The 72089-nt window shown below is 35.8% G+C and overlaps 1 pseudogene; it reads left to right on the top strand.

Moving 5' to 3' along the window:
* The first annotated feature begins 38406 nt into the window (after positions 1–38406).
* On the top strand, positions 38407–64164 carry LOC144366021 (cofilin-1 pseudogene; annotated as a pseudogene).
* Positions 64165–72089: the final 7925 nt, after the last annotated feature.

Below are 72089 nucleotides of genomic sequence, written 5' to 3'. Positions count from 1 at the left end.
AGACAAGGATGATGCTCGCTGTAACATGCCTGCTTTGGGCATGTGAGGCCCTGTGTTCCATCCAAAACATTTTTTTTTTTTTTTGCTTGACAATAATTTTATTTTAAAATTTAAGGTAGTTATCAGACAATCTTAAAATGCCAAAGACAATAAATTATGTAAAAAGTGATTTTATACATGGAATCTTTTTCATATTATTCTTTTTCCAATCTCTTCATTAGCTTCCCTTTCTAATCATCATAACCATTGCCTTCCTAGAATAAAAATTTTATTGTAAAGACAATCTTATTTTTTCAGGAAGTCTTCTCCTGTATTCTTGTTGATACATAGCATCAAATATCAAGACTTTTAGCAAGTCTTCCACCACCTTCTGCACTTGGTACATGTTGTAGTTTAATTTCTGTGAGTACTCCTGTAATATCTATATTTATGTGATTTCAAACATTAAAATAAGAGAATCTAGGTCACTACCAAAAGCAAAAAACAAAATGGTATCATGGGTTAATTATACCTCCCAATATATGTCCACACCTTAAACCCAAAACCTGAAAATATGACATCTTTTGGAAAAATTGCAGATAAAATTCAGTTAAAGTTCTCATTATGAGATCATTGTGGAGTAGGTTGGTCCCTAAATGTACTGACAGCTGTCTTTATAAGAGAGGGGCATCTTGAGGAGGGATCTTTTTCCCTCTCTAGAACCTTAGGAGAGAGCCTTAGGGAGCTCTATTGGAGTTGTGATGTCAGACTTTCAGCCTCTAAAACTGTGAAAGAATAAACCACTTTTGTAAGGCATTCAATTTGTGGTCATTTGTTATGGCAACTCTAGGAAAAGAGAACTGAGGGTATTCTGGGATTATAACAGGTAGAAAAACCTGGCCTGGTTGGAAAGGGGTGAATGAGCAGAGAAATCTTGTTAACATATAGGAAAACTGGAAACACAAAATAAATCTTCCTGCTTCGGAGCATTTATGCCCATCCTTCCTTCTTTTCTCCTGTTTAAGACGTTATTATCACTATGTATAGTTCTTATCCCATATTTTATTAATGACTTCACAGTTACTAGTATCCTCTCTCTGTCTTCTTTATTTTTTTTCCTCTTTATAGTTTTTTTTTTCCTGTTAGCATGCAAACATAGGCAGGTGAATTCCACTTAAAACATAAATGGAAAATGAGGCTGAATAAGATGTCTTAATAATGTGTGACAGTCAAGCTGCACAATGATAATTCAGTAAATGGTGGACTGCATCTATCACGGGTGGCTCCATAGATTACAATAAAGCTGAAAAATTCCTGTCAATTAGTGGCATCATAATGTAATGCAATCACAAGTATGTGTATTAGTCAGCTTTCCCTCACTGTGACAAAATAGCTGAGATAATCAAATCATAAGGAGGAAAGGTTTACTTTGCTTATGGGTTCCTCCCGTATAGTCATCACATCCTGTACCTCTTCTGCATTCTCCCTGTTCACCTTATGAAATAGCAAACCCTTTTGCAAACTGGTTTTCACTGCTGGCAATTGCTTACCATGCCATTTCTGTTTATTGTGCCAATTAACATTGCAGATGTCATAATAGGAAGTATTTACTTTAATGATGTAGATCATTTGCATTGATTATTGTTATTATTTGACTCCTCTTAAACTGTGGTACTAGAAAAATTTAGGGCTGCTATAAGTTCATAGGATAGAAGCTCTCCTGCCCAGGTTCATACTGATAAATGAGTAGATGTACAAATAATAGGAAAAAGCAAGGGAACAAACCATACTAAACAAACCAAAATACCTCATAACAGACTCCCTTGGTACCATAGTGGAGGAAATGCCAGAGAAGGGGAATTTAGAAAATTCATAGTTAAACTAATCTGCAAAAAAAAAAAAGAAAAAAAAGAAAAGAAAAGGATGATGTAAGGAGTGAAATCTGAGAGAAAATATGGGAAGTGAAAGATTATTTCAATAAAGAATACAGATTTTGAAAAAGAACAAAATGGAAATCCTTGAAATGAAGGTACCAATAAACCCAATTAAAAATTCAATGGAATGCATGACCAATGAATTAGATCAGTTGGACAAAAGATTTTCATGAAACAAAGGACAAAATATATAATTTTGAAAATAAAATTGACTATAGAAAAAAGATGTTAAGAGACCATGAATGAACTTTCAAAAAATGTGGCAAAACATGAAAAGCCCCAATTTAAGATTTTATCAGGATGAAAGCTCTCAAATACAAACTAAAGGAATGCACAATCTTTATGATAAAATAATACCAGAAAATTTCCCAAACTTTAAAAACGGAATGTAAAATTAAATATAAGAGGCATACAAGACTTCAAATATACAATATTACAATAGACCCACACCAAGTCACGTTGTAATGAAAATGCCCAACATTCAGAATAAGGATAGAACAATAAATGCTGCTAGAGAAAAATAACAGATCAGATTTAGAGGTAAACCATGTGGATCTCAGCTGATTTCTCAACCCAAACCCTTAAAGCTGGAAGGTCTTAGAATAATACAAAGCAAGCTCTGAAAGAAAATGGATTTTAGCCGAGAATACTATACCCAGCAAAATTAAGCTTCAGAATTGAAGATGAAATAAAAACCTTCATGATAAACAAATGTTAAAAAAATTCACAACTAGAAAGCCTGCACTACAGAACATACTCAATAAAATAGTACATGAAGGAAAAATGAAAAATAAAAATGAAAACCAGAAAAGGAAGGAACTACACTAGAAGCATAGCCAATCAAAGGGGAAATTATGTTAAATTAAGGAATAGGAAATAATTCAAAATGATTAGGAATAAAAATGATCTCTCAATAATAACATCAAATGGCTTAAATACATCAATAAAAAAACATAAACTGGCAGATTAGGTTAAAAAACAAGACTCAACAATATGTTATCTCCAAGAGATTCACCTCATAGGCAAAGACATCCACAGACTGAGGGTAAAAGGATGGGAAAAAACTCATCACTCACATGGATGGCAGAAACAAGCAGGAGTTTCTATCCTCATATCAGATACAGTAGAATTTATCAAGCCAAAGTTAATCAAAAGGGACAAAAAGGGCATTTCATACTCCTTAAGAGAATTATACAATAACAAGAAATAACAATCATTAATATTTATGTGCTGAACAATGGAGCATCTGCATATATCAAACAAACCCTTCTTAATATCAAGAATCAAACAGATTACAATAATACTGGGTGACTTTAACACACCTCTCTCACCACTGGAAAGATCCTCCAAACAAAAACTGAATAAAGAAGCTATAGAGCTAAAAAAAAACAACAAATAATTTAGATTTAACAAAGATGTAATATTTCATCCATTGGTAACTGAATACACTTTCTTCTCAGTAGCACATGGATCCTTCTTTAAAATAAGCCATATCTTATGACACAAAGCAACTCTTAGCAAATACAAACAAATAGAGATATAGTACCTTTCATTATATCAGATTATAATAGAATGAAATTAATCAATGATAAAAACAGAAGCTACTCTAATACCTGCAAACTAAATAATGGGCTATTAAAACATGAATGAATAGCAGAAGAAATTGGGGTAAAACGTTTTAAAAAGTACTTAAAGGCAAATGAGAATAGTATACGATATATCAAAGTCTCTGGTATACTCGGAAGGCAGTTCTAAGAGGAAATTTCATAGCACTGAGATCATTTATTAAAAAAATAAAAGTCAACAAATAATGATCTAACATTACATCTCAAGACCCTAGGAAAAGAACAAATCAACACCAAAAGTAGTAGAAGACAGGAAATTATTAGAGTCACAGCCAAAAATCGATGAAATTAAAACAACAACAACAACAACAATTCAAAATATCAATAAAACAAAATGTTGGTTCTTTTAAAAAGTAGATATGAAGAATTGTGCCCTATATGTGCAATAAGAATTGCAATGTTTTCACTGCTGTTGTGTATTTAAAAAATTAAAAAAACAGAATTGTATTTATATGAGACTTACAAAATGAATAAAATTGATAAACCCTTAGCCACACTAACAAAAAGAAAGAGAGGAAAAAACCAAAAGTATTAAATTTGTCATGAAAAAGAAAATATCACCAAGGACACTACTGAAATACAGTGGATATTAGGAAATTATTTTGAAGATTTCTATTCTAATAAGTTAGAAAATCCTGAAGACATTGACAAATTTCTAGAGACACATGAAGTACCCAAATTGAACCAGGAGGACATAGAAAACAGAATCAGATTAATTTCAAGTCATAAAATTGTAGACACCACCCAAATCCTACCAACAAAGAAAGCCCAGGACTGGATGGATTCTCAGCTGAGTTCTACTGGACCTTTAATGAAGAACTAAAGCCAATCTCCTCAAATTGTTCCATGAAATAGAAAAGGAGGGAACCCTCCCAAACTCATTCTATTAAGCTTGTATCACTCTGGTAATAAAACCAAAGACACATCAAGGAAAGATAACCGTAGTACTTGATGAACACAGACGGGGTTCATCTCAGGGATTAAAGGCTGGTTCAACATATGGAAATCAATAAATGTAATTCACCACATTAATAGACTTAAAAACAAGAATCACATGGTTATATCAATAGAAGCAGAAAAGGAAAAAATTGACAAAACAGCATCCATTCAGGTTTAAAACACTAGAAAAACTAGGGATAGTAAGAATATACCTCAACATTGTAAAAGCTATACATATCAAACCCACGTCCAACATCATTCTAAGTGGAGAAAAACTGAAAGCATTCCTTCTAAAAACTGGAACAAGACAGAGATTCCCTCTTTCACTACTTCTATTCAACATGGTCCTTGACACTCTAGTCTCAGCACTAAACAAACGAGAGAAATTAAAGGGATACAAATCATAAAAGAAGAGCTCAAACTATCTCTGTTTGCTGACAACCTGATCCTATATTTAGAGGATCAAAAAAATCTATTAGAAAGCAATATGGAGATTCTTCAAGACCTAGGAATGGAACCACAATTTACCTGGTTATACCACTCCTCCTTATATATCCAAAGAAGTTAAAAGAATATACTACAGGGGCACAGTCACATTAATATTTATAGCAGCTCAATTCACAATAGCTAAGCTATGGAACCAACCTAGGTGCCCTTCATCAGATGAATGGATAAAGAATATGTGGTATATATACACAATGGAATATTATTTAGCCATAAAGAATAATGATTTTGTTACATTTGCTGGTAAATAGAAGGATCTGGAGTCCATCATGCTAAGTGAAATAAGTCTGTCCCCCCAAAACAAAGGTCAAATAGTCTCTCTGACATGTGGATGCTAACACACAATAAGAAGGGGGAGAGGAAGAATAGAAATTCATTGGATTAGATAAAGTGGACTAAAGGGTTGGGAGGTGGGGTAGGAATAGGAAAAACAGTGGAATGAATCTGCCATAACATTCCTATGTACATATACAAATACCCCACAATGTATCACACTATTGTGTACATCCACAAGACTGGGATACTAATAAGATATACTCTATGTTTCCATGAATATGTCAAAATAGACTCTACTGTCATATATAACTAAAAAGAAAAAATAGGCAAAAGAAATAAATAGGCATTTCTCAAATATAGAAACACAAATGGCCAATAAATATATTAAAAAAATGTTCATCTTCTCTAGCAAACAGGAAAATGTAAAACAAAACTACACATAAATTTCATGTCACTCTGGTCAAAATGGCAATCATCAAGAACACAAACAATAGTAAGTGCTGGCGAGATTGTGTGGAAAAGTGTAGATGCATACATTTTTGGTGGGACTGCAAATCATTAATACCACTCTGGAGAGCAGTATGGAGATTTCTCAAAAAACTAGGCACAGAACCACCATATGACTTAGCTATCCTTCTTCTTTGTATTTGTGTAAAAGAACTAAAATCAGCATACTCTAGCAATATAGCCACCCCACAATTCACAGCAGTCAAATTATGGAACTAGCCCAGATGCCCAACAGTAGACAACTGGATGAAGAAAACACGGTATTTATACACAATGGAGTTTTCTTCAATCATCAAGAGGAATTAAGAAATGGTATTTGCCTGTAAATTAATGGAAATGGAGAACATTACGCTAAGTGAAATTAACCAGACTCAGAAAGTCCAGAGTCTCGTGTTCTCTCTCACCTGTGGAAGCTAGAGCAAAATAAGGGAAAGAAGGAGGTGGAGGAGGGGATCAGATGTCATAAACACACAGGGAGGATCAGTGCAGTAGAAGGCGGAGAATGAGAGGGAAGGGAAGGAAGGATAGAAAAGGGGAGGAAACACTCCCTGAATTTAACACAGGAATGTTATACACATATGTAAAGGGGAATTTCAACTCTATGTATAAAGAGCTAAACAAACAAAAACAAACAAACAAAGGAGTGAAAGGAAGTGAGCAGAAGAAGGAGAACAGGGAAGAAAAAGCAGGAGAAACATGGATTGAAATCGATTTTCTTGCCTGATGATTTTGTCAACATGGGTTTAACCACTCTGTATACCTATGATGCTCTAATAATATAAAAAAAGAAATGCACAATATTTAATGGAGGAAAGAAGCAATACATCAATTGCATGTTTAATCTTTGTATTTGCATTTGTATTTTAATGCCTAGAAAAGGTATAAATTAAAGATATATAGTAAAGAGGGTTTTTCCCCCCTGGTTTTTGATTGCCATGAATAAATAAAAGAAATATTAGAAGTAGGATAGAAACCTGACAATCCATATTCATTTACAGTTTCTAAGAAAAATACAAGCATGTATTACTTTTGCTATTAAAATATATTTCAAATCTAGTATTACATTGACTGTCAGTTGTCCTACGATTTATATACTTTAGGAAACGAGTGATGCTAATAGAGCTATGATAAAATATTTTCTTATTACTTGGAATTTTTATTTTATGTTTAACAAATGAATCCTTTAAGGATTTTTTGGACAGATTTTTTTTACCTTCTCTCATTACTTCATTGCCACTTTTCTGGGTATAAACATGCATTTCACTTTAATGTTTAATTATTGCATGATGTTTGGAAGACATCAAACATCATATAGTGGTACCAATGATTCACACGACTCCATTGAAGTGATATTAGTATGCTCAGGTAAAGAGAGGTGAGTCACGGTACTCATCTGGCTGAACATCTTTGTAATGAACATTTGTTTTAAATTGCCTCTGATGCCAGAGATATTAAAATGAGATAAACAGATTGTCTGTCTTAGGATTTTTAGATGCTGTAATAATATCGATGTTAACACTGTGCCCATGACCCAATTTCCTTTATTCTACGGAAACAAGTTTATTGCAACAATGATCTGTTCCTGCTTGCTCTGTTCTTATTTCCCAAACGCATTTATTTATCATCCCACTTCAATGTAACTCCGACACTTAACACTGTATTGAAATCTCAGGGTCACCAATCGTCTCATCACGAAAACCATAGGAATTACTTTGGTCCTTTAGTATTTAGTGCTTCAATACTTTCATTCATTAGGGTAAAATTCTAATTCCCTCATTTCTTTTTTACTTACTATCTATAAAATTTCTTTAAAGATAAACTTTCCCTATTCTATTATTTGATTAGTCTGTTGTAAGTTTTGTTTATAAAAATCAGAATAAATACTGATTTTTTGTCAGAAAATTTGAACATCGAATATTGTGATATTAGCATTAATTACTATTAATTGTTCTTGGTAAGATAAGGATATTATGGTTTTATTTTTTAAAAGTTCTTACATTTACAGATTTGCTCAAATCTCTGAGGTTTATCAAGAGAAGTCACTTGTATCTATCAATAAGCCTGGAAAGTTAAACAGAAAATAGGATAGATTTACCTGATTGTGAAACACTTATGTTAACTACATTTGTAACACACAATTAACCACACAGTTCAGAAGTGGTATAGATTCACATCCTCTTTGATGTATTTTTATTGAGTACCTGTTATGTGTTAGGCACATAGTGTTTCACAGCCTTCCTCTGTACCCTGAAGTACTGAAACAAGATGTATACCATATGAAAATGAATAAAAAACTTCAGAAATTAGAAAACATACTACAGATACTATAGCAGGCCAATAGAGGAACTGTATTGAAAGACACATAGTTATTTACTCTCATTCCCCTTTCCTAAGATCAAAAAGAGTGTGTGTGTGTGTGTGTGTGTGTGTGTGTGTGAGAGAGAGAGAGAGAGAGAGAGAGAGAGGGAGAGAGAGAGAGAGACAGAGAGAGAGGAAGACAAAGAGCCAGAAATACCCATCCTCACACATATAGTTAAGAGAGGAAGAGAGAAAGAGCTTACTGAAAATATCCAGTTTTACTTTTATTATTAAAATTTAAAATTAAATTACACTCATAATTCAACCATTAGCTCTCTTTTTACTTGACAGTATAAAATATAAGACATTTTTCTTTCTCTTTTTTCCATACTTTTATTGGCGCATTATAATTATGCATAATGGTGGGATTTGCTGTTATTATTTATACATGCATATGCATGGCTCTTGGTTTTACTTTATATTTCCATTTTAAGTCATTTAGAACTGCACATTATGTTGTATTTGGTTTTCATATTTCATCCCAGTTTTGCTTACATGTTTTTTCATGCATCGTCTGCAGATGTACTGACTTTTTTATGACAAACTAAGCTACATGTGATATGTATAGTCATCTATCTTATCCCAGTATGTTAATGTAGAAATCACTTTTCTTTCCCTTGGAATTTCATTTCACTGGAATAAAGTCGAGAAGGATGTATGGTGATATATTAAATATAGATATATTTATACTTTTCTCTGAATCTGTAGCAGTTTATGGTACAGTATCATTTACCATTTCAGGTTTCCTGGTCTGATTTTTATGGACTGTGTTATTTTATGTACTGCAGTGTATCATGGTGTTGTGAAGAACCACTCAGGACTTCTCAGCAATTTATCACTAACTACAGTTATATGTTTCTGTAGCCCTGAGAGAAAATTTAAATAAATCTTATATTTTTGCCCGAGGTAATATAATTTTTATCTGCCCCTCATGTTTTTCTATCCAAATTTTATGTATTTGAGACGCTCTTTTACCAGATTCCTGTGATGGGTAATCTAGGAGCACAGCCTTACGCCTTTTCTGTACCAGGTTCCTATGTTGGGCCACTGATAGAGGTGGACCTAACTGATGGGTGGGCGAGGTGTGGAACTGTGATGCTAGATTTGTTGGACTAACAGGAAAAACTCTCTTTTTTTTTTTCCTTTTGAGTCATGAACTGACAAAGTGCAGATGTGATGCTAACAGATGCCAACCATTCTGTCATGTGACAGGTACCTATACATGTAAAGATAATGTGACCAACAGGTAAGAGAACAGAGGAGTGAATGTGGGAATTCTAAAGACCAGTGCACTTCCTGGCTTATGCAGTGGTTGAGTAACTCATGGGCAGTTAAGGAAGCTAGTTTCAGTTCAGGTTGACGTTTGTCAACTCCAAAATGCCCTTGCTGACATCTACATGTATGCTTCCCTCCAAAAACACCATGTAGAAATAATATCATAAACTGATTTAAAAATCATATTAGAAAAGAGATTTATGTGTGGCCTGGTGTAGTGTCTCCCAGATTGTGCCAATATTAGTTTTGTTGATATAAAAAAATTGCAGAAGTTGAAGTTCAGCGGTAAATCGTCATGGGATATTCTGGGCTAAGCCAACTTGACATTTCCTCATTGAAGTTTCTCTAAAAATCTTTAGTGACTTATGTGGAATGTGAAAATTAAATGTTTATCAAATGTTTGTGGAACTCTTATTTTATTTAACACTTTATAGACCTAGATTGATTTTTGGTAATTGAACTCTGAACAGGGAACTAGTAGTGGTTTTATATTAGGTAGCAATTTTATAACCCTAATCAGTTTGTTAGCTAATGATAAATATCAAACTCAAACTAGGTTTATCAAAATGGAGTGCTCTGCTTTGGGTGGTGTAACTGGGAGGGTGCATCTGGTTTTCGGCATTGGACGCAAGGGCTTAGAAAACATCCCTATGATGCTCTCTTTTCCTCCCTCTTCTTCTTCTTCATCTCTCCACTTCCCACATGTAGGTGTTTTGGCTTCCCCTTCAACTGCAGTTATTCTACATGGGCAGGAATAATTGTAGGGCAGTACCAAGACTACATCTCTATTGATCCCAAATGGAAGAAAGTTCATTTCTTTCCCAACATCCATACATCAAATTTAGCTTAGAATAAATTATTGCCTGTCCTTCAATCAGTCATTGGAAGTAGATGACAGTACAGTAGTACCCTCAAAGCAGTCATCTGTGGATATATTCCCAGACATAAGGTCCACACAAATGACAACACTATCAGAATCAGACTGGGCTGGGTGGTTTCCTCCAGGGAGAATTTGGGTGCTATTGTAAGAAATATGAGATAAACTAAGCAGCCATTAACACTGGTACCTGCATGTGATATACTGAAACTTTCCCTTTAAGATTGTGCTCTGTGCTGTCCTTTTAAAGTTACATATTTACTAAAAATTAAGAAAAGCTTATTTCTCAATAATGCTAGAGACATTTCTTTGCATATTTCTATTAATTATTAAAGAGAATTTAATTTGGGAGTTCATTCTTGGGCATTCTTGCGGTACGTTATGACATGATTATTTGCATAAAGAATTATATTAATTGAACATTAAAGTTACAATGAAGAATCATTTATAGTAATAAGTAGTAAAAAGTTTTAGTAACTTTCATGATGGTATAACAAAGACAAGTTTGCTGTAAACTATTCTCTATCAAGCAATAACAGATTTGTCTTATTAAAAACAGACTAAAATGAACAAAACTATGAAATGAATATTATTTATTCTAAAAAATACCATCCATTTTCTTTTGCTAACAAAAATGGTTGAATATATATTGCCAAGTGAAACAATTTGAAATGGCTGGAATTTTTAAAATTATGTTCCAAATAAACTTGGATTCTTACCAATAGAGTCTATTGGTTTAAAGTAAATCCAAGTGCACCAAATTTAAAACTATATTAAAATGTATAACTTTAAAATAATTTGAAGTTAGTTGTAACATAAAAATTTCTTTTATAGATTTAGTTATGGGGAAAAGGAAAACTATCTATAATTTTAATTAACATTTATTGAATATTCACGTTAAACACTAAACTACATCATCTTTATGAAGGATCATTACTTCCCATGTGGAGATGATGAACAGAGAAAGGTGAAGTGACGTCATAAAGCTTGGGAGTGGACAGGGGAAGGTGGGATGCCAGCCCGGCTTGGTCTTTTTATTAGACTTATTATTATTTTTTTTTAGAGAAGTTTTAAGGTCCACAGCAAAACTGAGTAGAAGGAAGATTTTCCATAGACTGGCTGTCCCCACACATGCATAGTCTTATCAAAATCTCCCTCAAGTGTAGTACATTGTTACAGCGGATGAGTCCACATGGGCACATCATTCTCACCCCAAGTCCATAGTTTACATTAGGATTGCTCTTTTTATTGTTTAGAGGTCTCGATAAATGGCACAGCCGCTGTTATAGTATCACAGTGAGAGCTTTTATTGCCCTAAAAGTTCTCTTCTGGGACTTTCATTCCTTCTCCCCCTAATCATTGGGATTCACAGATCTTTTTACTGTTTCCATGCTTTTGTTTTGTCCAAATGTTCTCACTGTTAGAATCATACACACATTTTGCATCGTCTTTTTTCACTTATCAACGTGTATTTAATGTTTCTTTTAACCTTTCCATGGTTTTTCTCATTTTATTAATACCAAATAATATTCTATTATCTGATTATGCCACAATTTATGTATTATTCACCTACTAAGTAATAGCATGGGTCTGCCCAAGTTTTGGCAATTATGAATAAAGCTGATAAAACATCTTGGTGTGGGCTTTTGTGTGTCCACAAGTTCCCAACTCTCCTGTCTGAATTGTTGGGTCATACGGTAAGAGTATGTTGGTTTTTGTAAAAAGACAACAAAATGTCTTCCAAGGGGGTTGTATTATTTCTGTGTTCATACGAGCAATGAATGAAAATTCTTCTTCTACAATACTTGTCAGGATTCTGAATTGTTTTCATTGTAATATTTTTCAGGGGTACATCATTATTGTTTTAAGTCAAAATTCCCTGACTGCATATGATACATATGATATAAAATATCTTTTTGTCTATTATTTGCCATCTGAATATCTTCTTTGGTGAGGCATTTGATCATTCTGTTGCTCAGTGTTCTTTTTTTTCTTATTATTGAGTTTCAAAATTTCTTTGTACATTTTAGATTACAGTGCTTTTTCATATAAGTCTTTGCAAATATTTTCTACAGTCTCTAGCTTGACTCTTCTTCCTCTTGGCAATGACTTTCATGAAGCAGAACTTTTTAATTTTAGTGATATCCATCCTGTCAATTCTTTCCTTTATGGATTGTACTATTGTATTGGTGATGTATTTAAAAAGTCATCACCAAAACCAAGGTCATCTAAATTTATCTTATGTGATATTCCTAGAGTTTTATACTTTTTCATTGTGCCACATATGTCTGTGATCTATTTTGAGTTACTTTTAGTAAGTGTTGTGAAGTCTCTGTCTACATTCGTTGTTCAGATGTCCAGTTTTTCAGTACTATTTGTTGAAATGATTTTCCCAATCATATTTATTTTTGCTCTTTTGTTAATGATCAGTTAAACATATTTTACATGAGTCTATTTCTTGTGTCTGTATCATGATGTAGTTGCCAATACTTTCATAAATCCCACCTTGTCTTGATCATTCTAACTTTGTAGTATGTCTCCAAGTTGGGTGGTTTTAGAGCTCCAACTTTGTTTGCTCTCCTTTAATATTGTGTTGCCTATTCTGGATCTTTTGCTTTTCCATATAAACTTAGAATCAGTTAGTCAATACCCACAAAATAACTAGCTGAGATTTTGATGGTGATTACATTGAACTATAGATGAAATTAGGAAGAACAGACAATATTGAATCTTCTTATCCATGAACATTGAATACATTTATTTTGTTCTTTGATTTCTTTTATCAGAGTTTTGTTTTCCTCCCTCATATAGATATTGCAGTTATCTTGTTAGATATATGCCAAAGTATTTCAATTTGAAGTGAAAATATTAATGCTACTGTGTTATTAATTTCAAATTCCACTTTCTTACTATTGATGTATAGGAAAGCAATTGAATTTTGTGTATTACCTTTGAATACTGCAATATTGCTCCACTTGCTTACTGGTTTTGAAAGATTTTTTTTGTCAATATTTTAGATTTTCTCTATAGACTATCATATAATCGGCAAACAAAGCAATTTTCTTTCTTTCCAATTAGTATACTTTTAATATTCTTTTCTTTTCTTATAATATTAACTAGGATTTCATAAATAATATTGAAAAGGAGTGATAAGAAGGACTACTTTTGCTTTGCTTCTCACTATAGCAGCAAAGCATCTAATTTCTTACCATTAAATAAGATTTAAGCTGTTTGATTTTTGTAGATTAAGTTTAGGCAGTTCTGTTCTTAGACAGTATGCTAAAAGCTCTAATGGATAAAGAATACAGCATCCAAGAACAGATGGGCAATGTAAGTAAAGGTGTACATTCAAACCCCAACTTGAAATCCTAAGGTAAAAAAAAGTAAATAAATACTAGAGGTCCAAAACACTGCTGAAGAAATGAGAATTGTCTTGATGAGCACATTAAACTGTACTGGCTAAGGATATAATCTCTAAAATTGGGACTACTTCACTAGAAATTCCAAACCGAAAAGCAAAAAGGAAGAAAACTCATCTCCCTCCCCCACAAAAAAATATTGCAGAACAGAATATCCAAGAACCACGGGAAAACTACATAAGGTGAAAAATATGCCTAAAGGGAATACCATAAGAACAAGACCGAAAGGGGCAAAGGAATATTTAAGAAACAAGGCAGAGAATTTCTCTGAATGAATGACAGACATGAAACCACAGATCCAGAAAGTCCAGAGAACACCACACAGCCATCCTATTCAGCAGAGCAGAGCACAATTTAACAATACAAAAAAAACTTGAGATAAGTAACTATAATCAAGGCCTCATGTGCTTCCTACATTTGTAAAAAATATAGGCAAACTTCTGAGAAAAATCTGAGATGCTTTCTTGAAGAGAAGCTGACTGAATTCAGTTTGAGAAAGAAGATTGACATAAATAGCCATGAAAACAAATAAACATTATAAATAAAATGAACATAAAATTAGTATTGGAAAATTTAAAGTACAAGTATAGGAAAGAAGAAGAATGGATAATATTCACATTATTTTGGAGATATATTTTAATTGCATAAAAGGCTTCTCAAACAATATTTGGGCAAATCATCCTGCGAGAGCAAATGTAGTGTGCATTTCAGAGAGGAGTCGGGAAATGAGAATGCCAGTTACTGCATTGTTGCCAAATGCAAGTGTAGGCTTGTGTGTCTTAACAAGGGCAATTACAACAGAGGGAGGGTATAATAGTATTACTTCAAATTAATTTATGGAACAGATAGTACATTTAATTACTAAAAGAACTCATACCTATTGTCAATTTTTACCTTTCTTTGCATTTTACACAAGATTAGAGAGGTTACACAAGTGTTCTTAGATTACACAGTTTGGAAATGGTGAAGCCAAGATTCAAAGTCACCCAGCAGCATAAAAACCAAACCAAATCAAAACATCCACACCTAAGCATATCATTTTAAACTACAGAAAATCAAAGATAAAGTCCTGAAAGAAGCCAGAGGGGGAAAAGTACCTTAACTAAAGAAGAACAAAGATAGTTTGCATCTGAATTTTCCACTGAAACCATTCAAATGAGAGAGAATGAAACAGTAAAAGCGAACAAGCAATCTACAAACCTAGAATTCCATGTCCTGTGAAGTTTTCCTTCAAAAGTGAAGAAAATAATATATCGACTGTCTCAAATAAAGGTCAAGAGAATACAACGCCAATAGACATGATTTATAAGAAATACTAAAAGTTCCTTAGAAAGAAAATATGTGATATAGGTCAGAAATTTGGATTTACATACACAAAGGAACAGCATCCAAGTAAGAACAAGTAAAAATAACAGTCTTAAAAACCATGTGTTGCGAACAATGCTCAAAACAACTGTGATAAGAGGTGCAAACCTGAAGAAGGCAGAGCCCTCAGGACTGAATTAATGCTGCTATTGCAAGAGCGGCATCCTTACACAGGTGAGTATTGCCCCCATTGGTTTTTTGTGTGATGCCTTTCACCATATTATGATGCAGCAAGAGGGCCCTCTGTACATGCAGCTTCTTGATGTTGGACTTCCCAGTCTTCAGAACTGTAAGAAAAATAAAATTCTTACCCAATCTGTAGTATCTGGTTATAGCAGCCCAAAATGGACTATAAGACCAGCTCTTGAAAGTGAATCATCAAAACTGGCTAATTTTTAGGACTAATCATAGTCACTAAAATATTGCTTTGTATAGCTGTTTGTTGAGATTAATTAATGAATAGGGAATCTAATTTGGTACGTGTCACATTCAGCATTAACTACACATGCCCTATTACCAACTACTGTTGTCCTCCTGTAGATTATACAGTTTGAGAAGGGAATAAAAGAGGTTATTTTGTTCAATGGTGGATGCTATTGAAAAAATTGCTTAAAAATGTCAAGATAATGGGTTCTTAAGGCATAGTTTATTTCTGGCCTTAGTCTCCTTATCATAAGTTCCCTATCATAAGAAATCACAGGATTTCTAAGTTGTATAGCATCAAAACTTAGCTCTTACTCTATGAATCCAATACTTACAAACATGCCGTGAAAGCAAGTGTCCAGTGGATATTTATGAAAGTGAAACGTTAGTGTGTAAAAATATTCTCTTAAAGCAGGATGGACAAGAGTTTGCTGACATTTGGTCATTTGATTAGGTTTTATTCTCTTGTATGTAAACTGAGTTGTTGGAGGATTTTAGAGGGTATGAATTTCAAGAACCTATTTTTAAAGATGAGAAACTGGGCCTGAGGTTGTGACTTGGATAAGATCATAAAGTTAACCAGGGGAAAGCAGAGGCCAGCTGCCCGTCATCTTGCCATTCAGCCCAGAGTCCACACCCTTCTGTAATGCTGAATTCCAATAAGCAAAGAAATAGGTGGACTTTTCAGCAGATGGTTTTATTTATATATAAAACATATTTTGCAAATCCTTTCTTTGTATCAAGAAAGAGATAGGTCTTAATATTTTTTCAATCTCGGATACTTTCTCAATGTCTCCAATTTGACTCATTTATGTATTATTGTCATATAATGAATAATTTTAGCATGTTGGTACAGAATATTGGTTGTAGCAGAGGTTCTATTGTAGACATAATGTAAAATCTATGATGTGGTTAAACAGGTTCATATAAGTAGGTTTAGAAACCATAAAAGGGAACAATTCACTCTTTTCTTGCTCAGCTACCAAAAGATCATTTAGCTATGGAGGCATTTCTGTGAGCTGCTCTTGGCTGTGCAGAAAGAGGCAGGGGAGACTTTTGATTTTATTTTTAATGTGTCTGTAGCAGAGAAACTATTTGGAGTTGACCAGATGGAAGAGAAAGCTGCTTCCTGGCAGAGACAGATTCTTTTACAATATCTGTCTGAAATCACAACCACACAGAAACCAAGCCATCAGGGCTACTGCAGATGCTTGGCTGCAAGCAGCTGTAGTCCGAAGTTTGTGGCCCAGAGTTTTGCAGGAATATGGTAATTTCAACAGGCAGATAAGATATTTGAGTTTTCTCTACATAATCAAGACTGAACTCTTGCAATGAGTAGGTTGGAATTCTTGAACTAATTACAAAGAGCAGATAAAGACCTTCTTACAATGAGGGGGAAGTGCATATATGATCAGAATAAGAAAAGGCAATGGTACTACTTGATCATCAAATTGTCTAAGATGTAGTTCTTTTGGATCTTGTGGGAGGTTAATATTTATGTGCTATGGGAAAGTTAGGGTTGTGGTATTCTGTATATCATACTGTTAGCTTTGAATTGTTTTGAAGTAATATCCTGATAGAAAATAGAAAGAGATAGGAATTATTTGCATTTTCTTACCATGACTATGTATATTACTTTCTTTTTTTGAAGGGAGAAGGGGATTGAATTCAGGGGAACTAGGCCCTGAGCCATATCCCCATCCTTTATTTTGTATTTTATTTAGAGACAGGGTTTCACTGAGTTGCTTAGTGCCTTGCTTTTGCTGAAGCTGGCTTTGAACTCACGATTCTCCTGCCTCAGCCTCCCGAGCTACTGCTATTATACTGGTGTGTATATAACTTGCATCCATTAGTTTTGATATTTGATGTGAATCATGTGGACATGAAGTAGTGCTTTAACTAATTTGAGAACTTTTGCGTTCTAAAGTCTGCAATCTTTACATCAATATCATTATTTATATCCATTATTTTTATATCCTTATGAACTTCAGGTAATTCAAAAAGGGAAAAAAACTACTTTTATAAAACATCATTTAGCTTTCTAATTAACCTTAAATGTGATGATTACAAAAATAGAGTCAAATTTTCATAATGGCCAAAATAAGTGGTGACAGTTTTTGGAGGGCTGTGAGCTGGTGCATTTCTTCCAGGGAAGACTTGGAAACATCTTACACGTCCCATTATGAAATTACTTAGGAAAACACAGAGAGATTTTGAGAGGCTGGAAAGAAGTAACTATGAAGAAAGTGATCACTGAGTGAGAATTATTATTGAATGAATGCTTGTCAATAACATGAAAAAAGAGACTAAGGGAACTTAGAAAGTCAGGAATTATTCAGAAGATAGAATCATGCGCTTAATAAACCAGAGGTGCAGCCATCAAAATTGGAAGTTACCCAAGTTGAAGCTGATATATAGCTTCAGCATCCAGAAAAAATTATACTGTGACCAAGGAGGAAAGTTTCTCAGGGAGATGTTTAGATGAAAGATTTTGCTGTTTTCTCATGAATAGAGACTACAACAATGATAGAGTAACTTTGATTTCTGTTTTTTTTTTTAGCTTCATGATTTCCATCCTTTATACAAAGAGTCTAATACATCCTTAGAGATGTTCAAGTGGGATACAGAACAACAGGTACAGGTTTAGCAGTTTACTTTAAATATCATTTTAAATTAAGATTGTCTATTGTAGAATTCATACTTGATATCAAACCAACTAAAACATCCTCAGTGACAGAGTAATGTCTTTTTGATGCTATTTAATCTTCATGTTCCTTATCGCATAATCCACATCTAAAGTTGACATAAGCCTGACATTTTTATGATATAACTTAGTCTTAGTGTTTAGAAATCTTTCTTGACAATCTAATGAAAAAGACTTAGTGTCTTAAGTTCTGTTAATGATTTTCAGGATTTTGGCATAAATGTTCCATGCCAGAGTATATCAGATCTATTGTTTTTAGAGTGAGAAGATCTTTCAGATTGTCACAACTCACATTCAAATACATTTTTGGTTGAAAGTCAGTTTTACCTGGAGGCGGTCTCATTTGCATATAATTATTCTCCCCCTCACTTTTTTTCTCTCTCTCTAAACTGGCAAAGAAAACTGAAACAACAACAACAACAACAACAAATTCTTGAGGATTGAAAAACTGTTGTCTAAAATCCTGTCAGGATCTAAGATATATGAATAAAAATTCAAATTGACATATTGCATTTAAATAATTATTTCTTACATTAAAACAAACATATGAGTTTCAATCAGGGATTAGATGTTTGTTTTGGACTGTATATTTTTCTTAGAAACCATAAGCTTCTCTTGCAATAGCTTAATTATGTTCTTTGTGATCTGTGAAAAGTAATGTGAATATTGTGTGTGTAGGTCAATCTGAATATCACTTGGAATAAGTCATTGGTCTTAACATAAAGATGTTCTGAGAAGAAGTTTGGACTCCCATTGGATTGATTAGATTTGGCTCTGCAAGAAAAAGCAGGGAGTCAAGCATGTGGTGTTGTTATTACTCAGGCTATATGAACATTTCCTACAGAGAAGCTATTCTTTAACTGAAATTCTGCATATCATACAAAGTTTTACATGCAATTATTAACAAGGGATCCATCCAAGGGGTAATTTCTAGGAGTTTAAAGACTTACTGTTACAAGGAGAGTATTCTTTATAACATGCAGGAATAGCAGCCACCGCCTTTAAGAATTAGGGAGAAGATATCTAGAGAGATCAGGAGCATGCTAGAAGACAAAGAACATCGGTTTAGACCTGAAGTCACAGGATTCACGAGGGCAGAGCTTGAAAATGCTTTATGTTTTTTGTTCTACAGAAGAATAGCAGTATCAGTATCAATTGGAAACCTGCTGGAAATTCAGATTCTCAGGTGCCAACCCAGATCTACTGTATGAACATCTTTGGGATTGAGCCAAGAAAATATTTTAGTAAACCCTCCAGGGGATTTTGGTGCATTGCACAATTTGAGAATCTCTGTTCCAGAAAAGGCAAATTGGACTTCACATAATTCTTACTCTGCTGGGTTTTTGCTTGCTTATTTTGGACAAGTCACTCAGCCTGGCTATATTTCTACCACCTTACTGAAGACTCTGAATACATTGCTATATTGATTGTTTCAACACCTGTGCCAGTGATCCGAAGAGTGGAATTCAACATTCACACCTAAGGTCATGACATACAAACTCCGACTAATGGGGACAACTGAATGGATTCAAGAAAGTAGAGGCCAAGTCAAGAGAGTCACAGAGCAACCAATAGCTATGGAAAACAAGGAATTCAAGAAGTTCTTATTTTAAAGGATATGGAATTTTTTTTTCCCTCCAGGGATTGAGAGAAATTTAGATATTCAAGTATTCAGCACAAACAAGAAATAACTGAAACACGAGTCCTAGGGAACCATTTTCATCCAACAGATTATTCAAAGCATGAGTGTTTGAAATGGAGAATGTGTGTGGTTTAATTTGCTTGCTTGCATAGTATGTTTGCATAAAGGAGATAAAGCATGATACATGAAAGATCTGCATAGTGCAAGGATAGTGACAAGTAACTAAATGGTGTCTCTTTTTAAAGTTATTTTTTAGTTATAGTTGGACACAATACCTTTATTTATTTATTTATTTTTATGTGGTGCTGAGGATCGAACACAGGGCATCCCATGTGCTAGGTGAGCACTCCACTGCTGAGCCACAATCCCCACCCCTAAATGGTGTCTCTTAAAGGAATAGAGTCTCAGAAAATCTGAGAGACAATGAAGCCAGTGATTAAAGGTTCTGAACTTCAGGATGGCCCCAATAAAAAAAATAGCATGCGACATTACGTGAGCACCTGCTATATTTAAGCCTCTTTACCCACTTTCATAATTTCCCTATTCTCATAAATTTCATAATTCTCCCTATTTTTTATAGCCACAAATCACAAATGGTAAAGAATAATGTCAACAAATGAGTGAATTTGAAGACTATTTCATTTCTTCTGATTTTACCCTCAAAGTCTCCAAACTCCTTCATCCCATGTCATGGCCCTGCCATCTGAAATCACCCATGTCTTCGGTTTGTTTTTGTCCAACTCCCTTAACTTCAACAGGTACACTAGCTGATGGTGGATACCTTGCTTACTGTATCAAAACACAGGGAAAATGCTAATTGTGCTTGGAAAATATCAAGAAGAAATGACTGGATGAGTCAATGACAGCCACGTGATAAAACTTCCATTTATTAGGAGTCTTTATTGTCCTTTTGTTCACAGAATCCTTAGCTGACAAAATTTTTCCAAGACCCATATATATCTTTTAAAGTGAAATTGTTGAGCTCCAACTATTTCTGGGAAACACTTATTTGTTTTGGTATCATAAAGTCATGCAGATAAATAGATGACTTCTCTTTTTAAATTTGTGTAACCTCATTAGTACTTAATATATGGATATGAACAATTTAATAGTTAAAATCAAAGCATATTCCATTTAGAACATTTAGCTTCATCAGTTAATTTATGCATTCTATCTACCCCAATATGTAGATTGCTTTTTTAAAAAATGAGACTATTAATTGATTCAGTAAAATTAACACTGGGAATGTGAATCTCAACTATCAGAAAAATTTACGTAAGATGCAGTTTTCCAGTAGATGCTTGGTAATGTAACCCTTTCATAGTAAACACCAAAGCAATTGAATTTCACGATGCAATAACAGATAACAATACACATCTACGTGGAAGTCATGTCTCGTTTATGACTTGTTTTTCTGACTTCAGAATAAAAGCATTCCCTTTAGAAGTGTTATTTGATGACTCTAATAACTAAAACCTATACTGGAAATAACAGCAATAGGTAATATAAACAGAATACAAAATATGTGTTCTAGATGTGAAATTTTTAATGTCCATTTCAATGCATCTTAGCCTTCCCTAAGAGTTAGCCTATGTGCTCATAAATAGTCTAGTCTACACAGAACTGAAGTTGCCAGAGATTTTACAGCCACAAACAAAAAAGGAGTATTTTCAAGAATAAGAAAAACACTTCTATATTTTCTATCATCAAACACAATTGCAAAATATATTAAAACAGTAGTTTAGTTATGCATGTTTTCAAAATAAACATTTAATGTCCAAAATTATATTTATTCACAAATCCAATATTATAGCTTTAAGCAGTGTCAATAATGATTATGGGTATACTTCAACATCACATTCACTTTTCAGCTTTAAATCTTTGCTTTTTAAGCCAGGCATACTTGTAATCCCACAATTGGGGAGGGTTGCAAGTTCAAGGCTAGCTTCAGCAACTTAACAAAAGCCAGTCTCAATAAATAAATAAATAAATAATCAAACAAACAAACAAATAAATAAATGATTTGGGGTGTAGCTTAGTGGTAAAGCCCCCCTTGGGTTCCATCCTTTGTATCAAACAAGTAAATAAAAGAAACGTGGTCTTTTAAAATCCAGAACTTCATATTTATATCAGGTAATAAGGGAAATTTCAGTTCTGCATGATGATATTTTAAAAGAAATGTCTGAAATTATTAAGCAACTTGAATTACAGGAAACAAAACACTCAAGGCTATTTGTTAACACTTTATGCGCCACCTTTTATTTGCGGATTTGGGTGTACATCATATAATAGTGTTTATTCCAATCCCGCATTAGTGAATCAACACCATACATATAGCTCTGTATTCTTGTGCCTTTCACCCCAGATTCACATGTAGAAATCCTAACTCACCAGGGGATTGTATTAGGAGATGGGGGCTAGAGAAGGTGATCAATTCAGGAGAGCAGAGACTTCAAGATGGGCATAAGTGACTCCAGAGAGCTGGTCCATACCCTCTACCATGTGAGACAGCAAGAAGACACTGTTGATGAGAAGCAGTCCTCGCCAGACACTGACTCTGTCAGGCCCTTGATCTTGCATCCTCCATTTAGTGTCCCAGAACTGTAAGTAGTAAATATCTGTTGTTTATAAACTACCCACTTTATGGTATTTTGTTTTAGCATCCCAAATAGAGTAAGACAGTACAGACTAAGCCCGAATACTATGTGATTGTTATTATAGCATCATTTTTAATAAATCATTTTTACCATATTTGAAAATTACCTGAAGTCCTTGGTTATCCAGGGACATTTTTTTCCCAAATGCATATGTATATTTCCAACCTTCACAGCACACAATAGTTTTGTTCCCTACATATTTATTCCATATATCATTAAGCTCAATAATTTAATAAAAAAAATCAGTGCTCATGAATAATGAGGCAAGTTCTACCAAGAACTTATCTGGTTTATTTTTAGACCATTTTATTTTTATAAAATAAAATGAGTATAAAATGAGGCAACACAGCTCATAGAAAATACACACATTTGGAGAACCTGAGAGTGGCTGGAAACTGAACGAATTCATGGAAAGACTATTCAGATTACTCTCTTTCAAAATGTTGACTTTTAATTTTTGGCCTTTGAAATGTTCATACTCTGATTTTGAGCAGTGGTCTACTTTATGCTTTGAATATAGCCTTTGCTGCACTGCCACTGCAACTGATTTTTAAAATGGACCTGTTTCTTTCTCTTCCTCTCTCTGTGATCCTTTCTAATCTTTCTCCCTCCCTAATCTCAGAGAAATAAGGATTACCTTTCTCCCCTTTCCTAGGCAGAGTTATCTGTCCTTGACCACACACCACCACAGGAAGGAAGTAATTCAGACTTTCGGGATGGCACTAGAGATCTCAGAAATGACTCTCTCAAATTAATAAGTGTTGTAACTCCAGACAGAGAACACGTGAAATTAGTCTTTGAACCACCTCTTTAAAGCCTCCTGCTCACCTTGATAGGCAGACTCATGGCCTCTGGAACAGGAAGGAGTCCCCTGTGTTTCTTTTTTTGCTAGCAAAGCAATAATCTTTATTTTTTCCATTTTCTCAAAACCGTGTCCCTCATTATCAGATTGGCATTGGGGATAAGAACTGAGCTTTCAGTAACAATTTGACAAGAAAAGGATTGGTGGACAAATTTGAAAATTTAGTTTATTTATGTGATTAAGATTGTATCTTTGAATTCTTTTTTTTACTATATAAACTAAACATTGTATAGATGCTCATCTCTGTCTCCCCATTGTTGCTTCATTGGTAAAAATGACTGGGTAAAATATATTATTTTATAGTCCAAGATTATATATGTCTATTTATTCATCATTATTTTTATGTTGTTACAGAATGATTTACGTCAGCCTCTAATATTGCATGAAATAAAGCAAGGTGGCACACATTTAATAGTACAACCAGAGATAGGTGAGAAATATAAGATGACAGAAATAAAATTCAAGGATGTGAAATAAAATCAGCCAGAAATTATTTTATTTCAAAAAATGCATATACTGATAAACTATGTAGTTTCTATGAGTTTCTAGTTCATAGTAAAAATATAGCAATAATATGATGGCAGGCACTAAGATATTTTGTTTAGTCTGTGCTGGACATTAAGTTCTTTAGATATTTCACCTAATAGTTGCCTCAACTCTGAAGTTATACTCATTTTCTACACAATAAAATGAGCATTTAGATGTCCAAATTTTGTCCAAAATTCAGAGGTAATAATTGTAGATCCTGGAAATGAATCTAGCCTGACTCACTTAATTCTGGGAACCACTAACTTTTATCTAATTGATTTTTTGTCAGCTTTCTCTTCATTATCTCCTAAGGTCAAGGATCATTGTAATACTAGGTCCTTTCCTGTTATTTGAATGGCACCGACACATCTAGCTTTGAGTCGCAACTCATTACCCATGACACAGTCGTTCCTCATACAAGAGCGTGACGATTCTAGTTGCAGCTCAGCAAAGAGAACTTCAGTTTGCTGTTTTCTTTGCAGTGATTAATTCTTTTATCAATCTTCTATTTGATTTTAGTGAAAAATCACAACAGTATGAGACAGTCGTGGAGTAAATTTGATGTTTTTGAAGTCTTTGGGATTTTGTACATTATCTGCTTATGAGTTTAATAAGTTTATTTCTTCATTATCTGCATTATCTGCTTATAAGTTTAATAGGTTTATTTCTTCCTTTATGGATACATGCCTGTATCCCTCATCCCGCCCCCACCCCTTCGTCTTAATTGCCTGGTTAGGACTTCCAGTATTCTGGCTAAGGGAGAAACAGTCCTGCATAAGGGCACAGACTGTGTAGAGCACATGAGCAGAGTCCCCAGATATTGCCATCTAGCCTGTGTCAAACTTCACTGTTCCCAGTGCCATTCCACCAACCTAAAAGGCCAACCACTTCACAGAGATGGTGAACACAGTGAGAACAGTGAATTCCAGGAATGTATTTCCACTTTTCAGTAACTATAAAACAAGCTTGCTTTTCTTCCACGATCTCTAGTTCTATAAAGAGATGAGACTGAAGAAAATGGCTTGGTGCAGCAATCCTTTATTGTGCTACTTTAGGTCAGATTTCTGTTCCCTATAACTGAAACCTTTCTCCACTTACGCCAGTCAGGAAAGACTCCAGTGGGCTTGCCTGCTGAGTTCATTTCTAGGTGGTTTATAATCAGTTAGCCTCAAATTTTGTGTGGGCTAAACCATTCTGATAAATGCTTTGGATCTGCTACCCAGTGTGATTCCTAGTCTCTGGGAATTAAGTGTTGCTATCTGTTCCCTGACATTACTGGATTTCATGATCCTCATTGGATTCAGAATGCACTTTTGACAGTGTAAGTTCCCATAGCTGTTTTGAGCCTGCAGAGAAGAATCAACATGGCACTCTTTACAGGTGCTGGGTCACCTTTCACCAATTCAATTTTCAAAGTCTTGAAGAAGGAAATATCTTAAGCACTCTGACAGTTAGGGTGTGAGTGACCAAATTTTTTCATAAAAAGTCATCACACACATTTTCATTGAAGCCTTTGCTTATCTTCCTCTAGAGTAAAGCAAGTAGATTCTGAAATCTTAAATTCCTTCATTGTGGACCATCTTTGCATCCAGGTTTCAACACATCGGTTAAGCAAATGATTACAGCCATTTCCATCCCTCAAGTTAACACACTGGATACAGAATCTATTCTTCATGCACCAATATTAGCGTATTTAACCTGATCCAATATTGTACCTTCCAGCTAGATTCTACATATGAAGTTAAACCACAAGTTGGATGATTATGTTTGAAATATACCTTGATATTTAGATTTCAATAAGAAGCAGATGCAGCAAAAGCAATAAAAAGTTATATATATATAAGTACAAAGTACATTGCTACAAATCCTAAGGAAAAATAGCAGTAAGATGGAAAATGACAGCTTAAAGTTAAAGCACTGAGAAAAACATAAAAACAATCCATAGAATTGCATATGATTCATAATTTGATTGTAGTCCTGGTTCTAGGAATTAAAATTTTTCCATTTCTTTCATACATAAACTTCTTGACATATTATCCATCTATTTCAGTAGACAGGAAGATATATTTTATAAAAAAAAATTTCCAATTTTCATGTAGGAAGGAAATCATACAAATATTTGCTTAAAAGGAAATGAGTAACCACAGTTCAGTAGATTCATTTTATTTTGTACTGATATTTATTTCATTTTTTTGTTGCTGGGCTTAATTAAAAAAATATTGTGTGGAGAACTTCAATACAATTTAATCAGCAGGAAAACACATCTATTATGGAGAAAGCATTAAAAAACAAAGAAAAAAAGACTGCTGGGAGGATTTATTTTGGTAATACCCACCCAGAGGGCGAAGGTTAAAGATTCAATTTATACTCAGCAGGAATGAAGCCGTAAATAGAGGAAGCAAAGAGACTTAGTTAGCAAGACATTTTATGGCACAAGCAGTCCGTGCAAAATAGTCAACTTGGTTTGGAAATAGGATTGGAAAATACGAGTAGAAAACAGAGCAATGAAGAAAAGTCAAGAGTTCATTTTGGTAGCCAGGAAAATATAAACAGATAATTTTTAATACAGTATTCTAAGACATAAGCAAAGTGCCAAAGAAACAGAGACAGTCTGACTTTTTGCCTGTGGTGGATTGTGAAGAGTCCATCCAAGAGATAACATGAACTAGAACTAGGAGGATTAGTTGGCCTTCACCTGATGCCAACTGAGGTCTGGATGGTGATACTCTAGCTTAGAAGTCAACAGGTTCCACATAATGGGGGTCATGGAAGGTGCAGGGAAAAAATGAAATAAAATTTAGGTCTAATTTCATTTTATCACATATGGATTTCCAGTTTTCCCAGCACCATTTGTTGAAGAACTATTGTTTCTCCAATGTATGCTTATGACGCCTTTGTCTAGTGTGAGATAACTGTATTTATGTGGGTCTGTCTCTGTGTTTTCTGTTCTGTACCATTGGTCTTCATGTCTTTTTTGGTGCCAATACTATGCCATTTTTGTTACTATAGCCCTGTAGTATAATTTTAGGTCTTGTATTGTGATGTCCTCTTACTTCACTTTTCTCACTGAAGATTGCTTTGGCTATTCTGGGCCTCTTATTTTTCCAAATGAATTTCGAGATTGCTTTTTCTATTTCTGTGAAGAACGTCATCCAAACATTAATAAAAATTGTATTAAATCTGTATAGCGTGTTTGGTTGTATGACCATTTTGACAATATTAATTTTGCCTATCCAAGGACACGGGAGATCTTTCCATTTTCTAAGGTCTTCTTCAATTTCTTTCTTTAGTGTTCATTGAGGTCTTTTACATCTTTTGTTAGACTGATTCCCAAATATTTTACTTTTTTTGAGGCTACTGTGAAGAGGGTAGCCTTCCTAATTTCTCTTTTACTTGATTCATCACTGATATATAGAATGCAATTGACTAATGGGTATTAATTTTATATCCTGCTACTTTGCTGAATATATTTATGAGTTCTAGAAGTTTTATGGTGGAGTTTTTTTGGGTCTTCTAAATATAGAAACATATCATCAGCAAATAGGGATACTTTGAGTTCTTCTTTTCCTATTTATATCCCTTTAATTTCTTTCCTCTGTCGAATTGCTCTGTCTAGGGTCTCCAAGACTATGTTGAACAGAAATGGTGAAAGAGAGTATCCCTGTTTGGTTCCAGTTTTTAGAGGGAATGCTTCCAAGTATTCTCCATTTAGAATGATGTTGGCCTTGAGTTTAGCATAGATAGCTTTTATAATGTTGAGTTCTGTTTCTACTCTCTCTGTTTTTTCTAGTGTTTTGAGTATGAATGGATGAGAGTATTTTGTTAAGTGTTTTTTTTTCTGCATCTATTGAGATAATCCTGTGATTTTTGTCTTTAAGTCTATTGTCATGGTGAATTACATTTATTGATTTTCATGTTGAACCAACCTTGAATCACTGAGATGAACCCCACATGATCATGGTACACTATCTTTTAAATATGCTTTTCTATGAAATTTGCCAGTATTAAGAATTTTTGCATCAATATTCATTGGGAACATTGGTCTAAAATTTTCTTTCCTTAATGTGTCCTTGTCTGGTTTTGGTATCAGGGTGACAGTAGTTTCACAGAATAAATTTGGAAGGGTTCTCTCCTTTTATATTTCATGGAATAACTTGAGAAGGATTGGTGTTAGTTCTTCTTTGAAGGTCTGGAGAATCTGTATGGTCCTGGGCTTTCCTTTCTTGGTAGGCTTTGATGGAGTCTTCAATTTTATTGGTTGAAATTGATCTATTAGAATTTTCTATGTCCTCCTAATTCATATGGGTAGGTCATATGTCTCTAGAAATTTGACCATTTCTTAAAAGATTTTCTGTCTAATTAGAGTCTGAATTTTCAAAATAGTTTCTGATTATCATCTGTATTTCTGTAGTGTCCATGGTGCTAGTTCCATTTTCATCATGAATTTTAGTACTTTGGGTTTTCTCTTTCTTTCTCTTCATTAGCTTGTCTATGAATTAATCAATTTAATCTATTTTTTAAAGAACCAACTTTTTGTTTTGTCAATTTCTTGTATTGTTTCTTTTGTTTCAATTTCATTGACTGCAGCTCTAATTTTAATTATTTCCTATTCTCTACTGCTTTTGGTATTGATATTTTTTCTTTTTCTAGGGCTTTGAGAAGTAATATGAGTTTATTTATTTGTTTGTTGACTTTGTATTCTTTTAAGAAATGAGCTCAATGCAATGAACTTTTCTCTTTACACTGCCTTCCTAGGGCCCCAGAGATTTTGATATGTTGTATCACTATTTTCATTTACTTCTAAGTATTTTTTAATTTCATCCTTGATTTCTTCTGCTATCCATTTGCCATTCAATGCTTAAGTCTCCAGGTTTTGGAGTAGCTTCTATTTTTTAATTTTACCATTGATTTATAATTTAATTCTATTATGATCTGATATAATGAAAGGTATTATCTTTATTTTTTGTATTTGCTAAGAGTTGCTTTGTTTATTTTATAGTTTAAGATATGGTTTATTTTAGAGAAGAATCCATGTGCTGCTGTGAAAAAAGTATATTCAGTCATTGATGAATGAAATATTCTATGTATGTTAAGTCTAAATTATTAATAATTATCTCTTATCTCTACAGCTTCTTATTTTTTAAGTTTTTGTTTGAAAGTGTATGTTAAAGTCACCCAGTTTTATTGTGTTGTGGTCCATTTGATTCTTGATATTAAGAAAGATTTCTCTGATATATGTAGATGTTTCATTGTTTGGGGCATAAATATTTATGATTGGTATCTCTTGTTGATGTATAATTCCCTTAAGTGGTATGAAATGCTCTTCTTGGTCCCTAATTAACTTTGGCTTGAAGTCAACTTTACCTAATATAGGGGTAGAAATCCCTGCTTGTTCACAATATCTATGTGAATGATGGTTTTTTTCCCCATTCTTTCACCTTCAGTCTGTGAAGCTCTTTGTCTATAAGGTGGATTAGCATATTTTGGGTCTTGTTTTTTATCCAATCTTCCAGTTTATGACTTTGGAAAGATGAGTTGAGGCTGTTTACATCAATGCTATTATTCAGATATGATTTTTATTTCCTGTCATTTTCAGTTATATCTAGCTTTTAATTTTAATTAGTTTCTCCTTTGACTGACTATTCTTCTAGTGTAGTTCCTCCCTTTTCTTGTTTTTCACTTTCATTTTTCACTTTTCCTTCATAAAATATTTTTTAAGTATGTTTTGTAGTGTAGCTTTCTAGTTGTGAATTGTTTTAACTTTTATTTATGATGAATGTTTTTCTTATTTCATGATCAATTCTAAAGCTTAATTTTTCTGTGTATAGTATTCTTGGCTGACAACCTTTTTCTTTCAGAGCTTGGTATATATTATTATTCCAATACTTCCTAGCTTTGAGGGTCTGGACTAAGAAATCAGCTGAGATCCTTATTGGTTTACCTTTAAACTTGACTTGTTGTTTTCTCTGGCAGCCTTTAAAATTCTATTCTTATTCTCTATGTTAGGCATTTTTATAATGATGGTCTTTGGTGTGGGTCTATTTTAATTTGTATATTTTGGGTCCAGTAAGCCTCCTGTATCTGATTTTCCATTTTGTTCTTTCAGTTTGAGAAATTTTCTGATACTGTTTAATTGAAAAGTCTGTGCATTCCTTCGGTTTATATCTCTGAGCCTTCATCTATCCTGGTAAATCTTAAAATTGATATTATAGGTTATCCCATATTTATTAGAAATTCTATTGATGGTCTCCTAACATCTTTTTTCCTGTTTATTTTCAAAATCATGCATTTTGTCTTCATTTCTGTAAACTCTGTCTTTCAAGTATCTAGTCAATTGGTGATACTTTCCATTTAATTTTTAATTTGTTTTATTCATTCTTTCATTTCAAGGATTTCTGCTTGATTGTTTTTTTCAGAATTTCTATCTCCTATTGAAGAAATCTTTCACTTTCTATATTTTCTCTCTGATGTCATTTCTTACATCATCCTTTACCTTTATGATTGGTTTAACTTATGCACATTCTAAACTCCTTCTCTGACATGGCTGACATTATGCTGGTGATGGATTGTTATTAAAATATCTTGGTTCGTTTGGGGCTATTTGTTCCCTTGTTTTTTCATATTGTTTGTGCATCTACCCATCTAACAGTATGAATCTGAAGCAGTAGAGTTCTACTTTGTAGACATATAGTGTCCCTGAAAGTTTCCAATACCTCTTCATTTAGGACGAGACAAATAATAACAACAACCAATGCAAATAATATGCAGCATTATTCTAAATAGTTCCTGCTCTGATGTCTACAACGTTAAGTCACAGTAAACAGAAATGATATGATCAGTTATTGCCTATAATAGAAACAGTATGTTTGTAAAAGGATTTAGAATTTCAAATGGTGGACAGGGAGACATATGAGTCAGGGAGACAGAAATGATTTAAGATGTGGTATTTATGAGGAGGGTGGCGAGAGAATAGAAGTGAAAAATTAAACAAAGGACAAAAGAGAGAACAACATAGATTGATTGTTAGCAGAGGGCAAAAGAGAAAGATATTAAAGAAAACAGATGAGTAAGGAAAAAAATATACAAAGTAAAATTAAAAAAAAATAAAAAATAAAAGAATACAAATTGAAATATACTCATCAACTTTCGAGTTCTCAGAAAACTGATCCATGAAAAATAATTAGCTTCAAAATGCTAAAAATGATTTTAAAAAGCCAAATATGAGTATGTATAATGATCCATTGACCATTTAGGTAAAAATTAAACAGAGAAAGTTAAAAAAAAAAGAAATCTTGATGAAAAGCTAAAGAACATTTCTGTTGGAGTTTAAAAGATTCTCAGCTTCCTTCTCAGTAGTTAGGTGGCATCATTTGGAGCATGATGCTCCACTCTCCAGATTGCTGGAGTGAGAGAAGCAATCCCGTAGATGGAATCCTGGAGGCACAGCTTAGGCTTAGGTGGGCTCCAGGCTCTTTGCTGAGTGCCAATTGGTGGAATGCCAGTCTGGAGATTCTAAATCAGCACACCTCCAGGGCCCAGCAATTGCTGGTCTATGCTGGAAGACTATACCCATCATCTCCCCTGGGTTCTACTTGTGTTGTGGAGCAGCCAATGCTTAGTCCTCTATGTCACATGTGTCCCCCACATTTTCTTGTTTGGAGTTCGATCTCAAAATTCAATCTTTCCTGCTCCTGCCTTTCCAAATTCCAGGCCAGGCATGTCTCTCCCAGCTGGTCCTGCAGGCAGCTGGATTAGTGGGGGAAGGGGAGAGCCGGGTCACTTCACAACCAATCTCCCCTGTGTAAACCTCTCTCCACATTTGATATTCTCCTGGTCAACTAGGCACCCTCTGTGTCGTGTAATGTGGGTTTTCCAGGCCCGTATTTCAGGCCAAACCCGAGTTTGACAGAAATGGGCCTCCCCAGCTGCCAGCCCTCACACCTTGGCTGCAGAATGATTGTTTCTTCCATCCTTCCACATGTTTGTCAGGGGAGATGCAGTTTCCTTCCCACACAAGTATATTGTGCAGCGTGCCTTTTGGTTTAGTTGAACAGTATCTTTGATCTCTAAACTCTCTATATCCAGACATGCATGCCTCAGGTTTCTTAAAAATATGTGTGTTCCTTTAATTTCACTTTGCTGGTGGGACTGCTCTGGCTGGTGCTTCTGGCTGTGGCAGCAGCTGCGGTGCTGGGGATTTCTTCCTTATTTTATTATATCCAACTCCCAGAGTCTCCAATCTGCTTTGAATGTACAGTATTAAATTCTAGTAAAATCTCCCCTTGAACACTTTTTGTTGTTGTTGTTCACCAACTTTGCTGAGAAGCTGCCTGTCTGCTTTCTTGGTTTCATGCCGCAGAGCATCCACGAAAGAGACCTACTCTATTCCACCATCTTGAAACCTCTCAAGAAACACTGTTTTGAATGTGTGCAGTGGTGGTTGTTTGAGAGGTGGACTGACGGTGTTGGGCAAGCAAAGAGGGAATGAGGGAAGATGATTTCAAACAGATTATTTAGGGGGGTCTGGGATTGTGGCTCAGTGGTAAAGTACTTGCCCAGAATGTGTGAGGCACTGGGTCCAATCCTCAGCACCATAAATAAATATATAAATAAAGAGGTGTTGTGTCCATCTACAACTAAAAAATTAAGAACAAATATTTAGGGGTTATATCATAAATGACTCATGTAGTTTAAGAGGATGGAATGGGGAAGACCAAAAAAATATATCCAAAGTAAGAAATGATCAAAACTTCTAATACTTTAGGGAATTATAGCAACACAGCAGAGAGCACACTGGTATTGGAAGAGAAAAAAAAATGCTGCGAAAGATACAGCTGTGTCTGAAGCTTATGGGAAAAGAATATAAAATAATGAGGAGGTATCAGAGAGAGGTAGGAGGTATTATAGCTTCTGAAGTTACAGGAAAAATAGGGATTAAAGAAAAGGAAGTACAGAGTCATGATAAATGGAAGAAGAATCACAAAGACACAAGACAAATGAATCCGAATTTGAACAAAGCTGTATCATAAGGTGAACAGAATTATAATGCTAAGGAGGCTTACTCTTGAAAGAAAGGGAGAGAAGAAGAAAACCACCAGGGACATTTTGGAAATAGAAAATTGTCTTAAGTATGAAGGAGTAGTCATTGTATCTGAAGAGCTGTACACACCTTTCTATAACATACATAAATGAAATGGATCTCAAAAGAAATGTGAAGAATAATTTGTAAAGGATATAGTGTCTCACTTCTATTTAAAATGAGATCTCAGGGGTGAGTTCAACCAGATATTGAAAAAGATATGCCTACTCCGAACTTGTGTTTTCAATCTAATAAACATATTTGTCCTTATATTTTTTTTCCATCATAAAACCAAATTAGTGAACCTCTATTCAGTGTCCCTGTAGTATGCTGTTTTTAAGTCCTTTGGGTATAATCTGAGGAGAGGGATAGCTGGGTCAGATTTCCATGGAATCTCCATACTACTTTCCATATTAGCTGTACCAATTTGCAGTCCCACCAGCAATGTATGAGTGTACCTTTTCCCCGACATTCTCGCCAACACTTATTGTTGTCTGTCTTCATAATAGCTGCCATTCTGACTGGAGTGAGATGATATCTCAGAGTGGTTTTGATTTGTATTTCACTGATTGCTAGAGATGATGAGCATTTTTTCATATATTTGTTGATTGGTTGTATATCCTCTTCTGAGAAGTATCTGTTCAGATTCTTGGCCCATTTGCTGATTGGGTTATTTGTTTTTTGGAGCTTAGCTTTTTGAGTTCTTTATATACCCTAGAGATTAGTGCTCTATCTGATGTGGGAGGGGTAAAAATTTGCTCCCACTGTTTCTGTTTGTTTATTGAAGTGGTCTTTCATCACCTGTATTTGTTCTCTTAATTCATTCCTTGGATCTTTTAGTTCATTGAACCTTTTAATAACCCATTTTAATTATCAGGTTTTAACATAATCCTTCTCTGAGACTTCATCCATTTCTATAGTGAGATCTTTTATTGGGAGATTGTGAATTTTGGGGGGAGGGGATGTAATTTGCTTGCCTGTTTTCTCATGTTTTAAAAGATTTTGGACTTGTGCATTGAGATAAATCCCCCCTCTTCCTTTATATGTGTGTCCTTTGCTGTGTAGTTATCTTATTTGTTTACATGGTTTCTATCATTTTTCTTGCTGTCGATTTCTAGTTTCATTCCATTATCATCCAATAAGAGAAATAGGAATATATTGACTTGTTTTTGAATGAGTAGATGTCAAGTGTTGGGATCTGAGGTCCCACTCTGGTTGTTCCTCCTTGGGTCCTAATTGCTGATTTGTGGGTTTTTTGTTTGTTTGTTTCCCCAATTCTATGAGTTAAAGTAATGTTAAGGTTCAGGTGGAGCTACATGGTGTGTGGGGTGAGATTCATTGTTGTTTGGTTGAGATGTAAGTATTTCTCAGACGCATATCTCTACTGTTAACTTGAAGAGTCCCAATTTCTTTCAGTCCCTCTTAAAGGGAGGAAGTGCTCCAAGAATGGTACTAATGCCAGCAACAGATGTATAGCCTTAACATAAATGTCCAGTGTCTACTTCCACATCTATAACACTAATTGCCACCTACATAGGAATGATGAGGTCAGTATTTAATATCAGTACCAATAATCATAAAAAGTGAATTAGAGCAGGTCTTCAACAGCAGGTGTCTATTATGTCATGCATTGTATTGATAATCACAACAACTTGAATGGGATAGGAATTACATAAGCTATATAACTTCTATTATAGCTTCCTAAATAAGAGAAAATAAGGTAAGCAGGTGAGAGGAAGTTTGAAGGGTTTAAAAAGTGATCAGAGGAGAGGCAGGAGAAAATAGCAGTTGTTGGCCGTAATGAATCATATAAAACATTACAATGATAATATGTTTGAAAATATATTAAAAATTAAAATTTATAAAAATAAGAAAAAAATGGGAATACAGTGGAAAAGGAAGAAAAAGAGAAAAAAATCTTAATGAAAGAGGGTTTTTTTTTTTGCTGTGGTGGTCACTACCTTTGGCTGGGATGAATTTTCATTCTTAATATTTATTTTTGGCTCCATAATCCTTAGGCCAAGGGCAAGGGGTTGTTAATTCTAATATTCCTTGCCTAGTTTCCAGATAGGTGTAGCAGCTCTCAGATTCCAGTCTCTCAGTATTGGGTGGGTGGGACAGACTGGGGAGTGCTGGCAGATGTGTAATCTGGGGGTGATGCACAATTTAAATTGGAATTTCCCGTTGCTGGGATTTGGACTTTGGTGAATTTTGTAACTCCTTTGGTGAGTGTTTGAGATTTGATGTACGACCCCTATTGCTGGGCAGCAACTGGGCTCTGCTGGACTTCTGGATCTCTGGAGCCTCCATTAAAATCCACTTTTAGGGCATAGGGACTGAGCCTCCATGGGTTTCACCTTTACCACTGTGAACGTGAATGACAAGGCATCTTCTGGGGGTGCAGATGCACTTATGTGGCTGCAGTGTCTTCACGCTAGTTCTTATGGGGCACCAACAACCAGGTAACATTTCTTTGCACCTGTTTCAGTGCCTCTGGTTCAGGCACCCTCTGGGACATTTTTAGTTGCCTACTGGTAATTTCCTTTATGAGTTCCCAATTCCATCTCTGCTGGCAGCTGTGCAAGCCACACGGGGACAGCCTTCTGTGCTCAGGAGCCTTTTCTGCACCTGCCAGCATGCTCTGTGCCTGTGGAACTCTTTTGGCTTCTGAGGCAAGCTATTTTGGATTGCTTTCACTAAGCTGCTTCCCTACTGACTCTGTGTCCATTAACATCAGCCTTCCTCTCTAATCCACAGGTTTCCCCAAGCCATTTGTCTGTAGTTTTTAATTTCTTTATCTGCCAGCCACACGTCTCTTTTGACTGTGTTTTCTGCTCTACTCAGCTGCCGCCGCTGGTAGCCAAGCTGGAATCTCTCTAATATATTATTTCTTATGTTCAAGTTCCTGAATTTTTGTGTCTCTATCGATTTTTTTTATTTTTTTTTATTTTTACAATGGAGTTTTAAGTTTCAGTGAGATTCTTTAGTTATTCACCTTGCTGAGAAGCAGTCTTCCTGCTTTAAAAGTCCTGTGCTGAGGAACGGCTAGGAAGTGCTTCCTTTCTCTAATCTGCCACCTTCTCTCTCCATTAAAATCTGATAACTATTAAGGACAGGAGTACGATGGACATATTGCTTGCTAAGATTACATTGAACACAGGTCATAAATAAGGTCATAGTAACATGCTGTTTCAATCTTTTAGCATTTAAAGGAGGAAAAAATATTTGTTGATAGCTAACACTCTGAGAGACACACTAGTGAACCATTGCCTGGGGTTTTCATACCAAAAATGACATATTCCAAGGATTGAGTATTGGAGTGCAGATGAAGCAAGGACCATTATTCAGCATGTGGTGATTTTATTATGGATATAGAGCAGAGTCTTCCTGTGTTGAATGCTTTATGAAGCTAAGTTCTGCCATTGCTTGGAAAGGTCAGCCTACTTCAGTGGGCACAAGAGCACTTGTTATGCCCAGAAGGTTACTGAGTTTTCTGATGCTTTTCCCACTGGAGGGGAATAGCTTCAACACATCCCAGATGGAAGTGGAGACGCGCACCCTCGTCACTACACAGCATGCTTAATGGAGTCAGTATAAAACTGCCTTTAAAAACATAACATGAAGGGCTGGTCTCAGTGGGAGCATACTTGCCTGGTATGTATGAGGTACTGGGTTCTATCCTGAGCACCACATAAAAATGAATAAATAAAGGTATTGTGTTCCCTCTACAACTAAAAAGAATTTTAGGAAAAAATCATAAAATGATTTTTGTAGTGTCCAGAGGGTTAATACTTTAAAAGGTGACTAATAGATTTACCAAGCATCAAAGATACAATAAGAAGTACAGTAGAGCCATCAAGGAAACAAGTTTGGGGCTCAGACAGCTACGGAGTGTACAGGTCCATCCTGTGCTACTAGTTTGACTTGGGGCAAAACATTTGACCTCTCAAGCTGTCATTTCCCTCACCTATAAAATGGGGTGTTGACTTCTGTATTATTAAGTGAGGGTAAAAATAAAGTGAAATGATATAGACAAAGTTCTTAGTACATGACTCACAGTAAGTACCCCCTGGAGAGAGCCTAATATTTTTAGATATTTTGAATATTTAAGTGGAAAACATATAGCATATTAGTCAACCTTACAAAGCAAGAGATCTACCTTCCAGTGTGCTTTCACTGATTCACAGTAGTTGAGAACACCCTCACCTCCAAAACACATTACAAACAAGGGAGATGAGACTACTAATCAGAGCAAAGGGTGCGCGGTATTTCTGGATTGTTTTCCCTTTGTAATCGATCTTGCTAGTGACAATGACATGACTCTAATCAAGGCTCGGTCTTTTTTGCATTTATTTTTGTTCCTGTTCTAGAACAGGAGTAATAAAGACAGGCAAGATAATATTCATAATTAAGTGAATTATGCCTAGTCAGTTAATCACAAGGTGCATAAATCTACCTCTGCATCTGTGCTGCATGAGCGTAGAAGCTACTTACCGGAAAGTACAGGTTTCTTATTTGAAATTCAGGTAAATTGGGGGTAAAATACATTCAAGGTTTTGCTGAGACACATTTTGCTCTGATTTGATTTTAATAGGATGAATTTGTCAAGAATAAGGCCATAGTACTCTCAGTTAATGTCACGGTTCCCAAGAGTGAACAGGATCAGTCTGGTATATTTCATTATCTGTGCAGCTGAGAAGGGGCTGCTGGCTGTGTCGAGATGCCGATGGCTCTGAGCTGCCTACAATCAGGCTGACCTGTCATACTTCACTGTTCAGACTGTGGAAGCCACACTCTGCTCGTCATCTTGGCATCTTTGTACCGGGTTTTCATTTTATTGGAGAGAGCATGCTTTCTCTAACACTTGCTATTTCTCAGTTTGCATTCTAATCTCTTCCATGATCTGGGTGACAGTGCCACCGTTGTCCCTGATTAGAGTGTCAGTCTCACAGTTAAAGTTTGCATCAGTTTTCAAGAGGCCAAAAATAAATTGGAATTGCATACATAAAGCCCCCATGGTGCACAGCATACACGAGTACCACCAAACCAGCACTATGACTCGAAGATGTTTTGGACATTTAGGTGGTAAACGTCACAATATATTTGATATTCTTACAGGTCATCCAATGTTTCTCGCAAAGAATTCAACTATAATCAACTTCCAAAGATGCAAAAGAAGGAAAAAATTACAGAGAGTTAAATTGACTATGGCGTTTTTTTCCTTAGGCCTATTTGATGAAGGAATATTAAAGAATTTTTTTTTTGCTTATTTTCTTTGTTTCATTGTTTATAACCATATTAAAGGATTCACTCTTGGTGTGCTTTTTTCTGCTCTGGTGATGTCTAGTTCTCCACAAAGTGAGGTGGATTCTAAAAGGAAATGCTGAGGTACAGATGCGACAGTATTTTCTACAGACTACAACTGAACTCACTAGGTCCTGAGTGCTTCCAACATGTCTATCTGTGTTGACACTGAGGTCCTCGGTGCCAATTCAGCTCTGTGCTGCCGAGCTCTACTTGGAGCAAAAGGAGGTATACTTCTGGGTCAGGAGACTCAGTTTGGTCTTTTGACCTGAGTTCTGCAGGTATTTTCTTTAAGGGCCAATTTTAGAGTATGATTCACTTCCTTCAGGCTTCCATGTTGGTCTTTAAAAACACACACACACACATACACACACACACACACACACACACACACAAAACCACTTTATTCTAAAGGCGACTAATTCATTCCTAATTAAGCTCACTAAATTACTAACATTTTAAATAGTTTAATAGATGCTTGAACTGGCATTTAAAAAAAATTCACTATTAGTTAATTTTAAGTTAATGGACTGCTAAAAATTCTATTACTGTGGCTCCAATGTAAATATTAGCAATTAATACTCAGAAGGACTTGCCTAACCCACTTAGCTGTTCGACCTTGAGCTTTTACATTTTGTGCCTCACAGTTTTTAAAATTGGTGGAGATAAGTATTCCTAAAATGGTAATTTTGAGTCTTACATCAGGTTAAATAATTAATGTAAAGTGCTTTGCACAGACTCAAGATACACACTCAATGCATTATTTGGAATAGTGAAAAAGAATGTTTCAGGTAGTTTTAAAAACATGAAGTAATCCTCTGAGTTCAGTCTTGCAATCTTAAAATACAAGAGAAGAAAAGAAGCAAATGGGAATTACAGAAGCAAAGCGGGGCTTCTCTTCATGCATCCTCATTGTCTTCGGTGCTGCCTGGGGTAGGTTATAAGAGGCAGGTGGGTGGAGTGGGGGTGGGAATGAAAGCAGGTGATGTTGTCTTGAGCCTGATCATATTTGAAGTGAGCTCCCTCTTCACATTCTTTCCACATTGGCAATAAAAGCTAAGCAACAATGATAAAAATAGATCATAATGCATATTCTAGTTATTAGACTGAAATGAATATGGATATCACCAGCTTACAACAACAAAGTCTTCGTCAGTAAATCTTCCTCTCTCTTCCTTCAGTGTGGATTCATCTTGCAATTTTAACTTATTGGTATTCATTTTTCTTTTGTTTATCCTTCCTGGTAGAATTAAACCTTCAAGCTCCAGAGGAGGTGGCTGAAATTTCATTATTTTCTATGTCTCATTAAATCATTTACCTTGCCAGGTACTTTCCGTTCACTTGGAGTTGGAGATCAAGTTTATTTTAAACTACAAATGCGTTACCCTCGCTGATGAGCTCTGGGTGTTAGAATGCATGACGAGTAGGAAAGCGAGAACCACAACAAAACCTCATTAGAAGAAGAGCGTTTATTATTGTAATGCCACTTAGGATGTGATGGATTTGATGGGAAAGCACTGATGGAATATACAAGCACGTAAATCCAATTTGTAGAAAGAGTAATGACCATTTTCCCCCAAGGATGCTTAACTCTGATCTGCTGGATTATGACACCACATTTGTCTTGCCTCTGACAGGAAATTCACTTGCAAATATGTCACATACTTACCAGGGTTTTTAAGAGTTCACTTTTTTTTTTAAGGTTAGGAAGTGTCTTCTATGTTATTATACTAATTTGTCATCTCTCACACTGAAGTCACTTGAGGCTGATATGCCTGGGTGTGATGTGCTGGTGTGGATTCAACCCGTGATCTATATTCTCTCGCTTCTTACCCCATATTTCTTTCCACTTCTGCTCCTCCATTCGTGACTGTCACTGCCACTTGCCCAAAGAACACCTCAAGGAACAGTCTAAAAATGATTAGTCTGTGAGTTTTTATGCTAAAAGTGCAGAAAAAGGTTTGAAACCATTTGTGTGATGTTACCTAATACATTTTTGGTTTGTACTGAGTATTGAACCCAGGGGCACCTTAACATTGAGCTATATCCCCAGTCCCTTTTTATTTTGAGACAAGATTTCACTAAGTTAATGAGGGTTGACCTCAAACTTGCATCCTTCTGCCTCAGCCTCCTGAGTTGCTGGAATTATAGGCACACACCACCACACCTGGCACCCAGAATTTTAATATTTATATCACAAACTTTTGATGCAAAGTTTAGTAATCATATTTTAATATAAATTCATTAAATTGCAGCATCATTCAGATGACTTCTTCAAAGTGGGTAACTTAGGTTATTTTGTGGTTCTTCAGGGGCATGTGTAGGACAGAGTCAAGAAGATGGTCTCTGAATTCAGAGCCAGCATGATGTTTCTCCATTTAGTGACCTTGTTACATTATCCTATATGACATTTAGCTTGTAGCTTTGTAAAATGTCCATTAAAAAAATCTGTTTATCGCATGGATGAAATAGAACTGATTCATATGTCATCTTTCTTTTGAGAAAAATAACAAAATCCTTAGCATTGTCTTCCTTGTTTAAACTGAGGTTTCTATTGATAAAATGGTAACAAAAAAATAACCGTTACTGGTCAGATGGATAACTCCAGACCAGACTTGCTTCAACAGGATTCTTAGTGAGGGTCTTTCTTTACATGGGGGAAAGGGCATTACGGACCACAGTGGAATTCAAATGCTTGTATATAGATCTCCATTCAATAATCCACTAAAATAACAGTGCAGGGGAAATAAAAAAGGGATGAGGCGGAGAGCACAGTCACTTGCAGTAGAAGCTCACACAGCCAAGAAGTTGAAATCCAGGCCAGGAGAAGACAATCCACTTAGCAACAAGCAAATGGGTAGGGCAGAACCTTTAATAGCTATGGAATGAGAAGCTGGAGAAGCCTCAGAATTGGGGGTAAGGGGTAGGATGAAGACCAGGAAGCAGCTGTGCATCTCCAAATTCCCTAATGCCTAAGAAATCCCTCCTCTGTGCTTTATGGGCGAGTCCTCTTCTCCCCAGTGAAAGACAGTTCCTCTATGCACAATCAGAATTAGAAGGAAGAAGGACAGAATGAATGGTGGGACTAATTTGGAGAATTAGTTTGGAGCTTATACAATTTAGATCTCCTTTTGTTTTACATCCTGAGGATATCGAAAGAGTTTTCTCTGAGTAAATAGAATGACTCAGAAAAAATATCTGCAGTATAGCGGGAGATGGAAAGAGGCTGGACAACAGGTATAAAGTTACAAATATTGGGGATAAATTTAAGTGTTTTACTGAACAGTAGGGTGCCTGTACTTAGCAATCATACAGTGTATATTTCAAAGTGGCTAAAAGACAGGATTTTGAATTTTGTCATTACAAGGAAATGGTAAATGTTTGGGGTGATGGATATGCTCATTGGTCATTAAATCATGTATCAAAAAATCACATTGTGGATGGGCACAGTGGTGCACACCTATAACCCCAGGGGCTAGGAGGTGTGAGGCAGGAGGATTGCAAGTTCAAAGCCAGTCTCAGGAACTTAGTGAGGCCCTAAGCAACTTAGCAAAACTCTGTCTCAAAATCAATAAATAAATTAATAAATTAAATAAATAAAAATAAAAAGAGGCTTGAGTGTGTGTTTCAGTGGTTAAGTGTCTCTGGGATCAATCTCCAGTTTCAACAATAAAAAAAACTCATTGTATCCTGTAAATATGTAAAATTATTGTCTGTTAATTAAAAATAAAAAATACAAATATTAAAAAATTAAATGTCTACAGAGGTTGCTGCCACCCACCAGTTGATAGAGTTGTGTCTTTTTAGTGTCTAAAGAAAAATGACAGGGTGAGGGAAACAGAGGCAATTTATGGAAAAGAAAAGATAAGAAAATGATAAGACGCTCTGAGAGGAAAAAAAAAAAACAAAAACAAAATCTTGCATCCAAAAAGCAAGCAGTAATCCTCTTTTTAAAGAGAGAGAAAGAGCTGTAAAATAGCACCACCACATTATTCCTATAAAGGTAGAAAAATTAAAGCTGAAGTAATCTTTCAGGAAGAACAGGCAATATAACAATGACAGAATTAAAAGAACATAACAAGAGGATTATTGAGGGAGAAACCAACATCCAGATTTGAGTTCAGAGAGTACAGATCTTGTCCAGAGAAGACCTTGGCCTCCTCTTGGCCTTCTGCACTTGTGCATGGTTGAAGAATGAGCCCCTACCTCGAAGGAAGAAAGGAAGTGATTTCTGTAAAATTTTAACTCCATCCTCAAGTTGCAAAGGCAGTAATTGTTCACTGGTGTTTTGGCTTCTTCGAAAAAGTGTCAAGAGTGTACACAAACTTAAGGGAGGATTTTCTGCTTCCATCAATGGGATCAATAGACTTTCACCCAGTCACTTAAACCCAGCGATCCACAGATCTCATCTTCCATTAACAGGAGTCAACAAAAAGCTCCTGCTTTACCCCCAATCCCACAGATTTACTAACCATCTTTAATGAGCTGGTGGATCAGGCAAGGTTCTTGCCTTACAGACTTCATAGTCTCAGTGTTGGGTCCAACAGTCCTTGGGAAGGGGGAGATTCTATTTTCGTAGGAGGAAAATAACTTCATTACCTCTGCCCTGTTATTTGCTTACATTTTGGAACTGGCAAACTGAAAACTCCCTTTTCAGCTTTTATGCACCTGACAGCAGAGAAGAGAATTAAGCAGAGCATCATTATTCAAATTAGAAAGTATCAAGTTCAGCTTATAATCATAAAGAAAAAAAAAGTGTGGCACTGTTAATTAGCGCAGATGATTAAGACTTCTGACTGAGAGAGATGAGTGCCTGCTCTCAGGGGCTGGCTGGTCCCAAGGTGATGGCATAGTGCCATCTGCTGGCTTGCCAATTGGCTCAGGATGTGATCTGTCCAGAAAACAAGCTCAAGAGCTGTACAAATACACCAAGAATTCTGCTTCTAAACATCTGGTTGTGAAATACCCACAGATTTAACCTTGCTCAAATGAGCAAACAGATTCTGAGAAGAGGAACCAAGTGTCTTGAAAGGAATCAATGTATGATCTAGAGAGCTTGAAGGGACTTTAGAGATCATCTGGGCCCAGGTATTCACTTCATAGACAACGGGACTTAGGCCCAGGCACTGTACCAGACTTTCCAGAGGTAACGTTACGAGTGCAGAATGCAGCTGGATCTAGAAGTTCCAAACCAGTTATTTGGCTTCTACATTTGTATTTATTTCTAATTTTCCACACTCAGCTGGGTGGTTATATATTAGACATTATATTGTATATTATATGTGCAACATGTATATTATGTGTTTATATTATACAACTTAACCTGCCTGTGGATAGATATGAGGAGTGTTCTAACCCAATTTCCATTATCATTTTACTGATGATGATTACCACAGGGCACATTCACATTGCTCTCTGTTTAAATTTTGTTTTAAAAGGTTATCTCAAACACAAATACGGCTGGTTAACAACAAATTAAAAAGGACAAATAACTAGCTAAACTGTATACCTTGAATCTCTGACAGCTCACAGTATTACTCTTTGAATCTGATGATGCAATAGACATTTCCCTAGTAAGCAAGGAAAACAGGAGGAAAAACCTATAGGCTTTAAAGTCATATGTGTATTCATGTCAATAACTTGTGAAACATAGATTCTTATTTTGCTACCCCTTTCAAAAACATATTAATTTAATTTTAAAACTAGCAACATGAACTTGTTTGTAGAACAACTTTAATATGAGGGCCACTTTAATAAATGTTTATACAATCTCCTTTTATTAGTACATTATAATTATACATTAATACATTATAATTCATACATGCTCATAACATAATTTAGTCAATCTCATTCCCCTGCACCTTCCCTTTTCCTCCCATCCTCCCTCCCCCTGATCTGTTAGTTCTACACTAGTGCTGTCCCTTCTATTTTCATTATTATCGATTTAATTAGTGAATTATAATTATATATAATATTGCTATTTGCTATGGCTTATTTGCACATGGATTTTTCTTCTATGATTATCAGGTAGATTTAGTTCCCAAGGACTTCCCTATGCCCTACCCTCACCCTCCTTCTTTAACAATTTGTTTATGGGACAATGGATTTTGAGTTCCTGTCCCCTATAAGGAACAAGACAACAATGCCAGGTGTTGCCCTTACATAAATAAAAGTACCCAGAAACTTACAATACAGGGGTATAACAGTAAGTTCACCAGGGGAAATTTTTTGATATTTTAAGATTAGGAAAAATCCTTCCTCATTCTGTGTAAGAATCTTTTCCTGGTTTTCCTTCTTAGGTCTCTGTTTACTTAATAATATTTCTCTTGAAATAATTTAGAGACACCAATTTAGATAATAAATTTGAGGCACAAGAGGAACATAAGAGGAGTTTCTATTTGTCACATATTTTTCCTCCAATCTTTGCTTGAATTTATTGTTTATTTTTACTATTATTAGTGACTTATGATGATTGCTTTCTCTAGACCCATCTGGATAGGCAATTAGTCTAATCATCAGCTTTTCTTCTATGATTATAGCTCCTTCAACCTCTTGCCATACTCTTTCAAGGACCAGTGTGGCTCAGTACATTACTCTTTTTTTCCACCAACTAGAGACTCTGTGAATATTATCCTAGCCCTGGGAAAATCTCTCCATGATGAGATGTATCTCCAACCCACCTTTTGGTTAAAGTCTCTTATTAACATTTAAATGATTCTTTAAATCTGGTCCTCATAATGTCATCTTCCAGCTCCTCCAAGGACACACTGCACTTATAAAATGAAAACTGATTAAAAAGGTAGGTGGCATCAAAATAAAAGAGCAACTATCATACTCCTACTTAAATGCACACAAGACCATGGTTTTTGTCAACCATGAAATTGCTGAAATAAAAATTTCTTAGGTAGATTTCTAAATTTTGTATTCATTGCTAAGTCACTTTAAGACTTTAATAGGATACTTTTTGACTGGTAAAAGAGATTAATATTCAAACCTCATGCTTAAATCCAAAGTAAAAAAGCAAATGGCTAAAAATCTGAATGTGCTAAGGAGAGCAATCAGAGTTTTGCTGGAATTGAATTTTTGTGAAGCAGACTGTTTAAAATGATCTTTGATACTACTTCTGATATTGAGATGATCAGCCAAAAATGAGCCACTAGATTAAATACAGAGGGCTTTTCAAATAAGAGTCAGTGATGAACAAAAATTAAAGGCATCAATTCTGGAGGAAACCTCCAGGAAGTTTGGACTCTAATGATTCCTAATGGTGTGACCTGGACTGATTTACTTTGTACCTCAATTTCTCCTCCAATAAATCTCAATAATAAACCATACCTTATAGTGAAGAAAAAAAGATGATTTAGTGTTTGGAAATCTCTTACACCAATATCTAACAATTAGTAAGACTATAGTAAAGCAAATTATAGATGGTACAGCAAGTTATGTTATTAAGGATGAGATAAATAGAAATTCCCAGTAAAATCATTTTTGAAGAATTTTGCAGTAACATGCACTGTTAAGATTTGGATGTGAGGTATTCCCCACAAAAGGTCATATGATAGATAATTCAGGAATGTTGAGAGGTGAAATAATTAGATTATGAGATCTGTAACCTAATCATGGGATTAATCCATTTAATGGATTGATAATTTGGAAGGACTACTGTACTGGGTTGTAACTGTAGGCAGATGGGTCATGGATGGAGGAGGTGGGCAAGTGGGCTATGCTCTTGGGGATTATATCTTGTCCCCCGACTCCACCTCCCTCTCTCTGCTTCATGGCCACCGTGAGCTGAGAAGTTTCCTCTGCCACATCCTTGCACTATGATGTGCTGCCTTACCTTGGACCCAGAGGAATGGAGCCAGCTGACCATGGACTGAGGTCTCTGAAACTGTGAGCCAAAATAAATGCTTTGTCCTCTGCATTGTTCTTGTCATTTATTTTAGTTATAGATGGGAAAAGCTGACTAACACATACATTTTAGTAGAATCAATGTTTCATGAATTAATGTAATTTTAAAAACATAAATAGCAAAAAAGCCAAGAAAATTATACAATTAAGCCCCAATGATCTTAAAAGTAGAACACACTGAATTCTACTTCTGCTCACGTTTGTGATTTTCAGTAAGTTATTTAACCTGTCTTAGTAAAATAGGACAAAATAATGATGTTTATAATAGCAATGCATGGAGAATAAAATGGAATAAGAAGAATAGAAGGTAGAAAATTGATTCAGAACTACAGAAAATACAAATAGCATCATTAGCATTATACAAATATTGGCTTGGTAGGAAAGTAGAGAAATCCAAGCAATAAGAGACCAATTCAAGCAATAAGAGACCAATCATTTAAAAGATTTCTTCTAATGCTATTTAAACATCATGTGTCTTCCAGCTGAAGATAATATGTGTCTGTTTTTGCTGAATTCTATAAGAAATTTAATGGAAATAACAACTAAATATTTGTGTGGAAATGTATTCACTGAAATTCTAAAAATGACACAAAGATCATTAGTAACCCAGGGCTTTGAGCATATGGGATCATAGTGACAGTCTAAATCTGTTGGGGTGGGTACATGTGGAAGCTCTTCCCTCTTCCCAGCTATGGGCTTTAAACTCTAGGTAAGAAGACACTCTGAATTGGGATAATAATTTATCAAAGAATTAACAGTAGGTATAAAGTCCCTGCTCTCTCCAGCTCACACATGCAGATGAGTCATTTTTGCCCAGTTTAACAAGGAAAAATCATTAACTAAAGCAAGTTTCTCTAACTATGAGTTATTACATGACGGCCTTCTTAAAATATTCAAATAGCTGATTAAATTCCAGATCTACTGAATTGAGGTTCTGAGGACAGGAAAACAACATCCCCATTTTAAACAAATTTCTCCGATGATTTTTCTTTTTATCCATTACAGTTTGGGAAACATGATGCTAAAAAAGAACCAGCTGACTCGGAGTGGCAAGGTTTGTTCTAGAATGTATGGGAAACCTTGATTCAGATTCAATGTCTTATTCTAACCAAAATGAAGTAAAAGGGACCAGAGTTACTGTCCAGCCTGGAGAACAAAATATTTGACAGGTCTTTCAGATGTTGGCGAGCAGAGTGGGCAGTGCAGCGCAGTGATTGCCGAGAGAGGGAGACAGATGAGGTTACCTCTGCCTCAGTCTACTGCCCAGTTTCTCAGGGTCAAAGGAGGGAGGCAGGTGAACCAATGTGAGTGTGTTGTTTTTTTTGTTTTGTTTTTGTTTTTGTTTTTTCCCTGAAAAGAGAAGGTGGAGATTGGAAACTGGGTACAAAAACTGGAGTTTTCAAACAACCTGAAAAAGAGGGGAGGGAGGGAAGGAGACAGAGGAGGAAGAGAGAGAAAGAACAAAGGAACCATAGTCCAGGGATTCCAGCTTTCTTTCCCTAGGGTGTCCCTCATATTTTTAGCTGAATACTGATCAGCCAATATATGCAAGGAAATTCCCTGAATCCAGAGAATGAAACGCCAGAGAGCAAAGATAATGATTCCCAGAGCCCACACAGACACACGAAGAATTTCTTTTCTTATTGGAAAGGGCAAATATAACTCTTGAGGAGCTGGGTAGGACACTCAGAAAGCTCTTCCATAGAGGGAAAATAAGAACTTCAAGTTAAGGCTGCCCTAGTCCCACCCAACAGTGTTGGCAAATAAGCCAACAATTTCCAGATAATTTCAGTGCATAAATATATACTCCAATAAAGCTAAAAAATATTTACAATAATAAAAATACTTGTCCACTACCACCTTAAAATTCAAAGTATCTGGCATCAAGTCAAAAAATGCCAACCATGAAAAAACACAGGGAAGTAACAAGGCGATTCAGTGAGGGAAGGGAAAATGTTTCCAATAAATGGTGCTGGAACAATTTTATATTCAAATGTTGAAATTCAACTTTTACCTCAAACCATAAATTATAAACGTTGCTCCAAGGGTATCCATGTCATAAAAATGACTAAAAATATCATATTTTTAAGAGATAACAAGAGAAAACTTTTTAAGTTTGGTAAAGGCTTGTGGAACATGATGCAAAAAGTCAACATAGGGGACTTCATCCAAACTAGATACATAAAAAACATATTTGAAAAATATATAACCAACAAAGGAATTGTTTATAGACTATATGAAAATATTATAATTTAATAAGAAAAAGACCATCCAATTAAAATGGTCAAAAGATTTGGAAGTTGTATTAGCTTTTCATTGCTGTGAGCAAAATACCTGACAAGAACAACCTGGAAGAGGAAAAGCTTACTTCAGGATCCCTGGTTTCACAGGTTCAGTTCATGATTGGCTCACTTCATCGCTCTGGGCCCAGATGAGGCAGGACGTCATGGTGGAAAGGTGTGGGAGAGAAAAGCTGCTTAGCTTATGATGGCCAGGAAACAAAGAGAAAGCAAGCAGCAAGGGACAAAATATAATCCCGAGGGCGTGCTCCCATAACCTACTTCCTCTGGCCATGCCCTGCCTTCCTATAGTTACCACCAATATTCCACTCAAATTATCAATCCATTAAATGGGCTAATCTACTGGTTAGATTACAGCTTTCATAATCTAGTCATTTCACCTGTGAATATTTTTGTTTCATCTATCATATGAACTTATTGGTGACACCTCAAATAAAACACCTGAAATAGAACAGGTATTTCACTAAATAAAATTATATATCTATAGGTTTATATATATATATATATGTATATGTCCATATACATATATATAAAGAAAAATATATGTGTGTATGTGTGTGTGTGTGTATATATATATATATATATATATATATAGAGAGAGAGAGAGAGAGAGAGAGAGAGAGACAGTATCGATCTAGCTATCTATATATAAGTTGAGAAAATATTCAGCTTCATTAATCACTAGGCATTTAAATAACATTACTCTCCCAGTAAAATACTAAAATTAAAACGTTTAGGGGCTGGGGATGTGGCTCAAGCAGTAGCGCACTCGCCTGGCATGCGCGCGGGGCGCTGGGTTGGATCCTAGGCACCACGTAAAAATAAAATAAAGATGTTGTGTCAAAATTACAACTACCTTATATTAGACAAAGGTGATAAAAGCATGCAATGGAGAAAGGATAGCATCTTCAACCAATGGTGCTGAGAGAACTGGAAAGCCATATGCAACAAAATGAAATTGAATCCCTGTCTCTCACTATGCACAAAAGTTAACTCAAAGTGGATTAAGGAGCTAAGAATCAAACCAGAAACTCTGCATCTCATAGAAGAAAAAGTTGGCTCTAATCTCCACCTCATGGGGGCGGGCTCCAAATCCCTTAGTAGGACACCTGTAGCTCAAGAGTTAAAATCAAGAATCAACAAATGGGACTTACTCAAACTAAAAAGTTTTTTCTCAGCAAGAGAAACAATAAGAGAGGTGAATAGGGAACCTACATCCTGGGAACAAATTTTTACCCCTCACACTTCAGATAGAGCCCTAATATCCAGAGTACACAAAGAACTCAAAAAATTAAATAATAAGAAAACAAACAACCCAATCAACAAATGGGCCAAGGATTTGAATAGACACTTCTCAGAGGAGGATATACAATCAATCAGCAAATACATGAAAAAATGCTCACCATGGCTAGCAATCAGAGAAATGCAAATAAAAACTACCCTAAGGTACCATCTCAACCCAGTAAGAAAGGCAGCTGTTAAGGTCTGTAGACAAGTCAAAATAACACGTGGTATTTTGCCAGAGAAATGTTCCTAAACAAGTCTGGATGGTGCCTGGCAAAATGCCAGAGGGAGTGGTTTGAGAAGTAACAAAAGTGAGCTATTAAGTGTGGAGATTCCTTATTGGTTGACTGATGTATCTAGTTTATGCTAATTAAGATAAGCTGTACAAAATGTATAAATAGCTCTGTTGTCCTACAATAAACGGCTCCTACTCCTGCTGCATCAATCTACAGAAGTTATTCGTCACCCCCGGGCTATTCTGCTGCAGCCGGACCCCGGCAGGCAGCAATTATGAAGTCAAACAACAACAAGTGCTGGCAAGGATGTGGGGAAAAGGGTACACTTGTGCATTGCTGGTGGGACTGCAAACTGGTGTGGCCAATTTGGAAATCAGTATGGAGATTTCTCAGAAAGCTGGGAATGGAACCACCAATCGACCCAGCTATTCCCCTTCTTGGACTATTCCCAAAAGACCTAAAAAGAGCATACTACAGGGATACAGTATCATCAATGTTCATAGCAGCACAATTCACAATAGCTAGACTGTGGAACCAACCTAGATGCCCTTCAATAGATGAATGGATTAAAAAAATGTGGCAGTTATACACAATGGAATATTATTCAGCAATAAAAAACAACAAAATCATGGCATTTGCAGGGAAATGGATGGCATTAGAGCAGATTATGCTAAGTGAAGCTAGCCAATCCCTTAAAAACAAATGTGAAATGTCTTCTTTGATATAAGGGGGGGGGTGTCTCAAAACAGAGCAGGGAGGAAGAGCATGAGAAGAAGATTACCATAAAACAGGGATGAGAGGTGGGAGGGAATGGAAGAGAGAGGGGGAATTGCACAGAAGAGGAAAGGAGACCCACATTGTTATACAAAAATACATATAAGAGGATGTGAGGGGAAGGGGAGGAAAAAAATAAGAGAGAGTAGAGTTATGGTAGATGGGGTAGAGGGAGGGGAGGGGAGGGGAGGGGAGGGGAGGGGAGGAGAGGGAGGATTGGAAGGGTATAGGAAGGGCAGCAGAATACAACAGACACTAGTATGGCAGTATGTATAAATGTGGATGTGTAACCAACGTGATCCTGCAATCTGTACACGGGGGAATAATAAGAATTCATACCCCATTTGAAACAAATGTATGATATGTGATATGTCAAGATCAATGTAATGTTTTGAGCAACTAATAAATTTCTAATGTTTTAAAAGAAAAAGATGTTGTGTCCACCAAAAACTAAAAAAATATATATATTAAAAAAATTTTATCAATATCAAGTGGATGATGTGGTGCAATTTGTTCTTATACACTGCTTTTAACAAAGTAAAATGATAACCCACTTAATGATATAATTTGGCAACTTCTCAAAAGGTTAAATATTCAACCATTCCATTCCTACAAATTTACATAGGAAAGGAAAGCTTTTATTCATAGAACAAAAATTTGTGTTTGTTTGTCCACAGTAGCTATAGTTATAATAACCAAGAACTGGAAACAACCAAAATGTCCATCAGTGAGGGGAAATTTGTGATATATCCATGTAATGAAAGGCCACTCAGAAAAATTTATAATAATAAATGAAGAAAGAAAAATATAAAAGGAAGAAATGAAATATCGATAAATCAACAACACAAATGAATCTCACAATAACAATGTTGAATACAAGAAGTAATCCAAAAAGGAATAGAAACTGTAAAATTATAAAAAAAATATGAAACTAATCCACAGTGTCAGAAATTATAGAAATGGCTGTCTTGAACTCAGGCAAGTACAGAATGGAGAAATTACAGAGGAGACTGAGAAAGCCATTGAAGTTAAATTATTTGTTCATTCTCTTCATGGTGGCAGTAGTTTCTGGAGTGGATTTAAACACCATACATCATCAAATTTCCACCCACATAACTTTATTCAGTAGAATAAACAATGGTACGTATTTAAGACTCTCTCACTTTCAGCTCTCTCACTTTCTATCATAATATGGTGGACATGGATCTGAATCATACACTTCACTAAGCCCATCAGATTATCAAAAAAGATGGACAAGGAGTAGCAAGTACATTAGTAAAGCACAGGTGCTCTTGGAGTATGAGACACAATGACTCACGTTCAGTAAGCATTTCAGGGATTCAGTTGTTTGGGACATGCCCAGGTTCTGTCTTCCGAATGTGGGGGATCATTATTGACTCTCACTGTTCCCACCATTAACAAAGCAATTCAAATACAAATATCGGTAGGTGTCTTAAGGTACTGAATACAGCATATTCCACACTTTTGATTACCTGTCTAATCTACTTTCTAAATAACACAGATGACTTCGTCCTTGATGGGTGCCAGAGCTGGAAGGGGCTCTGCAGCAGATTCAGGCCGTGGCACAAGGTGTCCTGCAGTTTGGTCCCTGCAGTGCTGCACATCCTATGGCATTAGATATAACTGTAATGAGGAAATCTGTGACCTGGAATTTATGGCCAGTTTCAATAGAATCATGGTGTAACAGCATAGATCTCTTAGTTCTGGAGGTGGGAAAACTTATCAATTTATTTTAAAAAAGTATCTGATTTTTATTCCTATGTAGTTGTATAGTACTGAGCTCTGGCAGAGATTGGGTTTCTGAGCCCAGGAAGTGAAATACCCAGAATAGAGAGCTATACAATTGTCTGCTAAGTCATGAAGTGTGTCACCCACAGCAAAGAGGACACAACTGGGAGTGGGTGCCAGCAACACCAGATTATGTCCCTGTCATTATAGTCATCTCTCCCTCAACCCACATCTAAGGCCATGCAGAGGGAGGACATAAAAGCTCACCATCTTGATTTATGGATGTGTCAGCTCAGAAGACTTCTGCTTGGATACTGAGTAAGAGTTCCACCAACCTGAAGCTCTGATTCCCACCTGGTAACTTTGAGCTCCTCAAGTAGAGAAAAGGAGTCACTGTACTCACTGGATCATTGACAGTGATTGGCAGGTGAAGGTAGCATTTTTATTTCACAACAGAAACAGGCAAGGTCACGCTTAACGTTCAGGTGACACATTTGATCGGCTCTTGGTCCTCCCTTGATTCTTTACTTAAAGGAGGACTTTCCCAGTCCCAGCCAGAGATTAGCATAGGGCACAGGGAGTCAGACCTCTGTGCCAAGAGAGGTGGCAGCAAAGAGTGAGGGAAATAAAGAATGGGTGGTAAAAGAAGAGAACCATTCTCACTTGTGAACTTCAGATCAACTGCCACAGTGGAGACCGGACTTGTCCCACTGACAGTTGTCTTGTAAATTCCCTGGGATGCAAGACTAACTGAGGTATCTCCACTGTGAGGAACTGACTATTAAATGCAGGTGGAGTTGAGGGACACACTGGCTGACCTTGTGGAAGCTGTGGTGTCATGACCACTTCTGCTCTTCAGCCCTGATACATCCACCTCTTAAATACTTGAGAATCTGGGTGGGTGACTCTACTGAGTGTGTTCACTGGAGATTTCCAAGGGTGCTGCTCTGTCCAAGGTGCCTCTTCCTCTTTAAAGCCGTCAGTGGTTAATGACTATTTCAAATATACACAGTCTTTCCTTCTTTCCTCAATCCGAAGGGCCATGGCTTTCCATCTTTTTCAAAGAATACATATAAAATCTAGTGTAGGCCCTTGAGAGCTAAGCTTTCCCTTTTCCACACACAGAGTTTGTATTAGCCTTCCAACTCACGGCAACAGGATAAAGGCTAATCCAGAAACAAAACTGGTCCAACCTATAATTTTTTCAACAATCAAGGAGTTTATTTGTGACTGATGCTCAAAGACTACCAGATTTTTGGAGGAATGCAACAACACAAAAAGAAAGAGCAAGATGAGTAAGCAGGATAATTACTCCTCAAGGCAAGAGAGCCAATTGGCCGAGAGAAAAGGAGGTCAAACAAAATGGTATTCTTGATCTAGCTGTAATCCACGTTTCCATCAGACCCTGATTACCACTGAGACTGGGAAGATTTTTATTCTTATGAGCCATCTCGTCTGTGTTCTCGTCTGTGAATTCCTTGTGTATTTTATTTGGTCACTTGTTGGTTGTGCCACATTCATCCATTTGCCTCACTGAAAGAAGGCGGGTTGTTCTTATTTTCCCCTTCTTTTAACTTCATAGCTCACTTGATTCCCTTTCTCTTTCTGTTGTGCCTTTGACCAATGTTCTTTCTTAAGGACTGTGTTCTTGATATTATCATAATGTAGGAGTGATTTTTGACTAATTTTGGTGTGAAGAATGGCTTTTTTATTTGAGTCTCAACTAAAAATAGTTTCCCAGTGGTCAGAAACACTAATTTGTATGATTCTATGAGGTGACTCCCCCCGGCTGTTCTTGAGGACCGTGGCTTATAACAACTATCAATATTGGTCATTTGCCACATGTGCCTTAAGACATTCTTCATGGTACACTTGAGTATTAGTGGAACTGAGAAATGAGAGGGAGGGTGGGAGGGAGGGGGAGGGAGAGTGAGAGGGAGGGGGGGAGAGAGAGAGAGAGAGAGAGAGAAGAGAAAGGGAGAGGAAGAGGAATTTCTGTGCAAGGGCTCTGGGTTGTTCGGCAATACAGAAGTAGTCATCTGGGTATAAAGAATGCACAACATAATGGTGACTATTAAATATTTTAGGCCGAGTTCCAAACTAGGTAATATGAAGAAAAATTGATATCTCTAGAAAATGGTCCCCTGCAATTCACCTTCTGTATCCATCATCCAGTATCATTAGAGTCTGCTCATACAAGGCAATGATTAAGAGGCTAGTCTCTGGGGTTTGTGAAATCTCAGCATGGTCCCTTCAAGCAAATCACTTAACTTTGCAGAACCCTAGTTCCTCTATCATAGATAGCAATAAAATCTGATTCTGGGCTATCTGTTTGGATGCAAGTTATGAATGCAATGCCTAGAACATAGTAATCTGTCTGTAAGAGTTAAGCATTATTATTTGCTTCAAGATTATCAGTAGATATTGAGATTAATAGACAAATATTTCTATGACAGTTTTACAATATATATAGAATAACTCTAAAGTTTGGTGTGAATTAAAGGGGGTAATTTAAAATTACTACTGGTATGTGTCATATAACCACCATTTAGTTTATCATTCTGTGAATATAGGAAAATTAGCATAAAAATTCACACACTTGCTAAAAGTCCTTAAATCTTTATGCTTGTAAATTATATCATCCCAATAGTTGTATGCAGTTAAAAGAGTGATCATTTTCTAATAAGCTTATCTTAGGTACACATTTTGTTAAACTGGTTAATGTCTTAATCACCTAAGTTTTCTAAGGAATAGCAAAACAGAGCTGCCATGGTCTATGCTTAATAGGCCATGATTTAAGCATGGTTAAGCATGTTCTCTATATGGCTCTTTGGTTTCAAGACACACTTTTAAAGATACTAATTCACTTAGTGTTTTAGCCAGCTTTTCCATCACTGTGGCCAAAAGACCTAACAAGAGCAATTTTAGAGGAGGAAGAGTTTATTTGGGGCTCATGGTTTTAGAGACCTCAATCCATAAATGGCCAACTCCATTGCTCTGGGCTCAAGGTGAGGCAGAACATCATGGTATAAGGATTTGGGGAGGAAAGCATGTCAGGACATTGTCAACAAGAAGCAGGGAGGGAGAGAGAGGGGGGGAACTCCATTGAACAAGGACAAAATATATACCCCAAATGACCCATTTCCTCCAACCATACCCTGCCTGCCAGCATTACCATCAAGTTAATCCCTACCAGGGAATTAATGCATTAATTAGGTTAAGGTTTTCATAACTCAATCATCTCACCTCTAAACCTTCTTGCATTCTTACACATGAGCTTTTGGATGACATGTGATATCTAAACTAGAACACATAGTGAATTTTGTTTTTTCTATATTCTTTGTTTTACATTTTAAAATTGTTTGAGGTGCCACATTGAATAAATATATACATACATATTCATGCACACAAACACTATACTAAAATACCATAAAACTGCTACTTAGGACCTACATCTCTACTCACTTCTTATGAGGCCTTGTTGAAGCAAACTTCAAGAGTGGTGGTCTGGCTGTTCCAGTTGGCTACATTCATAAAATTTTAAAAATAACTAGAAAAGAAACTTTTCAATAAAGCTTCCTTAATTCTTCTCTTGTTTCCATTCTCTCTGCACTTTGCAATAAGCCCTTCCCATCAGGAGCTACTCCTGGAAGTGAAACACTTGCAGGAATAACTCATTCTGTTATTCCTAAGTGTACCTCAAAGACCACCTTCACTGTTTCCCTTCCCTTCTTATAATTTTCTTTTGAATCTTACATCCAACTCACCACTGGAAGGTGACAGGAGGTAGAGAAACATGGGCTGAACTTCAGCAGAAGGAAGAAGCAAGGGGTGAAAGAAATCTGAACGTGAGTCAGAAATTCATTGTAGGCATTGACTCTGGAAAAAAAATTAGAAGATGACAGTATGAATATAGTCTTCATTGCATTGACAGAGGCTTGGATGAAAGTATAACTAGAAGAGGCTTTGCTATGAGAGCAGACTGAGCCTCAGGCAAAAGGGAAGAGAAAAAACAGGGCAAGGGGAAATGTTGGTAATTTATTTCCTGATAATTTTGCACTACGAAATTTTTATAAAGGAGAAAGTATCTCTGCCCAACACTAGTGCCAAATACTTTATTGTTCTTCCTTCTGCTGACTCAGAAGGATTCTGGTCTATGACACAGGACCTAAGAATTTTGCTTGTGTCAAATATTCCAGTGTCCCTGTGGATAGGAAGGTCCGTGCAGCAGAATGGGTTTCGTTCCTTATTACTTTGTCACATCTTTCCAACAGGTTGGGTAAAGTGGCCTGGTCCTTGGTAGACTGATTGGTGGGTCATCTCTCTTACTCTTGCCCTCTGACTTCCTTGTTTTGCATGGTCATCTGAGCCTGTTAATGATGATGTGGGGTTAGAATGGGAAGGAAAGATCTCAATTAAGATTTTGGTTCAAAATGCAGAGCAAAATTGTACTTCCAAACATGATCCCAATTAGTGATATTTTTGTGCTTTTTGTCTACTTATCTTACTTGAATGTAAATCCCTCAGGAAACCCATGAGGATGAAGATTGATAAGCAAGCCAAGAACTGAATTCTCCTATATTTATAACTTTCTCAGCTAATACTGAAAAAAAAATTAACTTTTTACTTCTATGACTTTATACATGTTGTTAAATATGAAATGTTCTTATGGAATTGTATCACAAAGCCTTGGTATCTATATGCCAATGTTGCCGTTTTTTCTTTCATGTTTCTGTGGATGTTTAAATGTATGCTTGGTTGGTTATTGTGTTATTTCTTGAGGCCAGAGACGTTCATTAACTTCTTCGTGGGGAGCAAAAGGAAGCCCGCCATATGCATACATTTGTAGGAGAGGGAAAGAACATTTCTAAGCAGATTAAAATCACACTCTATGTATTTGAGAAATTCCTTTATGGTAATTATGACTATATAGCCTTAATATGAAAGCAATTGAATACATTTTCAAAATAGCAGGAAATGTGTCTCTTATTTCTGTAGATACTATAATGAATTTATAAAATAAATATACACAAAGGGAATGTTTATTAACAACAGTAGACAGTGGAATACAGACTGGTTAGGAGCAAAGAGATAAGCTAGACTGCAGGTGTTCAACTCTCAGATCTTTCTCATTCAAGATGATTAACTTCAACACCTTAATGACTTTTGTGCATTAATTTTGTGGTTTTTTCCAACAGGGATAACAAAAGTGCCTATCTTAAAATATTATTTTGAGGATTTGAAGTGCTCACAGCTGGGTCAGGCTCCTCCTATTCACTTAGCTAAATTAAATTGGGAAGAACTGTCCCCAAATTAGTATGCAAAGAAACCAAAATCTGACAAGCAGTGTATACTTCCTAAAGAGATAGCCACAATGCAGCCAGCTACAACAGTTAACTGATTGGATCATGTCCACCCACACAAGGCAAGCATCTAGTTGTATCCAGTTAGACAACTCTAGTTTAAACTTCGGTGTTCTCTCCCTATGCATTCAGCTGCTCACATGGAGAAACAGAGCTCTCTAAACCTTTCCTGCTTGGGTGCTATCTAATCAATGATCTGATTTTTGCTAAAATAAATCTGTTCAATATGTTTTGTATAAAGTTTTCTTCTAATCATTTTAAATAGATGTTTGTTTTTATATTCTTTTTCTTACTAGTTTACACCTATAAAAGACACTTGTTGACTATTATGTTAATTTTCCACGGGGTGTTATTTAAATGCTATTTAAATTACACAACCTTTGACATCAAGTAAATAAAAATTCAGAATTATAAATGTGGAATAAGACTGAGAGGAAAATGGTGACTCATGTTAGGCTATTGTCAAAAGAAAAATACAAATTTGTGGGCTAATTACAGTAAGACACCTCATAAATCAAAACTACTTATTTTCTTATAATTCTAATTAATTCTGCTTCATAATCGTGTTGATTATAAAATGTATGTTCAGAAAACAATAAGACAAAAATTAAAATTATTAATGCCAATGCAGAAATGACTACAGTTTATTCTCTCAGCTTTCTTAGGCATTTTAATGTATTTTGTTATGAGTATGCTATTACATGATAAGCAGATTCCATAGAAAACTACTTCCACGATTTAAAAACATACCCTTCTTATTTTCCATGTTAATGAATGCTGAACCTCAATGTAATTTGCACTGATTTCATGACATTATTTCATATATATTAGCAAAATTTGAAATGGTAGCAAGTGAAATATTTTCTTTTCCTTTTATTCTTGTGAATAGTTCTTTGATGAATATGTTTAACCTGCGCCTTTGCACTCTCATTAGATGATTTCTCTGGGGTGTATTTCTAGAAATGGAAGTGCAGAATACATCTGTTCTAAGGCATCTGCTACATTTTGTCAAATTGCCTGCTTAAATTTGCACATTCCTGTTAGTAGTATTTGAGAATGTATGTTAATACGCACCTATTCTGGCTGTGGATATGTCATTCTTTTTCACATTATTAATTTCATAGATCAAAATAGTATTTCATTGTCTCTTTTCCTTCATAATTTTAGGCTTTCTTCTCATATGTTAAAATATTTTGCAATTCTATAAAATGTTGCCACTTTTCATTGTATAATAACAGGTACACATACCCAAAGGCATGCATACACAAAAACACACACATATGTTAAACATAGTTACACATATGGAAATAATGTTGTTTGGCTTTGATAAAATATATTTTCATATACTGCGGATTTTGGTTTAGTATTGTGATGCTTCTCTACTGTTATTATTGTGTCAATGATTTTTCAACTCTATAATGCTCAATGATTTGTCTAACTTACATTAGCATAATATTTGCTTCATGGAAATCTTAGCATCTTTAGGCTGAGGATGGGTTGGGATTGACGACATTGTGGCTCTGGGGAGCTTTTGGGGTGCATACATTCTATATTTTATAAAGATATTTTCATGGTTTGTAAATTTTTCAAAAATCATTGGCCCATATATTTTAAAATTGGTACATTTTACTAAATTATTCTTTCATAAAGTTGATTTTTAAATGAATTAAAAATGTAACCTTACCTTTATTTATAAGAGGAGGAAAATAGAATGGCCCAGTAATGAAAATTCAGAAATCTTTAGGTGATTGTCTAATTTGAGAACCAATTTAATACTAATCTCTTTGACACTTTGACAAAATATACTGGACCTAGTATTCTCTTTGTGAATATTTAATGAATGTTATAGGCGTGTTTAGGTTTTTTTAAGTTTTCGATAGGCCCTCTTAGAACTGTACAATGTTCTTGTACTATAGAAGTTTTGCCTATGATTGGTGGTATAAATAGATTTTTCAAAATTTGTTTAGTTTTTAACATTGAGTTAATACTTCCAATGTGGTATTTATTGTTAATAACAGGGATATTTTGATTCTTGGTTAGCAAATTCTTGGTATTTAAAATTTGTTCTGACCATTGTGTTATAAGAAATTATTCTTATTGACCCCTCCTAATATTGTCCCAAATAGATTTTTGGGGACTTACACTGTGAATGTGAGAAGATAAGTATCATGGTAGAGGCCTAAGTTTCTTTTTTTTCCCTCAATTATTGTTTTTTAAAAATATTTTATTGATTTTATTTTTTTAAAATACACAACAGCAATGGAATGCATTACAATTCTTATTACACATATAGAGCACAATTTTTCATATCTCTCTATATAAAGTATGTTCACGACAATTTATGCCTTTATACATATACTTTGTTTTTTTGCATTACAATTCTTAATACACATATATATGAAAAATGTTCATGTATCTGTTTGTATATAAAGTATGTTGACACCCACCCAATTCAAGTCTTCATACATGTACTTCGTTTTTAATTGTTATTATTTTAAATCATCAAGACTTAAACATTTGAAAAGCTAATTAAAGGATTCAAATATAGAAACAGAGATATTAAAAGGACAGTTGGTAAAATAATATCCTGATTATTGAAATTATTTACACAGCAGCAGAGTTACTTCTTTTTTTGAATAAGAGGAAAAAATAAAAAAGATTGACATACAAAGAAGTATTTTGTGCAGTAAATCAGGCAAGTTTCAGTGTGGTGATTTCTGCGTGGCTTCCTTTGTCCAGAAGTAAGCAATGTTATTTCAGAGTAGTGTGGAATGCATTGTGATTGTTAAATTAAGGCTTAATATGGGACATTGTCCAAGGATAGGAACAAGTCTGGGGTAGATTAAGGCTCAACTGTGATTAGACATTTTGGGTTTCTTCTTATGATAAAATTTTAGAATGCTCTTTCTTCTCTTCACTCCTTATCTGAATTTATTCATATAACCAGGCTTAGTAAAGAGTGACGTCATTTAACCATCATGGTTTACTTCGTTTACTATGTGTCATTTATAGACCTAAGCTGTTTGCGTATATCAAATAGCTTAATTTGTATAAACAGTTCTAGGAGTTAGTTGTGAGCTCAATATTATTATTATCATTTTTGGGGGGGTGGGGAGAGGAAAAAGAAGGTTTATTGTTTTGCTAGCAAAGGAGAAACACCAGGGACTACTGTCCCAAAGGCTATGATTCTGCCAACCAGCAGGAACAGGGGGTTTTTAAAAAGATGATTCAAAGGCAACATTCCACATGTTCTCTTTTGGAGTTATATTTCACCTGTTAATTTGGGAGATAGTCATTTCTGAGATCTTCTAGTACCATCCCAAAAGTCTGATTTTTTGTTTTTTGTTTTTGTTTTTGTTCCTATGAAGGGGGTATAATTAATTTCATTTAAAAATTTTTGTAGTTGTAGATAGACAGGATGCTCTTATTTTTTATTTTTTTTATGTGGTGCTGAGGATTGAACCCAGTTCCTTACACATGCTAGGTGGTAAGCGCTCTGCCACTGAGCTACATCCCCAGCCCTCATTCTTGAATAGCATATGCTTCCTCTAAGATTTACATTTTAAAATAATTAAATTTTGTTTAGAATAATTTTAAATAGAATTATAAGATTTTAAATTACTTTTTCTGATTTCACGGGCTTTCTAAGTTTTAAAAATCTTACATTTTTGTTGCTTAGATAAATATTTTATTAATTTGCTTTTCCCACAATATTTGATTGACTACTTTTTATTTATTAGACAAATGAGGTCCTTCTGCATCCTTGAGTATTTCACAGTATGATCTTGCACATGAATAATAGCTCAAGCCAAAGGGAGATTTTGCATTAACAGTTTGTCTACTTGAGATTTGTTCTAGCCTTTTAATGGATGAGTCTTGTGATGGTCAATCTAGTTTTTATTTTTCTTTGTGTATAAGTTATTTCTTATCATGGTTTTAGAAAAATTTCTTAGTTCCATAAATTTAGGAACAAAACCAGATAATGGTAATTAATAGCATGAATATTTTGTCCCTAGCTTTGTTCAGTGCTTGGTGAGTCCTTTTTCTTTGAAGTTTCAAATATTTCTTCCTCCTCACTAATAATCCCTGCAAAAATAATTGATGTTTTGTGATTTTATTGTTTTTCTATTCATAATTCCTGGCAAGGTTATCTGGCATATTCATGAAAGTAATTGAATTTTTGAATGAATTGTCTTAGCAGTTTGAAAAAAAAGAAAAAAGAAAGATTTAGAGCATACAAATGGAATTGCAAGTCAAAGAAGCCATTGATGCTGTCAATTCTGAAGTCAAATAAATAAATAAATACATACATAAATGGATGGGTTTAAGTATTTCGTGAGATGTAGGAAGACCATAGTAAAGTATTTTGAATTAAATGAATAGGTCTTGACATTATCAATAGCCAAAGCTTTAGCAACCAATAATGCACGGGTTATAACATACCAGGAAGCCCCTAAGCCTTTCAGGTGCTGCTAGTATTCTGCAATCACGTTTACATTTTAAGTGTTTTGAATTAGCAATTTGCTTGGGATGGATGGTGTTATGTCTGCAGAATTCTAAGCTGTTTTTTTCTTATCCCCAGGCACCAATTTTCATGAATGATACAGAAATGCCAAGAATATAAATTGAAAGAGATTACTGACTATTTTGTGGAATCTGACCTATGGAAAAGAATTTAGTAGTTTCACAAAGGCCCTGAGGAAATTTTTAATACTGGCAAATGGCAAACTTGACAACTCAGAGCTTGTAGGTTGTTGACAGCTTCCCTATCTAATTTTTAGGGATATATTTTTCTGCTGCTCTATGTGGCTGTATAATTTATTTACATTAAATAAATCTATATCTTTCTTGGAACAGTTGATATATTTTTTAATTTTGTTAGCCAATCATCCTTGCTTTTTTAATAGCTTCTAGATGAGACAAGAAAAATTCTCAATGAGCATAAGTGGAAAATAAAAGAGACAAAGAATGTGAAAAAGAAAATTTTTCTAGAGTTTTGAGGTGTATAAACTTGAGAATGTGAAAGAGTGGATGAACAAGGAGAAGATGAAAGTGTTTATACTATATGGAAGACTCTAACAGCAAATACACTTTTAAACAACAACAAAAAAAACCCAACTTTTTTCAGATGACTACTACAAGGTTGTCAAAGCACAATGCCACCTGTTATCCAAAGTAAAATCATACCTGCTCAGCTGCAGATAATGTTGTGGGTCCAAAACATTAGTTGAAATAATTTTTAATTTATTTCGTTTTCTCACAACACTTACAACACCAGAGGAACCAATCACACAGTGGATTTATTTTGGGTAAATCTGTCAATCATTAGGTGTTCTCTAGCCTTGGCTCTGCAAGTAAAATGATAACATTACAAATAAACAAACAAACAAACAACTCATGCAGGGATGTGGCATCAGAGTCTAATAATGTTGCTAAATTTCATTTCCTTAAAAAAAAAGTCGCTTGCCAGTAGGATCCTGGCAGCAGCTGTGGTGGCTATCATCTTCTGTGGCTCCCCTTGCTGTCTCCCTTCCACTTCCAAACACATGATGCCACAGTCCGGCTGCAGCAAAATAACCAGGGGGTGACGAACAACTTGTTTACATTGAAACAGCAGGAGTGGGAGCCGTTTATTGTAGGACAGGAGGAGTATATATACATTCCACACAGGTTATCTTAATTAATATAAACTAGATACAGCAGTCAACCAATAAGGAATCTCCACACTTAATGGCTCGCTGGCTTTACTTCACAAAACCACTCCGCCTGGCAAAATGCCAGGCGCCATCCTGACTTGTTTACAGACTCTAACAACATGACCTCTGAGGTGGCTCTGATGGTGTCATCAAAGTGTTCAGTGACATGAAGGTGTGCACATCACTGATACCTGAGGGAGTGAGGAAGAGCAGGAAGACTGTGTTCTTCTGCCTGAGTGAGGACAAGAACACTGCCACCCTGGAGGAGGGCCAGGAGATGCTGTAGGTGGTGTGGGCCAGCCTAGATGACCCCTACCTATGCCACCGTTGTCAAGATGCTGCCAGGCAAAGATGGCCTCTATGATACTATCTAGGAGACCAAGGAGAGCACAAGGAGCACCTGGTGTTTTATCTTCTGGGCTCCCGAGTCCTCACCCCTTACCAGCAAAATGATCTATGCTACTTCCAAGGATCCCATCAAGAAGAAGCATGACTTCCCAGCAGAGGTCAAGAGGATGTCAAGGACGCTGCACCCTGGCAGAGAAGCTGGGGGTAGATAGAGCTGTCATTTCCGTGGAGGACAAGCCTTTGTGAGCCTCCTGCCTGGAGCATCTGGCTGTCCCAAGTCTCCCCTGGGGGGGGGGGGTTATAGGCTGATCCCTTCCTGCCAGACCAGAGGATTTGGGAAGTCTCAATGGGAAGGGGAATTCCTTCAGCCCAGTTGCTAAACAGTCCCCCTCCCCCAAACCTTCCTCCTCTTCCATCCCTCATGGTTCTGGCCTTCCCAAACTGCTTTTCATTCACTGATTCCTCTTGGGTTGAAGCAGACCAAATCCTCCGCAGGAACCCATTTTGGGCCTGGGGTGCTGTCTTTTTTTTAAAGGATACTCCTGCTCCCCACATGCTCCCCCCTCCATCCCATGCTGTCAACTTCTAGCTGCATTTTATTTATTACCAGACTCTGTGCTTGGTCTGTTTGGTTCTGTGTATAAATGGAATATTGTGGAGTTGATCCTTCCCTGGGTCAGCTGGTTTCCTCCCCTTTCTCCTGGTCTTGACCACTCATGGAGGCAGGACCAGTAAGGGACTTTCCATTAAAAAAAAGTTCATTGTATGAATGGATACAGTATGAAGTCACTCATGATTAACATGAGGAGGGGGTGTTTCAAAATCAAGGCACTGCTGCTTCATTAAGAATCAAGGCTGGGTTTGGTGGCATATGCCTGTAATCCCAGCGATTTAGGACGAATGAGGCAGGAGGACTGTAAGTTCAAAGCTAGCCTTAGCAAGGCCCTGAGTGACTTAATGAAACCCAGTCTCAAAATAAAAAATTATTTTTAACAAAGGGGCTGGGCATGTTACTTAGTGGTTAACTGCCCCTGGGTTCAATCCCTGATACAAAAAAATTAAATAAAAAGGTAATTATAATAATTGATCTTCATAATCAGGATTATAACCCTTTAAAAGTAGTATTTTTATTAATGTGTCTGGTCCTATATAATTTTTAGATTTCATATAGTTATATGTGTTAGATCATTGATACATTTTAACCATTTTAGTTAATTGTATCAAAATGGCTGAAAATAAAATGCACTTCAGTATTCAAGTATATGCCATGAGAGTATTATTATGGCAATATGCACTATAATATGAGCCCAGAATTACTGGAATTCAGGACAGAGGTTCTTTCTAAGTCTCTAAATTTTGAGAAAAACAAATATAGGAGGATAGAGGAGTTGTCACGGGTAATCACTGAGCATAGAAAAGTGGGCAGATGTTGCTGGAATTGAAGACACTGTATTGAAGGAGATAAGAGACCCATAGCAGCTACTCTTGCTGACAGATGATGGCCAGGTTGAGAGAGGGAGAAGGATGTAATGCAGATGTGATTATGCAGCCTCACACTATGGACAACGCCCAGGTGTCTTAAGCAGAGTCCCGCCATTTCTGGAACAGGTCCAGAGTACTGGTGGGTGGAAATGGCAGACACTGGTGCCAGTTGGTAGGAGGGAGATGAAGAGTCAATTTTGAATGTTAAATTTGGTGATGTGAGAGTTAAGTGGAATGTCAATCTTATAGTTGAATATAAGAACCTGGGGTTTAAGGAAATAAGAATAGAAATATGTGAGTCATTACAGTATATATGGAATTTAATGTCTGTGACAAAGATCAGGGGAGCAAGACACTCACCTCCAATGTAGAATTTAAGAGGGGGAGACACAAAGATCTCAGTAATCAAGTAGACACACAATTTGAAAATGAAAATTAATTTCATATAAAAAATTCCATAATGAAAAAAGTCAAAACTTGAAATGTCACAAAGGGACTGGTTATGATTACTTAGAGAATGATTTAGACAGAGACTAGAACAAATACAATGACTAAACTCTGGGACATTTCAATGTTTTATCATTAGAAGGATGAAGAAAAAGCAATACTTGATTTTGCTACTGATTTAATTAGTATCAATTTGACAGAAATGAACTTGTGCTTTTTCATGATTCGGATCTACATTTCTCTCATGACTATCATCATGGAGCATCTTGCCATATGTTTTCAATTCCAGAGTTTGCTCGTCTGTGAACAGACTATATATTAAATGTGGTGGTTTTAAATGATACACTATAAAGTTAATTATTTCATATATAATTCTATAATCTTGCACATGTAGATTGAGTTGTGTGACCATCACCCACGATCAGGATGTACAACGATTTGATCACATCTTGCTCCTCTCTACCAGTACAATTGTGGCATTTTCCTTTTACTCTATCCGGGCTCTCTTGCATGCTTCTTGAGACCCTCCTGCATTTAATTCACCATTTCCCACCATCCTTAAAAAAGAGTATTAAATCCTATGAGCAAGTACCCCTTACAGATAAACTCTCCTTTATTTAAACTTATGTTTCTTAGTCCAGCACACACAGAATCCAGGCCAGTGTGTAGCCTCTGGCTCCTAAACATAGATGTTGGCTAAGTCCTGATGTTTCACTTTTCCCTTATCAGGTGCAGCAAACCTTTGACTGGTTATGATGTGACACTATGCTATTTACTAAGCTGTGATCAGAAGAACAGGTGGGGGCAAACCAGGGGATAGAGCTCCACATTTTCTTCCAGGGGCTGAGGCTTTGCATCATCTTCAAGCAAGGCTGGAGCACTAAACTTTAAAAGAAAGTAGCTGCCCACATCCACTGCTCTCACAGAATCTTGGAATCAAGAATCTTGAATTGAATCTTGGAATTCAAGGTTTTGTGCACATAAATCCACATTTTCCTATCTCATGGGCCAAGGCCACATTCTTTCCCAGTCTTGGCATGCAGACTTGTCTTGGTTTGGAACTTATTCTTTGTTGGAGCTTTTCTAGTCTTATATGAAGTGCTGCACCTGCCCTTAAGCTTTCTCTGCTTATCAGGTGAAGAAGTACTATAAGAAGGCCCTTTGATTGGCACCCTTGGTTTTTAATTGCCTACTTATCACTCTCAGTCTCAGTAATATTCTTCACCCCAAAGCATCCTTTGTATTTGTCTACAAGTATACAGTTTCACTGCTTTCTAATCACCCCCTGTTTGTCACTTGCCAGACATTGCAGCTGATGATGTAATACCTTGAACTGGAACACCACTCAAACTCACCACTCATGAGGGTTTTAACTTGTGCATTAGTACCTTATGGCAAGGTTCATGTGTGTTTTATCTACTCCTAGTGTTGGAGTGCTTATTGCCTCTGGATGACAAATCATCAAAATGAAAATTCCATATGTATCATCATCTACTTCCTCAACTTCCACAAGTGAATTTATGCAGGGAGTACGTTAGGGAATACTTCTGATATTTCTTGTGGGAGAGAAGGAAGGAGGAGTAAAGAACCAATGAAGTTCGGTTACAGCACAGCTCCATTGGAGACCCAGTTGTCCCAGGTGTAGCTAGAGCACCTTTTAGAACTGAGTGTGGATTGCAGCCACTATATGTAAATTTCAGCCTTTCTGTTCTGGGAATCAGTATACCACTCTTATATTCATCTACTTCACACGGAGTTTTGGAGTTCTAAGTTTTGTTTATCTCTTATAATTTGTTTTTGTGGAGTTCATAGTTTAAGAGAAAAACTTTTACGTGTCATTTTGAGGGATGCCAATGATAAACAGATAAACAAATGTGTGCTATATGCTTTATTAACCCCAAATCCAAACCAGTATTTTGACCAAGACAGTGTGACCTATGCTGTTCTTATTTCTGATTCATGTGGTTCCAACTTTCTTTTCCCTTGTTCCAGAACTAGACTTTGTCCAGAAAGCCTTTCTAGGAAATAGCATGACCTTGGGCATATAAGTAGGACAGAAGCTTCTCAGGATAGACTTCTTGTATTATTATATTGTCTAGTTTCTAGGACTGTCAGCTGGAGAAAATTGTGTAATGACAGAGGAAAACATGGCAGGCTAGAGCATGGAGACCAGGTCTTCCACACCATACCCTGCCAACCTCCCTTAGCCTGTGGCGCCTCTCTCTCTCTCTCTGTCTCTCTCTGTCTCTCTCTCTCTCTCTACTCCTTGCATCCTTCTGCCCTTTTTTAGTAATTCTTTTCTTGTAATGTCTGTCATGCTCATTTACCCACTCTAAGTTTCCACAAGAGTTGAAGTAAGGCATATGCATCTCTTCCCGATATTCCTAGTATTACAGCCTAGTCAGTCTGTCATGATCTTGTGAATGTTTAAGACCATATTTTATGCTTCTTAGCCCCCTGTTCTCTACCTCTTTGCCATTGTTAAAAACGAAACACACAGATCCTGGTTTTCAATGCAATATAACACCAGTTCAGTTCTCTTCATTCCATGAGTTCATGGTTCTATGTTTTCTTTGAATTTATTCAACAACATTCATCTCAACTGATCATTGTGCTTTATAATACCATACACTTGATTTTAATCATTTTATTATTTTTAAAAATAGATATTTGTTTCATTTAGCCAGTTTTCAAGGTTGACTATTTTATAAAAAAAACTTTATAGATTGTAAAGTTTATGTATAGTTCAAACCACTGAGAAAAAAGTAGGTCCCACAGATGCAAATATACTGTAGTAATCAATTAGCAATACTGTAGCAATCAATTCAAGGTAAAGGCAGATTTACACACTGCATACTCTTCTGTGTGGCTGTGAAGGGGGTCAGTTCTACGTATTAACTTTGAAGCTCTACTGACATAGAGTTTTGACATATTTCATTCTTCATACTTTCAATGTAGTTGTTAAGTACATCAGCCTAATAACGGGTATCTGTGGTCAGGAATCAGTCCTCACTCCCAGAAGAAATGCATTTAGATCTACAGGGCACCCCTGGACACTGTACCATACTCAGGATATAGTAGAGACATAACAGCAGAAACCAAGAATATTAAATGGCTAATAGAAGGCAGTTCTTTTTTTGTTTTGAAAGGAGTTTCTGTATTTAATAGTGTGCCAAAAGAATTCTAACTTATTAAATAAAATATGTTCTCTGTGAATATAAAATTACTCTTTATAAACATAAAAATATTTTTGATGTAAAACATCAATCATATCTGCAGATATTAAATCCAAATTTCACATTATGTAGTATTTCTTACCCAACAACAACATAGTAATTTTTCCAAAGGATCCGAAGAATTACTTAAAACCCACTATGACTAACTTATAACTTAGATATTTATACTGAAGCTATTCAGAGACTAACACTAAGCTTTCCTTTTTAATTTTTTTGTAGTTGTAGATGGACACAATGCTTTCATTTTGTTTATTTATATGTGGTACGGAGGATTGAGCCCAGTGCCTCACACATGCCAGGCAAGTGCTCTGTCACTGAGCTACAGCCAAGCAAAACAAGGTTTCTTAGACAATGGTTTCTTCATGTTAATGGTTAAGAACTAGACATAGTAAGATAGGAGAATCAAATGACAAATGCTTTGATGATTTCTTCCCATATCTCAGTTGTAAGCTTTGTGACGGCAGGTTTACATCAGTGTATGCATTTGCAGTTCCCAGCACAGTCCACAGTGGACAGAAAGTGCTCAATAAAGTTGCGTTAGTGGATGTTCCTGCTCTCTTTGTTTTCTTTCATATGTTTTATTAATGGCACTTAAAATTTTAGAATTTATGGCCCATGACTTTTAATATCAATTCTTCATTGTTTATTATTTCTCCACCTATACCTTAATTATTTCTAGTTATAGATATTTTTTCTTTTACATACCTAACTTTCTGTGTCCTTAAATTACCTGAGAATGTGGGTGAGTGACAGAATGTGTATTAAGTCAATGCTGCAGCTCTTCCTGTTGTCTTTGGTTGGAGTGTGCAAGAGAGGGAACAGTCTCCGTGGTTTGGAAGTCCATTGTCCTCATACATCTGTGTCAAAAACAGAAACAACACCACAAACAAAATTTTCAGTATGACTTCTGTGCCAGAAGCAATGCTAGGTATTTTGCATATTTTATTTTATTTAAGTTCACCAGTAGCCCATTGAGATTGGTGCTTTCACCCATGTTTTACAAGTGGCATGACTGTCTAAGTTGACGCAAATAAGCACGGGGATTCAGATCGTGGTCAATTGAATGCAATAATAATTAACACTTTGTTACACATCTTGAAACAACTTCCTAAAATTATATTTACATAAAAACTATAAAAGTCTTGGTGATAAAAATCAGCAAAATCAGTAGTGGAAGTGATTGTTCTTCTGCTAGCATACACAAGCCAAATATCTCTTTTCTAGGTTTTATTTCTTCAAGTTTATTTCCCTTACTCCTCTTCTCTCAGCTCTCTGTGGACTGTGGAACACGAGATTCAATTTAGAAAAAAAGGTTCACTCTATGAGTGTACCTGAAAGTTTCCTCAGGTCTTGACTTTATAAACCACTCACTCGAAAAGCATCACAGTTTCCCCTCAAAGGAAGCCTCAGAATTTATGGACTTTTCAGTTTTTCTACTAAATATGTTTATTGCACTCCAAATTAGAGGGTGAGCTTTTATATTGGCAGTGGTTTTTATTGCCACTCAAATATTTTTTTGTACAGAAAGCACATTGCATTTGTATAGATCACAGGTACTTGATGTGTGGCTAGAGTTTAAGAAGGTCCAGAAAAGAGGTAAAAAAAATGACATGGACAATAAAAATAAAATTATAACAAAATTTCCACTGAAATTTTTGACTCTCTGTGTGTGTAATTAAAACACTCAATCTTTCTTTCAATTATTTACTCAGAAAGTACTTATTGTCCACTGTGTGGTATTAAATGGTGAATAAAACACACACACACACACACACAGAAAGAGAGAGAGAGAGAGAGAGAGAGAGAGAGAGAGAGAGAGAGAGAGAGAGAGAGAGAGAGATTGAATTTCATGAAGCTCCTGTTCAATCAGGAGAGTCAAACAATAATTTTTTAAAATAAATATATGTATATCATGAATAGAACTATGAAAAATCAAGTGTTTTTTGATAAAAGAATTATAGAGAGGATTCACTTGATAATATATATTGTGAAACTATTGAAGTGTTTTTGAGCAGGATGATGACATGACCTGATCTGAATAGCATAAGATTATTCTGTGGGGAAAATGGGATAGGAGAGAAGGGTCAGGAAATTAAGCAGATAAGAGGCAGAACTTTCCTGAGGAGAGTTGGTGGGTGGTAGTAGTGAAGGAGAGAAATGGATGAATCCGAGTCAGGAGGAGAACACTCTTGTTAAAACAATAGGCTAGATCTTAAATTACAGCATTCTGGGTAAAGCAGCTTCTGATGAATGGCATTTAGTTAGAGGTTTCTAGTGCATTTTGGAGAACATCAAGTAGGCTGTTACCCAGGTTCTCAATGTGGAAGATGTGACTTAAGGAACACTCCGGCTGTTCTAGTGCTAATTAGTTTGTTAATGGTTTATATAGTTTCTCTTTCTCTTGTCCTTTCACTTTTTGGTCCTCTGTCCTGAGGCAATCAACACCTGAGACTAGGAAACACTTCTTTCTTCCTTCCTTCCCTTCATTCCTTTCTCTCTGTCCCCCTCTCACTCATCCTAACTGGAATTTAGTGTATTTTGACCAACTTGTCTTGAATCCCCCGCCTCCCCCCGCCCCTGCCAAACACACATATATTGCTATCCCCTAGTCACAGTGACCTCCTTTCTCCTGTTTCTGTGCATGAATCTTTGGTAGATTCCATTGTCAGTTGAAACATGAGGCATTTGTCTGTCTGTGCCTGACATTTTTCACTTATGAAATGCTTTCATGTTCTCCCGTGTTGTCACAAGGGACAGGATTTAGTTCTTCTTTTGGCTTAATAGTACTTAATTGTGTGTAGACAGACCACATTTTCTTTTGCCATTCATTTGGTGATGGTTGATTCTGTATCTTGTCTATTGTGAATGATGCTGCATTGAACAGGATAGTGTCAATGTCTGTATCATACTGATTTTATTTTCTTCCAGTATATCCGATAGTGAGATTTGCTGGATCATGCTGAATATTTTCCAGCATTCATCTATGTTAGTGAACTCTTTACCTGT

The sequence above is a fragment of the Ictidomys tridecemlineatus genome, chromosome 8 (genome assembly GCF_052094955.1).
Source record: "Ictidomys tridecemlineatus isolate mIctTri1 chromosome 8, mIctTri1.hap1, whole genome shotgun sequence".
Lineage (NCBI taxonomy): Eukaryota > Metazoa > Chordata > Mammalia > Rodentia > Sciuridae > Ictidomys > Ictidomys tridecemlineatus.
This window is presented reverse-complemented; position numbering and strand designations above follow the sequence as displayed.